At 35.9% G+C, this 71592-nt stretch overlaps 9 protein-coding genes, 1 long non-coding RNA gene and 1 pseudogene across 10 annotated transcripts; 5 read left to right on the top strand and 6 right to left on the bottom strand.

Annotated features, from left to right (window-relative positions):
• Nucleotides 1-3303: 3303 nt before the first annotated feature.
• Nucleotides 3304-3597, top strand: LOC104112137 (auxin-induced protein 15A-like; annotated as a pseudogene).
• Nucleotides 3598-5618: 2021 nt separating this feature from the next.
• LOC104112138 (auxin-responsive protein SAUR21-like) lies at nt 5619-6685 on the top strand. The gene has a single exon (XM_070185953.1). The coding sequence runs from the start codon at nt 6226-6228 to the stop codon at nt 6475-6477; it is 252 nt and encodes an 83-aa protein (XP_070042054.1). The 5' UTR covers nt 5619-6225; the 3' UTR covers nt 6478-6685.
• Nucleotides 6686-12399: 5714 nt separating this feature from the next.
• LOC104112140 (auxin-induced protein 15A-like) lies at nt 12400-13396 on the top strand. The gene is made up of 2 exons (XM_033660248.2): nt 12400-12459; nt 12553-13396. Exon 2 carries the CDS (start codon nt 12907-12909, stop codon nt 13165-13167), a length of 261 nt encoding a protein of 86 aa, XP_033516139.1. The 5' UTR covers nt 12400-12459; nt 12553-12906; the 3' UTR covers nt 13168-13396.
• A 3241-nt stretch (nt 13397-16637) lies between these two features.
• Nucleotides 16638-17244, top strand: LOC108946351 (auxin-induced protein 15A-like). Its single transcript, XM_018773194.3, has one exon. It carries the CDS (start codon nt 16746-16748, stop codon nt 17001-17003), a length of 258 nt encoding a protein of 85 aa, XP_018628710.1. The 5' UTR covers nt 16638-16745; the 3' UTR covers nt 17004-17244.
• Nucleotides 17245-18229: 985 nt separating this feature from the next.
• On the bottom strand, nt 18230-18662 carry LOC104118960 (protein SMALL AUXIN UP-REGULATED RNA 12-like). The gene has a single exon (XM_009630346.4). It carries the CDS (start codon nt 18632-18634, stop codon nt 18284-18286), a length of 351 nt encoding a protein of 116 aa, XP_009628641.1. The 5' UTR covers nt 18635-18662; the 3' UTR covers nt 18230-18283.
• A 3982-nt stretch (nt 18663-22644) lies between these two features.
• Nucleotides 22645-23326, bottom strand: LOC138899471 (uncharacterized). The gene is made up of 2 exons (XR_011411134.1): nt 23290-23326; nt 22645-23214 (listed from the first exon to the last, which is right to left on the bottom strand). It is a non-coding gene; the product is annotated as an uncharacterized lncRNA (long non-coding RNA).
• Nucleotides 23327-32408: 9082 nt separating this feature from the next.
• LOC104118961 (auxin-responsive protein SAUR50-like) lies at nt 32409-34068 on the bottom strand. The gene is made up of 2 exons (XM_070196833.1): nt 34018-34068; nt 32409-32979 (listed from the first exon to the last, which is right to left on the bottom strand). Exons 1-2 carry the CDS (start codon nt 34066-34068, stop codon nt 32638-32640), a joined length of 393 nt encoding a protein of 130 aa, XP_070052934.1. The 3' UTR covers nt 32409-32637.
• A 3904-nt stretch (nt 34069-37972) lies between these two features.
• Nucleotides 37973-38931, bottom strand: LOC104118962 (protein SMALL AUXIN UP-REGULATED RNA 12-like). The gene has a single exon (XM_009630348.4). It carries the CDS (start codon nt 38668-38670, stop codon nt 38350-38352), a length of 321 nt encoding a protein of 106 aa, XP_009628643.1. The 5' UTR covers nt 38671-38931; the 3' UTR covers nt 37973-38349.
• Nucleotides 38932-51804: 12873 nt separating this feature from the next.
• LOC138907000 (uncharacterized) lies at nt 51805-53689 on the bottom strand. The gene is made up of 2 exons (XM_070196823.1): nt 53167-53689; nt 51805-52139 (listed from the first exon to the last, which is right to left on the bottom strand). Exons 1-2 carry the CDS (start codon nt 53687-53689, stop codon nt 51805-51807), a joined length of 858 nt encoding a protein of 285 aa, XP_070052924.1.
• Nucleotides 53690-53707: 18 nt separating this feature from the next.
• Nucleotides 53708-55186, bottom strand: LOC138906999 (uncharacterized). Its single transcript, XM_070196821.1, has one exon. It carries the CDS (start codon nt 55184-55186, stop codon nt 53708-53710), a length of 1479 nt encoding a protein of 492 aa, XP_070052922.1.
• An 8414-nt stretch (nt 55187-63600) lies between these two features.
• LOC104116935 (auxin-responsive protein SAUR50-like) lies at nt 63601-64338 on the top strand. Its single transcript, XM_009627899.4, has one exon. The coding sequence runs from the start codon at nt 63709-63711 to the stop codon at nt 64024-64026; it is 318 nt and encodes a 105-aa protein (XP_009626194.1). The 5' UTR covers nt 63601-63708; the 3' UTR covers nt 64027-64338.
• Nucleotides 64339-71592: the final 7254 nt, after the last annotated feature.

Genomic DNA, 71592 nt, shown 5'->3' with positions numbered 1-71592 from the left:
CCTGTAAACCTTTTTTTTTTGGTACCCACATTACAAGACGAATCCCTTTTGTTCTTAATTAAATTTTGTTGAACCTTTACCTCCGAAAGCACTTAAGTCGCTAGAAGTGAAGGAAAAGAGATTGGGTAGTTTTTTTAGTGGAACCATAGAAAGGCCAAAAGGGGCATGTGTGAATAGAGAGAGTTACTAGCTGGAAATACCAATTTATGGAGGGTGTTGAAAAGATTTTGAAAAAAAAATCCCTCCAATTCACTTTGATATGTGCTAGTGCTTATGTAGATATGCTTAAAGTCAACGGGCTACGTTATTTACGGTGTCTTGGTGATATGTTGAGTGATCATGAAGAGGGTGTACTTAAAAGTTAAGTGTATTGTATTAAAAGTATTAGGAGGGTTAGTCGCTACTATCCATATCTATCATACCCGTCCCTTAGCCTACATTACAACCCATGAAGACCTAATTGATTCTAAACTTTGCGAGCTTAAATTAGTAGAGACTTACATTACAGACAAGCCTATGGTACGAGCTTTGGGGCACATGAGTTTCTTTATGAGAGTGACTGAATTCTTTCATTCTGTGAGTCCTTAAATTATACTTGAATTCATATTTGAGTGTGCGGACTGATTACACTCTTTTGTTTTGTTGGTGAGGGCACATGCTTTATATCGGATTGGTAAGGAACTCTTATCTTTAGTTTGCACAAGAAGCGAGTCACAAAGAGGAATGTAGTGGAATTAATTTTTGAGGCCAGAATGTTAGAAGAGTCACACAAAGTTGTTTTAAATAATCTTGGCATGAGTTTAAAACTTGAGAAAAAGTATGGAGAGTGCATATGTTGAGTTCTAAGTATTGATATGAACCACTGTTATTGGGGTGATGCTTAAGTATATTTTGAAAGGTATTTCTTGCCTATGCGCTTAATTTTAAGCTGCTCGAGGACGAGCAAAAGTCTAAGTGTGGGTGGTGATAAATGATGAAAAGTGCATATTTTTGTGTATATTTGCATATTAATTCTTGTATGAGTTGTGAGAGTTTATGTGGTTTATGAAGTGAAATATGTACATTATGTGTTTCTTATATGTAGGAGCGAGTTTGGATGATAAATGATGAAAATATGACAATTTGACATAAAAAGGAAGAGATGGAAAGAATTGGGAGCTCGTCCAATCTCGTGCGGGGCACGAAAATGGACGTGAAAAAGGAGAAAACTGAAGGCACAAAACAGAGAAGTGAAGCGAAGGCACGGATCGCTTCGTGAACTGGCAAAATTTCACAAGTTGAATCCTCGTCCATGGGCGCGCGACGCGCGAAGGCAGACACGCCCTCCAGTTCTCCTATCCGATTTTGGATTGCCTTGGACGACCCTCTACCCTATCTAGGTCATATAAATACATCCTAAAACGTCATTTTGTGGCCGGGGGGGGGCTATAATTTTGGAGTATGAGGCACTACTTTAGGGTTACACAATACCTTTGGATACAAGAATATACTAGGAACAAGGAGGAAGATTCAACCATGAGTTTTTCCTTTCTTCTTCCTGTTTTCTATTATTGGTTATGAATTTTAGTATTCTATTTTCACATACTACTATGGGTAGCTAATTTATTATTTAGGGTTTTGATGGAACCTTTTGGAGGATGAATTCTTGTTAAGTTTCAATATAATTTAGCCTTTGAATTTCTTTACTTGTTCGACTGCATGCTTATTTTTATTGATTGAATGGCCATCAATTGACTGTGCCTATTTATTATGTATTGCGTGGGAAAGGGTACATATTTAGGTAGTTATTGAACAACGTCACTCTTAACGCATATGAGGAATCAATACGACACGTTTAAAGGTGGATTTAGGAATAACAAAGCCTTGACGTGGTCAGAGTGAGCGGTAAGATTGTGCCAGCTAGCATAGTTCGGGAGATTATATCTAGTAAATTGTTGTAGTTGCTCGGGAGAGAATTACGACACCTGAAGTGCCATTATCAGTAGAGAATAATTAGGTAAAATTATAGGAGACGTAGCGGAAAGGATTCCGATAATTGGGGAATCAGCATGCTATGTTCCAACTCCAGACAAAAGGTAGGGCCTGATGTCTTGATCTAATATGGACTAAAGATATCAATATATACTTTGACAATTAGTTGGAAGACAAAACCATGTTACTTCAGATGTTATTATCTTCCAGGGGTGCCCACAGAATAACTCTTCACCTCTGATTAACAGAATTCTCTTAGACCTCATTTGTTTGCACTTAATGGAGGTATGAATCTTAATCAATCAGATCTTAGACATAAAGTGCGTTTGTATTTAAAGTCCGAATCTTAATTATTCAGATCTTAATCATTAAGTATATTTATTTATTTTTACTTCACAACCACTTAATGAGTCTGAATAGGTCTGTATGATTAAGATCCATAACAGAGACTTAATTTTATTAAGACGCTATCATCCATATTCATTATTAGTTGTCGCTACCGCCTATCATTATCAACTGCCACCATGCCGCCACCACCACCACCATCATCCTCAATCATAGTCGCCACTATAATCGACTATCACCACCCGCCATCCACACTACTCCCACCACCATCATTCTCAATCACAAACGCCCATCCACCTCAACTATCACAACTAACCACTCCATCACCATCAACAATCATAACCGACACTACCCATCATTATAAACTACCATCACCCACCGCCACCTTCCTCAATCACAACTACCATCACCACCCGTCATTATTAACTATCACCACTCACCACCACCATTCTCAATCATAATCACCACCACTACTAATTACCACTAGTTACTACCCTGAACTACCACCATCAACCAAACCTACCACCAACCACCGCCTCTAGTTGACATTCACAAGCACCACTGTTAGCCATCACTACCATCAACTACTATATTTTAAAAAAATTATATATTTTATTGATAAAATATTAGATTAATTAGTATTTCATTTGAATATTATGTTTATTAATTTTCAAATAAAGATAAATTTTATACATTCAGATATTAAAAATCAAACAGTCTTAATCATTTAGTATTCAGATCTTAATACACATCTTAATATTCAGATGTGTATTCAAATTTAGATGTCTTAATCTTAATACACATCTTGATATTCAGATGTGTATTCAGATTCACGCGTCTTGATCTTAAAAAAGCAAAAAACAAATGAGGCCTTAGTTACCATTGTCCTTTATAAACACTTTCAAGAAGGTGTTTACCACCACCACTCTTAGCAAAACTTCAAAGTATTCAAAGCTTTCTCTGCTTCTGAGGTCTTCAGTAATTTCTTCTTTCTTATCTCATCTGTACTTAACCGGAGATAATGGCTATTCGTCTGCCTCGTATAATCAAGAAGTCTTCTGCAGTTGGAGATGTTCCAAAGGGCCATTTTGCTGTTTATGTTGGGGAGGAGCAGAAGAAGAGATTTGTAATCCCTATATCATTCTTGAATCAACCTTTATTTCAAGACTTGCTCGGTCAAGCTGAGGAAGAATTTGGCAATTCGATCATCCAATGGGTGGCCTCACAATTCCCTGCAGAGAGGACATATTCATTGACCTTACTTCCCGATTAAGGAACTGAAAAAAGAAACTTTCACAATTTGTAGAGTAGTAAAGCAGGATATGTATTCTGTATAGAAAAAATAATTTTTTTATGTTAGAATGAGGTGGTAAATAGTTATCACTGTCAGATTAGGTAGATTAGTGAACTTTAGCTCCACAAAGACTGATTGTTAGTCCATGTCAAAGAATCATTTTCTACTTTAGGAGCTCCTGGCAAGGCAAGCTGCAACACAAGTTAACGGTGTCCACTTGCCAAGCTGTCAGCATTAATTTGTCTAGCATTTCTGAGACCTCCACTTTTAAATTTTATCCAAGAGTTAAGATTAGCCACACATATTTTGGATTAAGTTCAGGACCAAGTTTGGAAGCACCTGCAGGAACATCCCACTTCCCTTTGTTCTATTGGTATGTGGTGATGGAGAAATCCATATATATATTGAAAAATAAATGCTTACTAAAACACTAAGTTAAAGGTAGGGCCTATTGTCTTGAACCAATGTGACCTAGAGTCATCAATACTTTGGCAATGAATAGAAAAGCAAAACCACGTTACTTCAGGTGCTATTGTCTTCAGCTTGTACCCACAGAATAACTCCTCACCACTGATTAACAGGATAATAAGAGTTGCCATTGTCCTATATAAACACTTTCAGGAAGGTGTCTACAGCCACAACTCTCAGCAAAACTTAAAAGTATTCAAAGTTTTTCTCTGATTTTGAGGTCTTTAGTAGTCCATTCTTTCTTTCCTCGCCTATACTAAAGCTAAAAGAATCATGGCTATTCGTATGCCTCGTATAATCAAGAAGTCTTCCACATCTGCAGATGTTCCCAAGGGATATTTTGCTGTGTATGTAGGTGAGAAGCAAAAGAAGAGATTTGTTATCCCCATATCATTCTTGAGCCAACCTTTATTTCAAGACTTGCCTAGTCAAGCTGAGGAAGAATTTGGCTTCGAACATCCAATGGGCGGTCTCACAATTCCCTGCAGAGAGGACGTCTTTATCGACCTTACTTCTCGTTTGAGGAACTGAGCCAGAAACTTGTTTTCACAATTTTGTAGAGCAGTAAAGCAGGATTTGCACAGTTTGTATAGTTGAAGAGTAGTTAGAGAAGGCTGTAGTTAATGTTAGGATGAGAAATGTTAGTGAACTTAAGTCATGTCAAAGAGATGAATGACTCTTTACTTTTTTCTACTTCAAAGATATTGAAGTACTGAATTTTTTCCACTTGATGGTTCCATTCATTTAGCATTGGTATTTCTTGTGCTTGTGATTCCGTATACTCAAGTCCCGTGTTTGGAAAAAGATTTGCTTTCCTAAGATATTCCCAAACCACTAGTTAACAATGTGCTTGAATGCATTTCTGACTTTTAAGTCACAGGTGAATATATGTAGTTAATCCAATTTATAAAAGGATGAATCTCTTTATTCGTAATTCATCAGTTCCAAACAGACCTTCATATGATCGTATTTTCTCTAATAGTTTAAGCTTATAGATGAGATTGTCACATAATTCACCAGTTCCAAACATACCTTCACCAAGTAATATCTTCTAGCATCTATTTTTCTTCTTCTGATTAGATTCATACACTATTTACCATGCTAAAATTCAGATATGTATCTTTAGTCCAAGGAGATCAATGACTAAATCATTTGGTCTCAAATTATTAGTACAGCACAAGGACATATAAGGAAAAGTCATATGATCCTTCATATGCTACTGTCTTTCATAGGCATCAACCAAACCATCTATCACCACCTATTTTGGGATTTTTTGAGAACCATAATCAGAAGCTTCATGCTAGTTTTCCTATCAACAGTGTTTTTAAATTCTCAATTACTATCATTTTTATTGGGACATTCTCGCCAAAACTAGAGTCTAATTAAGTTTATCAGTATAATTTTGTTCTCTCTATGTCTCTATTACCTCTTCATTATAAGAATTGAGGCTTCAAATACAAGTAAAATGAACTGTTTTCAACCCTCTGGGGCTAATAATGATTACTGAAAAGAAATTGGAGAACCCCCCATACTTTGGATCAAGGTCTAGGCCTAAGCTAAGAAGCACTTGGAAGTTGGAAAGTAGGGTGATAGAAGATTATTTTATTTCCTCAAGGATAATACTTACAACAAAACCATGTTAACATCTACTAATTTTCGGGGATGCGTATCTAGACATAATTAATCACATGGTAGTACAATTCCTCTTTAGCAAGTTGATTTTGAAGGATACTCTTGTTCCAGGTTCAATGAAAAGGTAGGACCTGTTGTCCATGAATTAAGGCCTAATGTTAATTTGCACTAAGTTTGGACAAAGCTAGGAAGCACTTGGCCGAGTGGTACAGGCATGAATAGCTCAAGGCTTCATCTATGCTTTGAAGAAAAGGTAGGGCCTATTGTTCTTGAACTAATAGTGCAAAGTTATTAATAATTGGAAGACAAAAGCATGTGATACTTCAGTGACATTGTCTTCTGCTGGTGTCCACAAATTCCTATTCAACACATATCAGCTGTGTTCTATGAATTGCCATTGCCTATATAAACATATTCAAAGAGGTGTAGCTCTCACCAAACTTGAAAGTATTGAAAGTTTTCTCTGCTTTTGAGTTCTTTAGTAATTCTTTCTTTCTTACTAAAACTAAAAGACCATGGCAATTCTTCGTATGATCAAGAAGTCTTCGACAAGTGGAGATGTTCCCAAGGGCCACTTTGCTGTGTATGTTGGGGAGAAGCAAAAGAAGAGAGTTGTAATACCTATATCATTTTTGAGTCAACCGGCATTTCAAAACTTGCTTAGTCAAGCTGAGGAAGAATTTGGCTTTGATCATCCAATGGGTGGTCTCACAATTCCATGCAGTGAAGACTTTTTCGTTGATCTCACATCTCGCTTGAGGAAGTGACAAGGAAATTAGTCCCCTTTTTTTGCTTACACAATTTTGTAAAGCTATAAAGCAGGATCTCCACTGTGTACAGTTCAGGCGTTAGAAGAAATACTAGTTAGATTTAATGAGTTTAGCTACATAAAGAATGGATGTCATTCTTTTGTCTCTTGACTAAGGACACATTTTTCTACTTCAATAGAAATTGAAGAATGAACCTTTTTACTTCTATTGCTCCATTCTATTTCCATATATTGATGTAATCAATTCATAGCAGTAGAATTTTTTTTTCTCAACTCTCATGGTTTACTTATAATCAGAATGAACTAGAATCTAGTCTTCTAAAGTGGCATAACCCCTTCAGTTAATGACATTATGATCACTACCATGTTGATAAAATGATAACCCAATATGTACTAGAGCTGCAGCATTGTGGAAGTACTGAGTGCAACTGAATGCAACAGAAAATGAATGCAAAAATTTTCTCTTAATAAGAATAATATCTGTAATTTTCTTGAATATTTACTCAAATTTCTGGCATTAATAAGGTTATGACTCATAATTTAATGAATATCTGCATAACATAGACACAGACATGTTGATAGCCAGTAAAAAAAATTTGTTCTCTACGATTAGTGAAACATTTCACAAAATCTGCTGAAATAATTTAGGTAATTCTGATATGGAAAGTTGATCCTACATAATGACTTAGCATGAGGGACCAAACAAGTTGTTAGATATTGCAGTAAATTTATTTGTAATTGCAGACCAAGTGGTCCAGACCTGAATCATAACAAGACAATTACCTGTTATTATCAGTCTGATCTCGAAAGATCCTGTATTGACAATTACTCAATGTTATCAAGTTGATTTCTAAAGATCCTGTGTTCTCGATCTTTTCATGAAAAACAGTAGGGAAGCAATGGTATATGTATTTGACAATGAGTTGGAAAACAAAACCATGTGATACTTCATCTGCTATTGTCAATCAACAGTGCAACAAATGCCTCTCCACCAGTGAAATCGTACATATGATTGACTTGTTTGCTCTTAATATTCTTATATAAATGGACACATAGTTTCCATCTGGGGTATGTTTTGGTCCAATGAATCATCATATGGCACCACATCATATTTATGGATTTGATTCTAAGAAATCCTTTGTTCCATGTAGGAGAAAAATGTAGGACCTATTGTTCTTGAACTTATATGAGCTGAAGTAATAAATAATGTCAATTAGTTGGACGACAGGACCATGTGGTTATGGATATGTCATTGTCTTCCACTGATGCCCAACCCAAATGGCTCTTCACCACAAGTCATGAGATTTTACGACTTTCCATTTGCTTATATAAACATGTTTTGAGAAGTTCCACACCACCACAGCTATCCACAAAACTAGAGAACTACTCAAAATTTCTCTTCATCCTTTACTCATCTTAAATAAAAGATCATGGCTATCCGTATGCTTCGTATTATCAAGAAGTCTTCTACAACTGGAGATGTTCCCAAGGGATATTTTGCTGTTTATGTTGGAGAGAAGCAGAAGAAGAGATTTGTGATTCCCATATCATTCTTAAGTCAACCGACATTTCAAGATTTGCTTAGTCAAGCTGAGGAAGAATTTGGCTTCGATCATCCAATGGGTGGTGTCACAATTCCCTGCTCAGAGGACATCTTCATTGGCATCACTTCTCAGTTTAGGATATAAGAATATAATTGAGAATCATCTTTCCGTTTATAGGTCTCACAATTTTGTATACGAAAGCAGGAGATCTGTTTTGTACAGTTGATTAGTTATTAGAAGTTAAGTGATGAGGCTTAGCACCAAAAAAATTGGTGTTTTTTAACTCAAAAAGACTCTAATTCAAAGAGTAGAGACACAACATTAATTGTTTTCTCTTGCTACAAATTTATCCGAAAGAGATTTTTCTTAAATGGATGAACAATTTAGCTTATATACTTGGCCAAGATATAACTTTGAATTATTGACATGTGGGATACAAGTTGGATATTTTGCTCTTTGAATTTTTTGAGAGGTGCGAGTGGAGGAGGTTGTAAAAGAATTTAATTGTTTTTGAGAGTGTGAGTGATGGGTTTTACTAAAGATAGACTCTCATACTGAACTCGTACATTAATCCAAAATCTTTAAAGCAGGAGTAGCTCAAAATCTTTAGTGAGCAATTCCTAACAACAACCTTACGACGCTAATCAGCTTCTTCAAGATCCTTAGCCCAAAAAATCCCTTTACTTTTATAAACCATTTTTTTCCTCCATTTTTGCCAAAATAAGTTCCATGCTCTTGCTCTCCATCACTTCTCTTCCGTGCATTCAAATGGTGTTCGAAATGTCAACTTTGGGCTAAGTGATTCACGCCCTTTTACATGAATATTCTGGTTTGCTTTTAAGCGTGTATGTGTGCTCTGCTTTGGTTGATTTGTATGCCAAGTCATTGTTTACCTAGAGTGCCGCCATGTTGTTCGATGAAATTCCTGTGAAGAACACTGCTCTGAATTTCTTAACAATGCAAAACCATTTGTAAGGGTACAGTTTAATCAACTCCCCATCTAAAAAATTTGCTATTATCAGGACCAATAGATTATTAACTTTTCTGTTTTCTCCTTTGAACCAGCCTTCCTTTCCCGAGCTTATACAAAATGTAAAACAATACCAGGGGAAAAGACATCACCATTCATTTCCATGCTGATGTTCATTTATCAGCCAGACCATCTTGTGAGTTGCTCTTCTGATTTACAGCTATGCCTTCTAATACAGTATACTCCCCCGTCCACTTTTATGTGATAATGTTTGACTTAGCACGGAGTTTAAGAGAAAGAAAGAAATACTTTTGAAACTTGAGTTCTAAAACAAGCCATAGAGATTTGTGTGGTTATAAATCATATCTTTAAGGTTAAGACGAGAAGTTTAAAGTTGAATTGTTTCTAAATATAGAAAAATATCATTCTTTTTGGGATCGATTAAAAAAGAACGTGTGCCGCATAAAATGGGACAGAGGAAGTAATGAATAAACTACCCGATGCTAGGATCAAACAATTTAGAAGTTTTGATTACTTAAACACTAGACCAAGAATTGAAATAGTCATGTACTTGCCTAAATCAATATCTTAGCTTGCTACTTCTTGTTGGTTCTGCTCTTCACATAAACTGTAAAGAGTTGATGCTTTGGTGTAGTTGATTAACTTATCATTTGACACTATAGCTAGAGGAGGAATTAGGCTCTCCATGCACTAAGAAGCATGTTGTTCTCGAGTCACCTGATGAGCATTCAGAGGCTATTTCTCTCCTGTCCAGAACTCGTTTTAGTTTTACTGTACATTTTGAGGTCTTTGTACCTAGTACCATGCAGGCCTAGCTCTGGCTATGAAGTGCTGTTCAAAGTCAACTTGTTGTGGTTTATATAATCTGATCAAATATTGATTTTCTTGACAAATTTAAGCCAGCATGTTGTTTTTGTGGATTAGTACCAGTCTATATCATAATTGCTCTGGCTGTCCATAAGCTTCTGCATTCTTCTCTTTGCTTGTTTCCTACAAAATTACAGCTGAGGTCCACCCATGCTCAGCATTGGCTCAACAAAAGTAGTTGGTTTTGTTTTTCTTTGACCAGAAACATGGCATGACCTTCTTATTGATAAATGAAACTGGAGAAATATTCTAACCTTATCCAATTCTCTATTATTTCCATTACTAATCATCACAATTTGACCGTTTTTAAGTGATCTCGAAGCCTTTAACTGCAGCACCACTTGGTACCAAAAGAGTAAGACAGTAGTTTTTTGTCATAAGAACCAACTTGTGTCCTGTGCCACTGCTTTAGCAATATGGATGATCAGATTTTTGTCTAAAATTCTCAGGATATGCCCTTATAGATTCGCGTTTGATGATCAATCATTGGAATTCTGACTACAACTTATTGATTTAACTTCAAGAAATGGCTAGAGGTGGTCCCTAACTAAACCATTTTTCAAGAAGATGAGGTTTCCATATGTTCTTTGTTGTGAAGATCAGGGGGACCCTCTTCTTTTAGACTAGTCTTAATATATTTTATTGTATGACAATGATTTGGAAGGCAAAACCATGTCTTACTTGAGGTGCTATTGTTTTTAGCTGGTGCCCACAAAATACTATTCAATGCACATCATTAGGACTCTACAACTTGTCATTGGCCTATATACACATATACAAAGAAGGGTTTACCATAACAGCTCTCACCAAAACTTGAAACCATACAAAGCTTTTCTCTGCTTTCAGGGTCCTTTTTTGACAAGTACTTTCAGGGTCCTTACTAATTCTCCCCTTTCTTAATTTCTCATCTGTATTGAACTTAACGACCATGGCTATCTGTATGCCTCGTATAATGAAGAAGTCTTCTACAGCTGGAGATGTTCCAAAAGGACACTTTGCAGTGTATGTTGGAGAGAAGCAGAAGAAGAGATTTGTGATCCCTATATCATTCTTGAGCCAACCTTCATTTCAAGACTTGCTAAGTCAAGCAGAGGAAGAATTTGGCTTTGATCATCCAATGGGTGGTGTCACAATTCCTTGCTCAGAGGACATCTTCATTGGCATAACTTCCCAGTTTAGGATTTAAGTATATAGTTTAGATCATTTTTCCTTTTTAGATCTCACAATTTTGTATATCAAAGTAGGATATCCATCTTGTATAGTTGAAGTTGGTTAATTAGAAGCTATGTAAAGCTTAGCACCACAAAAATTGGCGCTTTTTGACTCACAAAGACACTAATTCAAAGAATACAGATACAACATTCTTTTCTCTCACTTAATGCATCCGAAAGAAATTTATCTTGCGGTGCTGAAAAATTCAGCTTATCCACTTCGCCAATATATAAGATAGAGTTTTCTGTGTTCTAACTGTGTATAAGATATTTATAGAAGTAGGTCACTTACAAGGTATACAAATAAATTTTTATGATTAGTATTTAGTAATTGGTAACCTAATAACCTATTATAATAAACCGTGCTATTAGTGCACAAAATGTTTATGCTATCCGCTGTATATTAGTTAAATCCCTTGAAATATTGCCTGATTTGTTCTTCTTGTCTTCAAAATATCAACTTTGGCATATCCAGAAATTGTTTACGAAGAATGCAGCTGTGTTGTTCGATGAAATTCCTGTAAAGAACACTTCCTTTCAGGCTGCCCTGAAGATAAGATGTGGGTGAGGGGCCTTGCATCGGCGAGGAAGATTTCATTTCCATGCTGATGTTCATTACCAGCCCGTGCATTTTGTGAGTTGCTCTTCTGTTTTAACAAATAAACCGCCCAATGCTAGGACCAAACCATTTAGAAGTTTAGATTACTTAAAACATTAAAATAATCCAAGAATTGAAATAATCATGTACTTGCCTAAATCAATTTCTTAGCTTGCACTGGTTAAAGTTGACGCGTTTGTGTAGTTGCTAAGATTATCATTTGAAATTATAGCTTGAGGATGAATTAGGCTTTCCGTTTGTCTCTGTCTCTTGTATCATACAGGTCATAGCTCTGGCTGTTCATAAATACTTAGAAGTTTGGTATAGGAATTTAGATGGCTAGTAAAGTGCTGTTCAAAGTCAACTTGTTATTAGATTTATATAATTTGATCATTTCAAGGTGCACTGTGTCAATTGATTTTCTTGACAAATTTAAGCCAGCATATCGTTCTTGTACCAGTCTATTATCTTAATTTTCTGACCAGATTAAAGATAAGCTTCTGCGTTTTTCTCTTGCTTGTTTCCTACAAAATTAGTGTTGAGGTTCCACCAATGATCATCATTGGCACAATACAAGTAAACACTGGTTGGTTTTGTGTAGCTTTGACCAGAAACATTGCATGGCCTATGACCTTATTATTGATAAATGAAACTGGAGAAATATTCTAACTTTATCCAATTCTCTATTTCCAGTAATAATCATCACAATTTGAAAATTTTATAAGTGTTCTCGAAGTCTTCAACTGCACCACCACTTGGAACCATAAGAGTAGGTAGATTATTTTCATAGGAACCAACTTGTATCCTGGGCCATTGCTTTAATTAACACTATAGATGGTCAAATTTCGTCCAAATTTCTCAGGACATGCCCTCATAGATTCGCATTTGATGATCAATCATTTGAATTCTGACTACAACTTGTTGATTTAACATCAGTGGGACCTTCTGCTTTTAGACTAGTCTCAATGTATAAATAGTATGACAATGAGTTGGAAGACAAAACCATGTGATACTTCAGGTGCTATTGTCTTTAGCTGGTGTCCACAGAATGCCTATGCACATAAGTAGGATTTTCTAACTTGTCATTGGCCTATATAAAGAAGCGTTACAATAACATCATTCAGCAAAACTTAAAATCGTACAAAGCTTTTCTCTCCTTTCAGGGTCCTTACTAATTTTGTTCCTTATTTGCTCATCTATATTGAACTTAACAACCATGGCTATCCGTATGCCTCGTATAATAAAAAAGTCTTCTAAAGCTGGAGATGTTCCGAAGGGTCATTTTGCTGTTTATGTTGGGGAGAAGCAGAAGAAGAGATTTGTAATCCCCATATCGTTCTTGAGTCAACCTTTATTTCAAGACTTGCTTAGTCAAGCTGAAGAAGAATTTGGCTTTGATCATCCAATGGGTGGTCTCACAATTCCTTGCGACGAGGATGTCTTCATTGATCTTATTTCTCACTTGAGTAGGATATGAGGTTTTTCCTTTCACAGTTTTGTAAAGAATAGGATTTCCAGTTTGTACAATAGATGAATTAGGAAAGACACATTGTTTTACCTTATTACTGGAAATTAGATAGAGGGGGCTACTGTCAGCTGCAATAGTAGATCCCAATTTTGAATGTAATTTTCAGTAGCTGATGTCAAAAAGACATACAGCACATTCATTAGCAAATGAAATCTGTTCATATTCACTCTTTAGCCAATTGGATTTTCAGTATTCTTGTTGGATAAATTTCTTTTCAAGACTCTTTCTCCATTATATGGGAATTGGAGCTTCTAATGTGCTAAAAGTCTTTTATAATTAATTCTAAAGGAGACGCTTTATCTGGCACTTATCCAGAACACTGAAAGTTTTTGGCAATGACAACAAAGAAAACTTAATATTTGTAGCAGAATTTTCAAACTATCAAAGAAGTGACATTAATAGACCACACTCCATTAGATATTTCTATTTTCTGCTCTTTTAAGAATAAATCTCTGGTTTGATTTATTAGAATTTCTACTGAACAGCTGAAAAACTTGGATTTTTCTGATCGTGAAGTTAATTAAATCATCAGATTAGAACAACTTATGATATGAGGATAAAAATTGTATCTTATTTTAGTCAGCTTATTTCTAAAAATATTTATTAGTACATCTGTACATATTTTCTGGTGGGTTACCAAATATAGCTATGTAAGTATTCTTATGTTGCTTGTTTTCAGGTTATTAAATCCAAATTCATAAGTTTTTGTGTTTTACATACTTCAAGTATAAAATCTATATACCTCAATTGCATGTTGCCCAGTAGAGTTCTTTATAATTGAAGAGTAACTAGACCAAGCAATTAGAAACGCCTTTTTTGTTCTCTTTTTCTTTATCTTTACTATTCAGGAGCTAAAGTTCACCTTTATCCTCTTTCATTTTTCTCAATTTTTTTTTCGATTTTGCAAAATAAGTTTGTTGCCCAAAGCCTAACACATAATTGAATTCCCAGAATTAGTCAAATTTGTATGTTAGAGATCAGGTGTTTTGTTTGTTATAATATTAGGAAAGAGTTCCTAAACCTCCATATACAAAATAATATATTATCCATATACAAAATTGTGACATTCTTAATAGATGAGGTAAGAGTAGCCAAATATTTTGGATTAAGTTCAGGACCAAGCTAGACAGCACCTGGAAGCTGGAACATCCCACTTTCCTTTGTTCTATTGGTTCTAGTGATGGATATTCCATTTTATTTGAATAAATTCTTACCAGAAAACCATGTTAATGACAAGAAATGTCTAGGTGTATATTTAGACATGAATAATCACTCTAGGATACATCTTTCTTTAGCAATTTGGTTGTGAGGCATATGCTATGTTCCAACTTCAGGGAAAAGGCAGGGCCTGATGTCTTGATCTTAAATAGACTAAATTGAAAATTAGTTGGAAGGCAAAACCATGTTACTTCAGATACTATTGTATTCCGTGGGTGCCCACGAAATAACTCTTTACCATCAATAGGATTCTCTGAGTTGCCATTTGGCCTATATAAACACATTCAAAGAGTGACTACTACCACAGCTCTCAGTTTAAAACATTCAAAGATTATTTTTCTGCTTTAGTAGTTCTTCTTTTACTTCTTTGCTCTTATACATTAAAACTAAAAGATCATGGCTATTCGTATAATCAAGAAGTCTTCCACAAGTGGAGATGTTCCAAAAGGCCATTTTGCTGTGTATGTTGGGGAGAAGCAAAAGAAGAGATTTCTAATCCCCGTATCGTTCTTGAGTCAACCTTTATTTCAAGACTTGCTTAGTCAAGATGAGGAAGAATTTGGCTTTGATCATCCTATGGGTGGTGTCACAATTCCTTGCAGTGAGGATGTGTTCGTTGATCTCACATCTCGCTTGAGGAAGTGAGAAGGAAATTAACCAGTCAACAGGTTTTGCTTACACAATTTGTAAAGCTGTAAAGTAGGATTTCCTGAGTGTACAGTTCAGGAGTTAGAAGAAACAGTAATTTGAAGTTAGAATGAGGAGTGTTACCACCCTCTGACTAGGTAGACTAATGAATTTAGCTCCATATTGAATGGATGTTATTCCTCTATTCTCATGACTAAGGACACATTTTTCTACTTCAATAGAAATTGAAGTAATGAACTTTTTTACTTCTATGGTTCGAATCAATTCCATATATTGATGGAATAATTTATTGCAATATAATAATTCTTGTTCAACTTTCTTGGTTTTGTAAGTGCACCTGAATGCAATAGAAAAAATATTTTGAAGATGTGATAAGAGCTACCATGTTTACCATTTGGCTTTCCAATTACCTGTGGCGCTTAGGAATGTGAAAACATCTTTTTCTTTCAAGCTAAGCTCCCTGCTTACTTGATAACACTCTCCGAATATGTGGTATTCATTTTTAGTTTACTGTTTGATTTCTGTTGTTAATCCTATTTATGGCAAGAACACAGAATGGATGAGTCTGTTTTCTTAAATGAAGCTATCCTACATTATCATTGGTTCAAGAGTTGTTATAATTTTAAGCTTTTCATGTTTCCCAATAATCTTACCCCTGATGCAGATCTGAGCTTGTTGATCGGTTTTGTTTGTTCGTATTTGATTCAACATCTTCAACATCTCCGCTGCTGATTGAAACAAATGTAACTTAATTAACTCTAAGATATAACATCTGTACTCACAATGGAAATTCGGAAACTATAGACATGGGGACAGGTTAATAGTGAGTAAACATTTCTGCCCTCTACTGTTTGGAAAATTTGCTGAAATAACTCCGGTAATCCTAATCAGGAAAGTTGATCCTATATAATGACCTTAGCATGAGGGACCAAACAAGTTGTCAGACATTGCAGTAAATTTATTTCTAATTGCAAAACAAGTGGTACGGACCTGAATAATTACAGGACAATCACCCGTTGTTATCAATTTGATTTCTAAAGATCCTGTGTTTTCTATCATGTCATAAAAATACTCGGGCCTACTGATCATCAGTCACAATGGCCTAAAATCATAAATACTTGACAATCAGTTGGACGGCAAAACCATGTGATACTTCATCTGCTATTGTCAATCAACAGTGCAACAAATGCCTCTTCACCACTGAAATTTGAGATATAATTCACTTGTTTTCTCTTATAGGAGTAGTTCTTACTTAAATTGACACAAAGTTTGTATATGGGGTATGTTTTTGTCCTAATGGATAGTGTTCCAGACACAAATCATCATAAGGGACCATACATTCGTATGCATTTGATTCTATAAGAAAAGGTGTAGGACCTATTGTTCTTGAAATTATATGAGCTAAAGTAATTAATCATGTCAATTAGTTGGAAGGCAGGACCATGTGGTTATTGGTATGTCATTGTCTTTCACTGATGCCCAATCCAAATGGCTCTACACCACAAAATCATGATCTTTTACGACTTTCCATTTGCTTATATAAACATGTTTTGAGAAGTTTTACACCACCACAGCTCTCCACAAAACTAGAAAACTACTCAAAGCTTTCAGAATATTAGTATTTCTTCTTTTCATCGTTTGCTCATCTTAAAGAAAAAATCATGGCTATCCGTGTTCCTCGTATAATCAAGAAGTCCTCAACATCCCTTGATGTTCCCAAGGGCTATTTTGCTGTTTATGTTGGGGAGAAGCAGAGGAAGAGATTTGTAATTCCCATAGCATATTTGAGCCAGCCTTTATTTCAAGATTTGCTTAGTCAAGCTGAGGAAGAATTTGGCTTCAATCATCCTATGGGTGGTGTCACAATTCCCTGCTCAGAGGACATCTTCATTGGAATCACTTCTCAGTTTAGGATTTAAGAATATAGTTGAGATCTTTTTTTTAGGTCTCACAATTTTGTTTATCATATTAGGAGATCGGCTCTTGTACAGTTGATTAGTTAGGATCTCAATGAGGCATAGCACCACAAACATTGGTTCTTTTGACTCGCAAAGACTAATTCAAAGAATACATATACCACATCCATTTTTCTCACTTAATGTGTCCAAACGAAATTTATCTTGAAATTCTGAATAATTCAGCTTCTACACGTTTCTAGGATGTAGTGTTGACACTACAAATAACTTTTACACTATGAGTGTATTTTAACTGGTTATATAGCAGATTATTTCGTTGATCTTGTATTTTCCAAGTTAGGATTACTATAGAAAGTCTCATGACTTTAACCTGATGGACAATGGTTTAAGTTTCTCTCTTTCTACTGCTTTATGTTCTTTCACTGGAATCTTTGCATTTGAATTAGGTTAACAGATTCATACATGTGTTATTCCAAAAGTTCATGACTCGGAAACTGATACTTATTTCTTTCTGCAAATTTGTTGTTTGAAATATATGACAATGTTGAACCGGTAAGTTAGCTACTTAAAAGGCAGTTTCTTGGCCTAAAAAATGAGAGCATATCAGGCTGAGAAAAAATGAATTTCATAACGCTGCAAAACCATTTGTAAAGGGTACAGATAAATCTACTCCATGCCTAAAAGAATAGCTATTATCAGGAATAGTAGATTATTAACTTTTCTATATTTTGTAAATCTAGAATCTTCAAAGAATTGAAATAGTCATGAACTTGCTTAAATCAATTACTTAGCTTAATATTTGTTGTTGGTTCCGTTTTATTCATGTAAACTGTTTAGATTTGATTTTTTTATTTTTTTTTGTCTAATAAGCCAGTTGTTCTTGAGTCATATGATGAAATTGCTTTCACGTAGCATTCAGAGGCCATTGCATATGGCTTAAATTAGGTCAACCATTGCATGAAAGAAAGGAAGATCTAACGATGAATGATTGAGAGACATTTATAATTCTCTCTGAGGGTGCAACAAAGCACCAGCGCTGCAAAGAAAAACTTCCATTTTTTTTTTCTTTTACAAATCTGATTCTGACCATAAAAAGAACTAAGGATATAATGTGTTTCCTAGGTTTTTATTTTTCTTTTTTAATTTTAAAAAAGGAAAAACGCCGTTGCCAGGGATCGCCGTTGGTGTTAAGATTGAATTACAAACTAGAAAGTACCACCCAAAAAAAATGGAATAAAGAAAGATGTTACAAAAAAGAGAAACGAAAAAACACAATTTGGTATTCACAATATTTTCTTCTTTTCAGGTACTTCACTATAACAAATAATGGAAGTTAGTGACCGGAAAACAACTTCTTCGCAGGGAATAGTGATGCCCATGTCGTGATCAAATCCAAATTCTTCTTCAGCGCATTGGAGGAGGCACTGAAACTCAAGGTGATTTAAGAAAGAAATTGGTACAATATATCGAGTTCGGTTCTCTCCCACGTAAACTGCAAAATGTCCTTTAGGTACGTCAATGGGAAGGTGAGCTTCATCATTATAGCATTGCTTCTTACCCAAACTCGAACACCTTTTCATAATTTGCTTCAAAACTGCGGCTTGTGGTAGCTTGTTTGATTTTCTAATGGCCATTTTTATATATTTTCTTGAAGAAATCTAAAGAAACTGGAGAGCTTTAGGAAGAAGAAGAAGAAATACTAATAGTACTTTTTTGTGTTTGAGGGAAAGAGAGGCTACTAAAGAAGTAGTGCTGTTTGGGGTAGAGGGATGTGGAGTGAAATTATAATTTATGGAGGAAAACCACATCTTTTTTAATCCGTTGTGTGATTTCTGTGTCCTGCCACAACAAGAAAATGGAGTAGTTTTCAAGGGATTAGAATCTGTGAAATCTTGTACTAACACAATAAATCACTAAGTTCTGGACTGCTGATGCTGTATCTCATTCTAGATTGTTTTTATCAAACACAACTATTTTGGGTTAAGAGTGGTCATAGGCAAATGGATAATTTCTAAGTGGAGTTGAAAGATTCAGTAAACATGTTCACTAATTACATAGTATTTCTCGATGAATTGAAGGAATTGTACGACTACAACTAGATAAGCACATTATTCCGTAGATTTCCTACTGTCCAATAATATTTCTTTGAGCATTCCATTTATGTTTTTGAAGAAACCAACGTATTTTTAAGCGAGAAAAACAATATTATATCTATACATAGGCATCACTCAAGAATTAGACAACCAACACATTGGTACTTGAATGATACTAATAATATTTTAACCAAAAACAGTTGTTCCAAAGATATGATGTTGTATACAAGAAATTACCAGTCAATTAGCATTATTTGACTTTTTTTTCACTCAATTAAAATTTATCATCGATATCAATGAACGAGTTTGTATTCACAAGGGTAGAGTACAAAAATAATATACTCCCTCCGTTCCCTTTCACTGGTATAATATTCTATAAATAAATTTTCACTTTTACTTGTCACTTTTAACATATCAAGAGAAGACAATTTCTTTTATCCTGTAATACCATCAATATTAATTACTCATTTCAAATCATTTTCTCAATTTACTAAAAATAAGTACTCCCTGAGTTCACTTTTACTTGTCCGATATTCTAAAAATAGATTTTCACTTTTACTTGTCACTTTTAGCATAACAAGAGAAGACAATTTCTTTTTTCCTGTTGTACTCATAATATAATATTAATTGCTCATTTCAAATTATTTTCTCAAATTCATTAAAAATATGCATCAACTAATATGGGTATCATGGTAAATTATGTACTTCATTTATTATTTCTTAAGGGGTGTGCAAAGTACATAGTGGACAAGTAAAAGTAAACGGAGGGAGTATCAATTAATATGGGTATCATGGTAAATTATGCACTTCATTTATTATTTTTTAAAAAGCTTGCAAAATCTATAATGAACAAGTGAAAGTGAACAGGGGGAGTATAAGGTTTGAAGGAAGCAAGGGAAAACGTAACTTTATACTTCTAACACGTAAACAAATATCTCAAAAATAAAAATTTCCTTATTCTAAAACCCAACTCCATTGACTCCTAGGAGGTTCCCTTGTTGAATATTTTTTGCATGGTCAGTTTTACGATATCTTCACCACAACAGAAAGATTCTTGGTCCTATCTCACAAAGAACAACATAGAATTGTCGGCAAAAGTAGAAAATATCATTAGCTCTTTATGATTCGGTATAAAGAATGGCAGCTTGATGATCCGATTTCTTTCGGCCCATTTCAACTTTTTGCAATCGTCTAACACCAAGACATGGAGCTCATCATTTACTAGTTGAGCGAATGAGAGTCGGCCCTTCCATTCCAAGAGATTAGTGTTGCTCAACTTTGAGAAGAAACCTCCACCTCTAGGGAAAGTAGTATGACCAATGTAGATCTCATTACCATATCCAAAACATCAACTTCAACGTCAAGATCATCATCCTCCGTTTCAACGTACCAAATGCAATAAGCAACCTCCTTTCTAAAGAAAACCTCAATTCTTTACCTTTTTCGGCCATCACTATTAGAAATTCGGTAAAAACGACCAAAAAAATCGACCAACGTTGGTCGATAATGGCCAATAACCGACCAAAATACGACCATTTACGTGTGGACGGTATTTTAGGGGTCGGAAAGTCATACTAACCAAAGTTGGTCAGAAATTACCGACCAACTTTGGTCGGTCAATTAAATTCAAAAAAAAATTGCAATAAAAACCGAACAACTTTGGTCGGTTTTTTCAAGACCAAAGTTGGTCGGTATTTTAATTATGTAATCAAAAGATTCAACATCTGGGAATCGAACTAGGGTCTGTACTGTGGCAGGATACTATTCTACCACTAGACAATTGGTGCATTTTATTTTAAGACTGTCTTTTATTTGATTTATACTCTTTAATTGTATTTTCGCACGAAAATAGCCGACCAAAGTTGGTCGGTTTTATTAAAAAGTAAAATTACCGACCAAAGTTGGTCATTTTTTTAAATGACTGGCCGAATTAACCGCCTTTGGTCGGTTTTTTAATATTAATTTTTATTTATTTTAATTGAAAAACCGACCAAAGTTGATCGGTTTCTTGAAAAATAATTTCGCGGGACTCAAAAATAGTTTCCCGCATTTTTGCGCCAAAGAAAACCGACCAAAGTTGGTCGGTTTCGTAAAATAAAATTAAAAAATAAAATATTTTTAAAAACCGACCAAAGACCAAAGTTAGTCGGTCGACCTTGGTCGGTTTTTGCCGAATTTCTAGTATTGCATCTCGTTCACTGTTCAATAAATTAGGTGGTGGTACTTCAATGGCTCGCCAAAAAAAGTAGTTTGATCGCTCCCAATCCCAAGAGTAAGCACTACTAAAAATTCGCTATTTTTCGACTACTAAAATAGTCGGAAAGTAGTCGAAAAAGTACTTATATTGACTACTTTCCGACTGATTTAGAGTAGTCGGAAAAAGGTAGGTCGGAAAAGTTTTTTCTCCAAAAATTAGAAAAGGGAGCTATTTTCCTACTGAAGTAGTCAAAAAATAAAAAAAATTATTATTTATTTTAAAAAATATTTCTGACTACTGTAGTCGGAATATTATATAAATAATAATTATTTATTAGTTATTTTATTTTATTTTTCGACTACAGTAGTCGAAAAATGCATTATTTTGAGCTCATTTGCCAACTACTGTAGTCGAAAAATCATTATGCTGGGCACATTTTTTGACTACAGTAGTCAGAAAACTAGGTTGATTTTTTGGCAGAATACTGCCATTTTATTAGCACACCACATGTCAAATGACCAATACTATAAACAACCAATTCAACAACCTAATTCCAACCAGTGTTTTAAAAGGCGTGGGTGTAAGGCGAGGCGTTTTACATATGCCTCAGCGGGGCGTAAGCCCCATAGGTATTCAATTTTTAATATTTTATTAAATAATATAATGACAGTAAATATTTATAAACAGGTAAAATTGCATAAAAATTGAAGATATATATGTGTGGGGGGTGCTCCATCCCCACAAAAAACTAATCAAAACAATCTATTATACGCTACTTACAAGCACAAGTAATTTGAGTCTAAAAGAATAAAAAAAATTTATATGGAGAAACAAAAAGGATGATTAACCCCCAATTTGAACTTTGAATTTGCTGCTATGAAGGAGAATGTAGTTCTCTTTGTATTTGCAAAAAAAATTAAATATTCGTTGCTTTTGGGAAATATTAACAGACTAGCGGACAAGATAAAAATTGGGAAAGACCATGAATTAGGGCTTAAATAAATAAAAAAGGTTTTGACTTTTAAATTTAATACTTTTGAGTAATTACCAAATTGACTTTTGAGAATTTAGGTATTATATGAAGGACTTATTCGATAAATTTTATTTTAATTTGAAAAAGTCTCTGAGGCTTACTCCTCACTAAAAAAACGTGCCTCGAACGCCCGGGCATACGCCCCGAACGCCCGGGCGTACGCCTCTTGAGACTTTCGCCCTACACCATTGCCCCGGGGCTCGTCCCGAAAACGCCTTTTAAAACAGTGATTCCAACTAAACAATCAACTCAACCAACCAATTTCAACTACACAACCAATTCCAACTAAACAACCTAATAATCAAACCAACCAATTCCAACTTCAACAAACAAACATTCAAATCCCATAATATCAAACCAAAACATTAGTTAAATTCTAAATATTCAATATCAAGTCTAAGTAGCTAATACACATCGACACTAATATAATAAAGTCTAAATATATATATACCACATCATCCAAATCTACCATAAAGGCTAAATATAAAATATAAACTTCCAAGAATAGTAATCAACCATAAATCACTACTACGCATCAGATTCAGTCTCTTCATCATCATAAGAGTGGAGCATGTATTTTTTCATGTATTTATCCATTCTAGCAATGTGAGCTTCGGCTGTTTCATATCGTTTCGACAGCAACTCAATCTGTTTTTGCATTGCTTCCATTTCTTCCTGATTTTGCACAGTAGGAGCATCCGAAACTAATGGCGATGGACGAAAAGAGGAATGTCGTTGTACTCCAAGCCCGTAAACTCTTCCTTTGAATACACCGCCTGCTACATTTGTCCATATTGAAGTCATATCATTGGGTGACGGTTGGATTGGGGTACCATCATCAGAAGTAGGTTGCGTCTCACACCATTCATCCAAGCTTCTATGATATCCATCCTGAAATAAAAGTAATAAGGATTATATAAATAAATTAATATCAAAGTGAAAATAGTCTTAAAGTTATGATCTTACATATTGTTCCGATGCACGTGTCTCAACCCATCCTTCTATGAGCTAGATAGAGAAACCAAAATCTAAGATGTGAAATTTCAAGAACTTTAAACTGAACTATCAATGATTGATGAATCAACTCTAAGATACTACCAACTTTAATGATGTTCAAAAGAAAATTGATGATATTCTGTGCTTTAAATGGTTTAACTGTGAACTAGTTATTGAACAACAGTGAACAAAGTTCAATTGTTAGAAGCAAAGATTCTACAAGGAATAAAAATAGTCAAAGAACTTTTTATTTTATAAAAAAAAAAAAGTTATATCAAAGCTAGGAATATTTTTGTGTATGTAAAGTTATATAATAATGTACGTGAATATTCAGAATGTAACAAAGAAGTAATATTTTTGTTATATGTTTAGTAATACAAAATATAAAGTGATTATGAGTGAATAACGAATATTTATCCTCTGTTAAAAAAACGGGGGAAATAAAAACATAACAAAGCGTCAACTACAAGAATATGAGTTGAATCTTTTAGAAGCAGCAACTCCATCAATATTATCACTACTCGTCACACACTTCAACATGGTAGTAGAGACGACAATCGAGGATTCGATAATATTTATGCACAAGTTCAATAAGGCTTCCTTAGTTCACAATATGAAATCATGTGCAAATTATCTTATGTAAGCAGATGTATTGTTCTTCTAGTTTTTTCACAATTAAAAGATTTAAGGTCTCAAGTCAACAAGAAAAAAGAGAGGCCATTCTTTTCAACAACACTTGAATAGAGGTGCTTTCTTTGTCTAAGGGATCAATATAAAAAGACAACTCTCATTTTCTCAACAAGCATCTTTGTGCCAAAACGTTGATGACTTTCTATAATTCACTGCTTTTAAGGAACTATCTGACGAAAGCATATGTAATGCTACTAAACACAAAAGAGGATCCATCTATCCCCTGTTTCCTCCATAATTTCTAGTAATGCAACCAACTTGATAGTGGAATTCTTGGAAAGACTAAAGAGACGAATCTAAGATAGCCTTCTACAATTCTAGGGAGGACAATAAATTTTCTTTCCCTTCCAATTCAACATCACCATTTATCAAGCTCAAAAATAATGCTACAAATATTTTTGCATTGCCACAGTCAAACAAGATTAATCCTCTTTCCCCTTTATGCATTGTCGCTTAAGAATCGTAAAATTTCATAATTTAGCGAAGCCCTATGTTAATGCCAGTGCAATTACACCATTTTCTACTACATCAGTGTTAAGATTTTTGCCCTGCACCAACAATAAAATACATACAGAGAGATAGATAGATAGATAGATAGATAGATAGATAGATAGATAGATAGATAGATAGATATATATATATATAGAGAGAGAGAGAGAAAAACTGGCGGAGAGAGATTTGTCACCTGAGTAGTCGTCGCCGGTCACAACCGCTGAAGCCGCCGGTTGAAGAGATGAGAGACATTGTTAGCGTGAGAGAGAAGAGAGAATGTGGGAAAGGAAAATAGAATTAGAAAAATAAAACCCTAAATAACTTACGTTATCCGACTACCTAAATAATATCTGACTAAGTCTGACTACTGTAATCGGAAGTAGTCGGCAAAATTCTAAAAAAAAAAAATATAAATATAAATATATATTTTCCGACTATTGTAGTCGGAAATTTACGACTGACATTTTGTAGTCGGAAATGGTAGTCGAAAAAAAAGATTTTTTCTAGTAGTGAAGAATTTCATAACCGAGCAAATATGGATTGTGATCATCTTCATGAACCGAAACCAACTTTACAGCTTGGTTAGATGGAACAAACTCAAAAGCAATGCACAAATTAGGATTTTGTGGATTCGGGATAGCAAGGTTTTGGCGCAATATAGGGCATCGTATGCCAGAGGCGGATCCACATGGAGGGGCATGGGGAACGTAAACCCATGCTCCCCTCCCTAGACTGTGTATCACAGTGGTATTTTTCAGATAAACTACTTAATTTTTCATGTGAAAACCCATGGTCAAGAGAATATTTGGTGTAGTGGTAGATTTGTGCACCATTGACCATAGGTCTAGTGTTCGAATCCAGTTCCTTCAAATCTCATGCCCTATTTTTCTTTTCTATTTCTTTTTTTTTCTATGCATTCTTCTGTTTTTGGGTTCACCCTTTGATATATCCTTAAATTAAAATTTCATTTTTATTGGATTCTTTTCTTCATTCTCTATTTTGGTTCAATCATTGAGGTTCAAAAACTCTAAAAATGAAATTTAAATTAATTTGAATCTTTTCAATTTCAATTTCCCTCTTTTTTTCATTTACTACTCTCTTTTTGATTAGTTATTTAATTTTAATATATTGAGCTTAGTATTTGTAACTATAAATAACGATGTTATCATTGATAGTTCTCCAAGGTAAGAAAATTATTTATTGATATTTGTCTATGGAATGATAAGTTTTTGTAATAACAATATTGATTGTTCTTTACTTGTCAAGTTGTTGTTAGTTCCTGGTAAAATTTTAGAGGACCAAATCAAATGGTGGTCGGGTAGTGGTGTACACATCCTCCTAAAATTTTGGATCCACCTCTGTCGTATGCGATATCTCAATGGATGAGGAGCAGAAGAATCAGAACCAGAGTTAGAATCAGAATCAGAACTAAAATCCGAATTAAAATCTGAATCAGTATCATAACCAGAATCAGACATAGCTTGCTCCAGAAGTAAGCCTTGACTACTCTTAGCAATCATGATAAAGTATTCTCCTTTCCTGTCTTGAAATGTCATCTTCTTCAAAGAGCCTACATTCCCCAAAGCCAAACCACTCTAGAAGGAATTTTTGAAGAAAAAAAAAGGAGAGAGAAATGAGGGTGCATAAATAGGGTATTCCAAAGTTTGCAAACACTTTTGCATTTGAACAAAGACGAAAGAGGAAAGTAGCTCAATATGAGAAAAATTATTTCATCTGGAAGCCTACTTGCTGACTTATTATTATTCTCCTAGTACTCCATGACTTTAACATGGTTGATTTTTTCTTTTCTTTTCTTTTTTGTTTTGTTTTGCTTATAATGTTGGGAATAAATTCCCCTACAAAAATAATATTCACGGTAATAAAAGTAGAATAATAACGTAGCACCGAGATATGGTAATCAAGAAGAATAAAAAGAACAACAAGAACACAAAGATTTTTACGTGAAAAACCCTTTTGAATAAGGAGAAAAACCACGGTCCTGAGAGGAGCAACTAATATTACTATAGCAAGGAATTTTACCCTGTCTGTGAGACCTTACTCTTTCTTTCTAACTCTCAGATATATTTTCCTCTGAGATTGGTGTATAAAATGAGAGATGAAGCTCTCCTTTTATAGAGGGGATGGCTGCCCAAATTAACCAATCGGAAGATTGGATCTCACTTTACAACTTGCACTATGCAATTTGCAGTGCAAATTGGTTGCCAACTCTAATACTTGCTCGTGCCATCATTAGATTCCCTTTCTTTTCTTTTTTCTATACATGGGTTTGGGCCCCATCAATCTCCCCCTCCAGACCCATTCACCTGAAGGAGGTAACACCAGACTTCTAGCTTGAGTTCATGCCAACAAATTCTTTACACAATTCGAACTTGTCTCTTGGTACCACCTTGGTCAGCATATCTGCGGGATTCTCACTTGTAGAAATCTTCAAGACTTTTAGAGATTCATTCTCTACTATTTCTCAAATCCAGTGATATCTCACGTCGATGTGTTTGGTTCTTGTATAGTACATGGAGTTCTTGCTAAGTTCTATTGCACTCTAACTGTCACAATAGACGACATACTCCTTTTAATGCAATCCAAGCTCTTGAAGGAACCGTTTAAACCATATCATCTCCTTGCCAGCTTCAGTAGCGGTAATAAACTCCGCTTCAGCTGTAGAGAGTGCGACACACTTATGCAACCTTGACTGCCATGATATAGCTTCCCCTGAAAATGTAAACTAATATCCAGTAGTGGATTTTCTGTTATCAATGTCACCTGCAATATCAGCATCTGTATAGCCCTTCAAGATTGGATCAGATCCTCCAAGGCACAAACAATCTCCCGTGATACCTCTCAGGTACCTGAGTATCCACTTGACTGCTTCCCAATGTTCCTTTCAAAGATTTTCAAGGAATCTGCTAACAACACCAACTGCATGAGCAATATCAGGTCTGGTGCATACCATTGCATATATCAAGCTTCCGACTGCTGAAGAATAAGGAATTTTGGTCATGCTTTCCTTTTTCTTCATTATTGTAGGACACATCTTCTTGCTTAACTTCATATGACTAGCAAGAGATATGATGATTGGCTTAGCATTCTTCATGTTGAAGCGTTCCAGTACATGTTCAATGTACTTCTCCTGAGACAGCCACAACTTTCTACTTGTTCTCTCTCGAACTATCTTCATACCCAGAATTTGTTGTGTTGGGCCCAAGTCCTTCTTATCAAATGATTTGGACAAATCTCCCTTCAACTTTGCGATCAGCCCCTTGTTTTTTCCTACGATTAACATGCCATCCACATACAACAAAAAAATAATAAAGTTGTTGTCAGAAAAATGTCTTTGTGTAAGTTTGACTTTTCATGAATGAGTCAAACTTTTTGTACCACTGCTTTGGTGCCTGCTTCAACCCATAAAGACTCTTATTTAGTTTGCACACCATGTGTTTCCTTTCAACTACTTCAAATCCATCTGGTTGCTCCATATAGATCTCTTATTCCAAATCTCCGTGAAAAAATGCAGTTTTCACGTCCAACTACTCCACTTTAAGATTTAGGCTACCTACGAAGCTCAAGATTGTTCGAATAAAAGTCATTTTGAAAACAGGTGAGAAAAATTTGTCAAAATCAATACCTTTATTCTGCTCGAAGCCTTTTACGACTAATCGAGATTTGTATCTAACCAGCTTGCCATTTCCATCTTTCTTGAGTTTAAAGACCCATTTGTATTTGAGTGGTCTTTTACCCTTTGGAAGTTCAACCAGCTTGTACGTGCTATTTTTCTGTAGAGATTCCATCTCTTCTTGCATGGATTTCATCCACTGGTTCTTTTCTGGATGGGACAATACCTCTTTAAGACTTTTTGGCTCCCTTTCATCACTGATGAGGACATACTCTATGGAAGGGTACTTGCATGACTCTACCCTTGGCCTCTCTGATCTCCTCAGAGGTTGAGGTCGTTCTTCTTCCTGAGTGAGGTGCTCCACTTGCTCGATACCATCATCAAGTTGCTCCCCCAGCTCAATAACCTCACCAGGTTGCTCCCTCTGCTCGGCAACCTCGTTGGTCGTACTTTCTGCACTTATGGGATAGTCAGAAGAAGAAGGAATGGTAACAAGGTTAGGGATTACACCATTCTTTGTCTTCTTTGATTGATCATCTACAGCTCCAACTTCACTTTCTCGGAAGATTACATCACCGCTTCTAATGACCTTCTTCTTTATAGGATCCCACAATCTGAACCCGAACTTTTCATCTCCATATCCGATGAATATGCACAAAACAGATTTATCATCCAGCTTTGTTCTATACTCTTTTGGTACATGTACAAAAGCTCTGCAACCGAACACCTTCAGATGCGAGTAGGACACCTCCTTGTTGGTCCAAACTCTCTTTGGGATGTCAAATGCCAACGGAACTGATAGACTCCTATTGATCAGGTAACGGGTTGTCTGAACTGCTTCACCCTAGAATGACTTAGGTAGTTTAGCCATTCTGAGCATGTTTCTCACCTTCTTTACAATGGTGCGGTTCATCCTTTCGGCTACGCCATTGTGTTGTGAGGTTCCATGAACTGTCTTTTCATGTCTTATCCCATGGCTCGAACAGTACTCTTCAAATTCCCTTGAAGTATACTCACCTTCATTGTCACTTCGAAGACGCTTTACCTTTTGGCTTGTCTCCCTTTCCACCAAAGCATGAAACTTCTGGAAAACTTGAAACACCTGATCTTTGGTTTTCAAAATATAAACCCATAATTTTCGGGAAGCATCATCAATAAAAATAACAAAATATTTATTATTACCCATCGATTTATTTTCCATTGGACCACAAACATCAGAATATACCAAATCAAGTATATTCAATTTTCTTTCAGACGATGTCTGAAATGAGAATCTATGTTGCTTACCAAATAAACAGTAGTCACAATGTTTTACTGTTGTACCTTTGACATAAGAAAGGAGCGATTTTCTGGCAAGAATCTGCAATCCCTTCTCGCTCATATGACCCATTCTTTTGTGCCATAAATCTGCAGAAATCTCATCTTGTGCCGCGTTCAATTCATCTTGGCATATTTCTGCATTTGTCCTGTACAACGTGACACGAGCAACTCCCTTTGCAATCACCAATGATCCCTTGGTGAGTCTCTATTTTTTATTTGCAAAATAATTCTCATATCCATCTCGATTTAAAGCAATTCCCGAGATCAAGTTCATCCGCAAATCAGGTACATGTCGCACGTCTTTTAAAACCAATGTGCATCCGATATTTGTCTTGATACAAATGTCACCGATCCCCACAATCTTTGAGTAACTCGTGTTATCCATTCTCACAGTTCCAAAATCACCTGCTACATATCTGCAAAAAATAATTCTCTTACTGATGTGGCATAGTAAGATGCTGCTGTATCAACCAATTCCGACTCTGGACCTGACAAGTGCATCCATTCATCTTCCTCATTTATAAAGAGGACAACATTATCATTATTTTGCACCATGGCGGTTGTGTTGTCGTCATTCTTCTGGCTACTGCCTTCACCTTTGCCCTTCCTTGGATTTGGGCAATCTTTTTTGAAGTGACCTAGTTGATCACAATTGTAGCAATTTCTGGCTTTTGATTTAGATAGGTTCTTAGACTTCCCACGAGCTCCGGATCTACTATAGTTGCTCGAACTCCTTGATAACTCCTGCCTCTACCTTATGTGATGAGAGCATGTCCTTGATTTTAAGGCTTCTTTCTCATCTTCTCATTGAGTAGACGAGCCGATGTGACGTCTTTCAACTCAATGGTAGTCTTACCGTGCAGGATGGTTGTTGCCAAATTATCATACGAAGATGGCAACGAGTTCAATAGCAAGATGTCTTTATCTTCTTCCTCGATTTTCACTCCGAGGTTGGCGAGCTATGTGATTAGTCCGTTAAACTCATTCAAATATGACAAAAAATTCGTACCTTCACCCATATGTAGGGCGTAGAGCTGCTTCTTCAGGTAAAATTTATTTGTCGATATTTTGGATATGTATAGGCTTTCCAACCTTGTCCAAATGCCACATGCGGTGTCTTCATAAATGATGTTATTTACCACATCATCTGATAAGTGCAACCTGATTGCACTAGCAGCCCTTTCATCCAAGTCAGCCCAATTCTCAGCTTTCATGATATCAGGCTTTTTGGCATCAACATCTAGTACCTTGTGTAATCCTTATTGGATGAGCAGATCCCTTATCCTTCTTTTCCATATTGAGAAACTGCTATCTCCGTTAAATTTTGCTATCTCGTACTTTACTCCGGATATTTTATTTTCACCAAGTATAGTACTACCGACAGTGAATAGTATTTCTGTGAACGAGCAGAACCTGTGATCTGATACCAGTTGTTGGGAATAAATCCCCCTACAGAAATAATATTCACAGTAATAAAAATGAAATAATAACGTAGCACCGAGATACGGTAATCAACAAGAATAAAAAGAACAACAAGAACACAAAGATTTTTACGTGAAAATCCTTTTGAATAAGGGATAAAACCACGGCCCCGAGAGGAGCAACTGATATCACTATAGCAAGAAATTTTACACTTTGTAGGTTCGAGTAAAATACTCCAAAGACCACTACAACACACAAAAGAAATAACCCTCTTTTGATATTCTCACCTCACTACAATATCGCTCACTCTCTATTTTTCTCACAGACTATTTTCTTATGCCCTGTCTGTGAAACCTCACATATATTTTCCTCTGAAATTGATGTATAAAAAGTTGAAGCTCTCCTTTTATAGATGGCTTTCCCAATTAACCAATGAAGATTGAATCTTACTTCACAACTTGCACTATATGCAATTTGCGGTGGAAATTGATTGCAACTCTAAGACTGCTCTTGTCATCTTTAGATTCCTTTCTTTTCTTTTTTTCTACACATGGGTTTGGACACCATCATATAAGAGGTCAGTTTGAGAGAAACCGAGTAGGGACAGATGAAAGCATAGGTAGATACCAGATATAATTTAAAGCAAGGGCATATACCTTACTAATTATAATAGCGTTTACTATCCCCCAATCCAAAACCAACAGGGTTTACATAATCCAAACACCTGTTTGGACTTGCACAAAAACCATAATTTGGGCTCTATTTCGCATTAAAATATGAGGGTCATTCACGAAGAAAGTATCCCTAGTGTTTTCGCTCGGAATAATAAAGGAGAGATTAAGCTGTACGGACTACGAAGTTTATGTTAATTAGTAATAACTGCATGTTTCTTGTTTTGATTTTAAAAAAAAATGTTAGCGTGAGAACAAAAATATCTATGTTAAAGAATTTGAGACGTCTTCTCTTGTAAATTCCTCAAATGGAATTTTTTTATTTTGCACTATTGAATGGTGCATTATGCACAATTCATTAGTAACTCTATATTTGTCTGGTTTGGATTATAAAATCGGCTCTGATTACTTCTTCAGTACCATTGTAGTTTCTTATTGAAAAAGAAGTTGACAATGGAGTTTTTGTTATAATACCCTAATTTGTCCTTCTTTGTGGATTGCAAAATAAACTTTTGTTTCTAACTTTACTTTTTTCTATTTTTTCTTATTGTTATAGTTAATTGGAGCTTGCAACAATATTAAAAAAATGTTGAATTTTGTGACCAATTCGACTACAAGCTAATAGCGTCCCATCACGGTCTTAGATTGTTTTACCATGAGCTAATTAGCAAATCGAATGTTTTCGATAGAGCTTGAATTTAATTTGAAACTAGAACCTATTCTTGCTTTGGTAGCACATTGTGTTGAATTACACAACCAACATATAGAATCGGCAGCCATTTAACTATAAAAGACAAGTCATTATTAATAGGAACTAGAACTGTTTTATATTATTACTCAACATAGCGAATTATTGTGAATAATGTATACGAATAGAATTATAGTAAACTGTCATCATATTTAACTCAAAAACATTACACGTAATATTTACTTTTTTTCTTCCTTTCAAATACTTCACTTTCGGAGCATGGAAATAATGGTAATTCTCATGTTATGATCAAATCCGAATTATAATGAACTATCATATGTTTAACTCCAAAAAAAAAGTACACTTAATTAATATTTACTCTTTTCTTCATTCCAAACACTTCACTACCGAAGCATGAAAATTAGTGATCGGAAAATCATTTCTTCGCAAGGAATAGTAATGCCCATGTCATGATCAAAGCCAAATTCTTCCTCCGCGCAACGAAGGCGGCATCGAAACTCGGGATAAGTCAAAAAAGAAATTGGTACGACGTATCTAGTTCGATTTTCTCCAACGTAAACTGCAAAATGTCCTTTTGGTACGTCAATAGGAAGGCAGTAGTCTTCGTTGTCATGGCTGTGTTTCTTACCTAAACTCGAACACTGTTTTAGAATTTGCTTCAATACTGCAGCTTGTTCGATTTCTGATGGCCATTTTTGCGTACTATATATATTTTTGAGAAAGTACTAAAGAAAGTTGAGAACTTTAGAAAGAAGAAGAAAGACCAATACTTCTTTAGCTTTGAAAGAGAGATATATTAGCTTTTGCGATAGAAAGAAGTAGTGGAGCTATTTATGGAGAAAGATTTCATTGTTTATGAAGAAACCAACGTAATTGTAAATGAAACAAAACAAGATTAATTACATGGGATTAATTTGCTCACCAACAACTTGATTCTTGGATGATACTAAAACTATTTTAATAACCGACGGGTTGTTCTAAGTTCTAACAGAATAGAAAGTAGAGAGGAATTTTTACCAAGTGACAAAAATGCAATCTATATATAAGTTGGCAGAAAAGTTAAATGAACTACTACCATATTCAAATACCAATCCATTCCTCGAAAGAATATGATGCCACGTACGCATAAGAAATTACCAGTCGATTAGCATTTTTTGAATTTATATGTGTTTTTAAATTTACAAACGACGGTAATCCTCGGAGAACGTACCACTACTTGTTTGAACTTGGAATAAGGAGAATTCAGCCGTACGGCCGTATCGATATTAAACCAGTAATGATTCTCGGTCGCAAATTCAAATTAGTCGATCTAGCGGATATCAGGTGAAAAATCAAGGAAAAAATTAAATTAATAGTAATTGCAGTGACATAGAATACACCTATGACAAATTTTACTTAGACACTTCAATTGAGACTTGTTCCTATTGAACACCTAAATTTTATACAAAATATTTTTATTAAACACAATTTGCTAATATGTAATAATACATGTTTGTCACGTTTTACAGGCGCGTGAAAAGCTAGTCTTGCATATTGTTCACCGGAAAATGCATAGTTTTTGGCCGAAAAGTAATCTACAAAAATTACCTTTTCTCTAAACAATTTTCAAACTATTTTGTTCTTCTCTAGCCATCTCCACCACTTACTTTCTTTTTTTAGATCTTGCCAGCGACCACCATAATCACCGACTCCTCTTGCTCCTTTAAATTCGGCCACTGCCACCATCACCATCACCTCTTTCTCCTTCAAATCCAACCACCAACATCACCACTATCTCCTCCCCGATCTTTTCCAGTTCCGCCGTCGGCCACCATATCTACCGCTATCTTTTTCTTCTTCGGATTCAGTGATGCTACCACATCATCACCACAACCACCTCCTCCTTCAAGTCCGATCACTACCACCACTGCCTTCTTCTTTATCAAATCTAAGGGTGGCAAGTGCGCCGGTCCCGGGCCTAAGTGGGCTAAGTGGGCCGGTCCCAATTTAAACGGGCTTTACGGTCCCGGTCTTGGTGGTCCTTTTGTAGGAACCGGCCCGGGACCGGACCCACGAACTAATGGTCTCGGGCTAAGTAGGGGTCCCAAGCCTAAGTGGGCCCAACAGATATTTTTTAAATTTTTTTTTATAGAAGCTAGAGAAAAAAAGATGGTAATAAAAATATCTAAGGCAATTCCGTGTAAATTATATTATAGAATTGTGAGCTAAATTTTTTAATTCAAATTTAAAAACAAAAATATTATAAAGAGATATTCAAAGCAATGCGTTATAATTTTATTATAACATTAAAAAAATATGACAATATCTTTCTTAGTCTTCCTCCCCCCTATGGAATGAGCATAACAAGGTGCTAATACCACCATTGAGAAGAAAAAGAAACTAATAAATATGTGCCAAAATACAAGTTACATAATACATACTAATTTTTGTCATATAAGTTACATGGTATCTCTTACAAATTTCATAAATCTATTAAGGTACGGAGGAATTTTTGTTGGTGGTGGCGGAAAAGAAGTTTGGTCATCACCGCTTCCGGGCGAAGCAGAATCCTCCGCAAGTTCAGCTAGCATTTCTTCGTAAGTTTCGTCTACCTCTTGTTGTGATTCAGCAAGTCCAAAATTTCTTCTTTCCGAACAGATCCAATCTCTGAAAAGTACTGAGTTTTCCAAGCTCTCCCTCATAGACGCTCTATAATCACCAAGTTGAAGTCTTGCTTGACTGAAAGCGCTCTCCGATGACACTGTTGAAGCTTGAATAGTTAAAATGTCTCGGGCCATCCTTGAAAGAATCGGAAAGTATTTTTCTTTGTCCTTCCACCATTCCAAAATATTAAAGGAGCCGTCGGGATTCACTTCCTCAATTCCCTGTGACAAATAAATTTCAAGCTCATTTAGTTGTGAAAAATTACTAGTAGTAGAACCGGTAACAGTATTAATTTTCGGTTGAAATTAGTTTGACCCAGTACTATGGTCATCCTAACTAGGAGTAAGTACACTTATCCCCTCGGCCAAAGCTTTGGCACGAAGATATTTGACTTTATCTGGAGGGTGTATCAATATGTGTCTAGCCAAAGTTCCCGTATGCTCCCCCCCCCCCCCCCCAAATATTTAAAATCTAACTCCTTGTCACAAGTTTTATACTTAGTCTTATTTTGTGAAATTAGTTGAGTAAAAAAGGGCCAAACAATATATGTTTTTGTCCGTTGGTACGTTATCTAGAAAAAGTAGGGGTAGTAACAGGAGGGTCAGACAGGGCATCATTTGGATTATCATTAGTTGGGTTAAAACTTCAGGAGCAGGACTAGTGGGTGTATTGTCATTTGCGTTTCATCAAAATCTATTTCCTCATCATCATTTTCATCAATAGTTGGATTAGAATAAAAAGCATTCATTAATTCATGGTCTAATTGTTCACCAGCTCCAACATTATGGCAAAATTAACTCTCAGTAAATTATAATAAACTATTATCACTATCAAGAATAGCAGGTGTAGGACGGACATGGGGTTTGGGTCGGGGAGCCGGGAGAAATGGAGGAGGAATAGATTGGCCACTAGATTCATCACTATTGGATTTTCCCTTATTTTTACCAAATTATTTTTTTTAAGGAAGTCATCTTAATCAATCAAATAATAGAAAATAAATAAAACAAACAAAACTATAATATTAAAAATTAAGAGTTGGAACGAGTTTAGCGAATTGACGAACAACTTGTTGAAAATTGATTATCGTTGAAGACTTGAAGACTTCAATTCACCAACTTCACAATTTTTTCACAAATTGTAACAATAAAGTAAGCAATAGTAACAATTATAGAAGAAAATTAGAGAGAGATTGATGATTTTGTGAGAAAAATAAAAGAATGAGGGGGTATTTATAATTGAAAATAGGGAAAAGGTATAATTATAAAAAGTTTGGAGTTAAAACAAAGTTTGGGGGGTTAAATGGCTATTTTGCAAATAGCCAACGGCTATTTTGGCAGACCAAACGGCTAGTTTTTAAATGGCCAAGCGGGCAAAAAACATTTTTAAAAATCTGATCGTTGGGATCGTTTGGGACCGTTTAGGCCCGCCAAGGAGCGGTCCGGTCACGATCTCAAATGATCCCGATCTCAAATGATCCCGGTCTTGCGGTCTTTCACAAAAAAGACCGGCCCACCTCCACGGTCTCGGTTCTAACCGGTTAAGGACCGTATAGGCCCAGAAGCCCACATGATCCGCGGTCCCGGGCCTAGACCGGCCCACATACCACCCTTTATCAAATCTGATCATTATCACTGTTATTTCCATCCCTTTATCAGATCTGGGCGCCCACCATCACAATCGCATTTTAATCTAGGTAAATTTATTTTTTTTTGGAAGAAGAATCGAAGCAAATGAAGGATTAACAAACAAGCTAATGACCGCCTGCTATGGGATGTCATTCATCAAGACTTGAATACAAAAAAAGCTTTCATTTTAGATTTGTGTTGTAGCTAAAGTTGGTTGATAGCAGATTCTGCCGGTGACGACGACGTTATTCCCGGCCATCAACTCTGTTTTTCTCTTTCTTTTTTGGGTCAGATTATTTTTAATATTGCCTATTTTATTTTTGCTGACATGTAATTTTTTTATTGGTTTGGTCTTCCATTTTAAAAGAGAGTGAGATTCACGTATTAGTATTGGTTTGGAATTATCAAATTTGTGTTTAATAGGTATATTTTATATGAAGTTCAAGTGGTCAATAGGAACAAGCGTTGGTTGAGATGTCTAAGTAGAATTTGATGTCAAGTTTAAGGGGTTGTGTATGTATTTCGCCATCTTTCTTTGTTTATGATAAAAAAAGGTGTAAAGTGTTAGCGAGTGTGAGAACAAGAAATCTATGTGAACGAATTTGAGATGTCTTGTCCAATGAATTCTTCAAATGGGAATTTGCGTTTTGCACTACTGAATGATGCAAATACACACAATTTATTAGTAATTCTTATTGATCTGTTTGGTTTGGACTATAAAAATGATTTTGCAGATTACTCATATTCCCATTATAGCTTCTCATACAAAAAGATGATAACGGCCTACATTTTATAAAATAAACTTTTGTTTTACGATACACTACATTTTTTCTTGTTTCTGGAATGCAAAATAAACGTTCGTTCTTTAAGTTTACATTGTTTTCTCTTGTGATAGTCCGTTGGAGAGCTTAGAAAAAATATGTAAACGTTAAATTATTTGATCGACTTGCCTAAAAGTTAAAAGCTTTCCCCTCTTTTATAGGCCAAGCACGTAAATTTTTATTTTAATAACGGCGACTCTGAGACTTAAACAAGAACCTTTGTTGCTTTGATCAGGAAATGTTAAATTATGTACATGGAGCATATAAAGTTTAAAAAGGATTAATGTAGCCTAAATGGAACTATTTTAAAAAATACGATATAATTGGGAATTCTTCTTACAGATTGTTGCATATCTACATTTTCATAGATCAACGTTTCAATTTTTTGTATGATATAGCACCAAACTTATTAAAAACAGGTAGATGCATTACTCTTGTGTGATGTGTCTGCACTCTACAAAGTATATATCCCCTTTAACATGGCACCCTACTAAATTATTTATATAATTCGCTTAATGGCTTTGCCATTCACTGCGACAAGGAGAACATATTATAGACAGTGTAGTTGCTAGTAGATCACAAATCAGACAAACTCCAGTTTGCTCAAATTGGACTTTCCCAAACGAAGATACAGTAAATATGCAAATATATTGAGAGACATTTGAATCGAAAATGGTACATAGATTGAGATATATTCTCCTCTCAGAAGATGCAAAAAACAAAACACCACTGCAAGGAAAAATTTCCTAAGTTCTTATATAAATCTGATTCTGACCCATAAAAACACTACTAATAGTCTAAACCATGTGGTTCCTAGACCAGGGTCGTCAGAGGAAATTTACAAACAAAAATACCAACAAAAAAAATAGAGTGAAGAAAAATGTTAGGCAAAAAAAAAATATCAAACTGCTTTATCCCGAGCTAGCCCATCTTTTTTCACTACAAATTACAAAACCTTACACCTAATATTCACTCTTTTAATTTCATCTTTTCAAATACTTATGTACTACTGGATCATAGAAGTTAACGATCGAAAAACGACTTCTTCGCACGGAATGGTGATGCCCATGTCGTGATCGAAGCCAAATTCTTCTTCGGCACGATGAAGGAGACACTGAAATTCAGGATGAGTTAAGAGGGAAATTGGTACGACGTATCGAGTTCGATTCTCTCCCACATAAACTGCAAAATGTCCTTTAGGTACGTCAATGGGAAGGTAGTAATCTTGGTCGTAAAAGTCGTGCTTCTTTCCCAAACTCGAACACCTTATTAGAATTTGCTTCAACACTGCAGCTTGTGATAGCTTGTTTGATTTTCTGATGGCCATTTTTGTAATGTTTTCTTGATGATATCGCGACAAAGTTGAGAACTTTGGAAACCAGAAGAAGAAAGACCAAATACTTCTTTGCTTTGAAAGAAATTAAGAGATGCTATTAAAGAAGTACTGGTGGTGTTTGGGATAGAGGGGTGTTAAGCTATTTATGGACAAAGCCCCCAACTTTATTAATCCCAATTGTGTGATTATTTTATCCTACCTCATTAAGAAATTGATGGAGTTTTCAAGGAAATAGAATCTTTGAGATCTTTCTCTAACACAAATAGTTTGTTTTTATCAAACAAGTCGAAACACAACCATTTTGGGTTAATAGTGGTCCTAGGCAATCATAGGAGAGTTGGGTAATTTCTAGGCGGAGTTGAAAGATTCTCTATCGACTGAGCAAAATTCAAAGAACAATATGTTTGATTGATGTTGACCTAATTATGCAACTACAATTAAATTAGCACATTTATTTTAATAAGATCAACGTACTGTCCAAAAGAATACTTTGGTACGTAACTTCTATTTCAACTACAAGCTGATCTTAAATTTGCAAAATTTGATATGGGTCCAATAGAGTAGTTTCCTCGAAACTTCGTACTTTAACAATCCTGTTTCTGGGCTCTCCTTCTCTGTCTCACATGCAAACACTCCATGTTGGATCTTTTACTATAACATTTTCTTTGGAATCACTACTGCCCAGCCAATTCACGTGGACAGAGGCAACGAACCAGTAGATCATCTTTACCTGGAACGAATTAAAGGAAGCAGGAGAAAAGGAAGATTATTACCCTAAAAAAGAGTTGAATATATAATTAAGGAAGTTCACACACCCTGAAAAAATCCTTCCTCGGTCCCCAACTTCTCTTAACCAGTGCTTTTGATCACCGTGCGGAAATCTTTTGAAAATACAATTTCAGTATTTTCCCTCGAATTAGTATATCAGACAGGATTCCTTTGTCCGGCACAAGGTATAGGTCTATTAACTTTAAATCTTCGCATCAAATATGTAAAGAAGAACTACCTATACCTAAAGCATTTGCAGTAATTCTTGGATTCTTGAAAATTATTTAATACTCCTGTCACACCTCCTTTTTTCGGGGAATGGTGCCAAAGTAAAGAAAGAGAGTTTTTCCAATTAAAGTGATATTAATCGAAATGGGATTATTTATTCAATTTTCAGAGTCGCCACTTGGGATAATTATATGGTGTCCCAAGTCACCGGTTTACATTAAATACCAAATCGAGGAAATTTGATTCTGTTTTAAAGTCCGCGAAAACCAGAAGACCTTGTAAAGAATTCTGTTAACCAGGGAGAAGGTGTTAGGCATTCCCTGGTTCCGTAGTTTTAGCACGGTCGCTTTTAATCATACATGGCTTAGTTTGTTTATTTAATTACGTACTTTTAGAACCTACGTGCATTTTACCTCTTACCGCTTTTAATTACTTGATTATTTATAATTATTGAATTATCTTGAAACGAATCACGTGTACGTGTATTCGTTTTGTTTGGTGTGTCATGAATCATGTCACGCGTACGTGTACACAATTAATAACACTTTATTATTTTTAAGATTATTTTGTCAAAGTTGCGAGAACGCTTACTTTGCCTTTAATTTGGAAAATCGTAACTATTTCACGCGAACGTGTACATAATTACCATAATTGATTGGTTAACACGCGCCTAAAGCATACTAGCGTATTCAGAGTATTCCATTTATTTTTTATATTTTATTACTATTATTATTTCTTTTACCTATTGGAACGAGTCTTGAATTAGTTCATCGCTCATCTCGTTCCTTATAATTTATTTTTATCTAGTTACACAAATGCACCCTTAACTTTCTACTTATGGGTTATAACTATGTCAAATAAACATATTGATGGTCGAAATAATATTTTAATCACATCTAAAGTTGTCTACTATTTGTAGGATTAATTTGAAACAATTATGTATGAAGATAATGAGCCATTGTATAACCTAGTAATTTAATATATACAAACGAGCATAGAAATAATATACATATGATATATAACATGGAAAAAAAAATCTTGTATGAAGGGCATTTAAAAAAATTAATCTAAAACTGCAAATCCAACACATCGATTTTTGAGAACCAACCAAACAATAATAAATTTATAAACTGACTTTCAAGCATCATGGGACAAATTTAAAACTTAACCGGAAGAAGTACATATCCTTAAAAAAATTATTTAACACTCTGGACACCAACTATTAGAATAGAAGGGACTAACTATTTTCAAGACAAAAACTAAACTTTGAATTCTTAACCAAACACTTCATATGCTTTAAACCTAATGTAAACACAAATCGACGTGATACCAACTATTGTTATCTCATTTGAAAGACTAAAGAATCAATTTGTTGCAACTTGAAATTTCAATATATCCATTCAACTATAATGAAATTGAAGCCCAGTAGCGATGAAAAGGATTTCTTCCGTTAAAGACTCAGACTAACAAAATATTTTTAAAGCTTTAACTTTGAGGAAACTGAAATACTATTCTTGTTCGCTTTTCTAATCGATGATATCTCTTAAAATTACGATTTTTATGTGATATATAATATAACTATTATTTACACCTAAAACAACTTAAACAAAAATACCTTCTGATTATTTTGTCAAATAGTCATTAAAATTATGCGATGACTAGCGACGACACATTAATTTTCGAATAGAAATTAACTCAATACAAATTTTTCCTTAACTTAGATGATCACATGCTTCATATCAACAATGAATCTAAGTACAATTATAACTTAAACATGAAATCAAATAAATAAGTAATGAAGCATTCAATTGCTAAAACTTTTTAAATTACACTAAGAAAACATGGATCTCATGTTATTAAATGGCTTTACTAAGAAGATTCGAGTATTACCTTTTTGTGAAAAATTCAGTCAGTAATCGACTTAATCTACTAATTATAAAACTTCTAGAACCCACGAACTCGAAACCACGAACGAAATCCCAAACTCCATCTTCAGATTCAATAACTTAGCCAAACTTTTTCTTTTTATTCTTCGAAGAACAGTTTTTTTTTTTATGTTGCCGGATTTGTTTTTCTCCAGATTTCTTTCCTCACCTCTCTTTCTTTCTTACTTGCACAATTCTTTCTGTTTTCGTTTTTTTTTCTTTTTCTTTTTTTTCCCTAATGATAAAAGCCCATCTATTATATATTGTCTTGTGTCAATTCAAACGAGACCTATAGATAGAGGGAATCATGGAGTGTGTACCGAGTGAACGTGAGGGGTTGAGGGTGAAAGACGTGAGTGTGTGGGAAGTGTAAGGAAGTTAGTTAGATCAGATAGGAAGAAATATCCCTCTCTCTTTTTTGTGAAATGAAGAAAAAGAGAAATTAAAAATAAATAGCTAAAAATATTAGGCAACTAATTTTAGACTTATATATTATAGATATAAGAAAATTAAATATTTACACTATAGTTTATATTTCAGATGTGTGTGAATTTTGATTTCTGTTAATTAGAATTTTAATAAGTAAACTATATATATATTTATATTGTTTATTTATTGTTTATTAGAAATATAATTTATACTCTAAGACTGTGACTACTTTTGTAGTTTTTTTTTTTTTTTTAATAAAACCTATTAAGTGTTTGATAAAGATTTAAAATATTAAAATTAGACCTAAAAGAAATATCTACACTAAAGTAGTATAGAATTTGGGGTGTGGTCAAAAATTAAGTATTTATAGCATGCCCCTCTTTGCTTGGAAACATGAAGAGTTTTCAGGCAAAGAAAATGAACAAGGTGACTAATTTTTGACCTCGCTATTATTTAAAAGGACAAGAAGATAAAAGAAAAAGGTGCGACCGAGCCTTGGTTTTAGGCAGCCTACATATCCCGGGTTGTAAGGGAATCAGGTCACATGTAGTTCAAGTGGAAGAAGAGCGATGGAGTATGCTTAGATGGAAAGTCAATTGAGGTTCCGTCGAGGTTCCGATTCGCGGTTCCTACTATTACATCAAAATGAAAAGAAAATTACATACGCTTGAAATCTAAGAGTTACAAAATTCCTATCTAAATGTCATCTGGAGCCTGTCTTGATTCTTGACTTGCTTCTCCCATTGATTTTAGACTGAAGTTTGATGCTCTCGATGCAACAGACTATGAAATATCCTCGCAAGCTTGTTTCTTGATCAGATGATGAGAAAATGGATCTTGAGACACTATGTCTTTGCATGCATTATGTCGAAGTTGGTTGCGGCTGGTGTTGGGATCAAAGGTTCCACTTTCTTTTGGCAAGAGCTGGAATCTTATTTTTGCACATCCAATCCGTGCTTTGCAGAAAAACCTACAAGCCATCACAAACAAACAAAAGAGACAAAAGTTTTCTGCTCCAGTTTGCACAAAGAAATTTTTGTGAGTTATTGAAAATACATTAAACTATCTTTGCTATTGCAAAATAAAGAATTGTAAAAGACTTTTTTTGTTTTGTTCTTTTGATAATAGGGGATGTCGTACCCTATGTTAATAAGATGGATGGCAACCAAGGGATGTAGTATGCTGGCAATAAGATGAGGCTCGCGGCACTTTCAGATGCTACTAGGGAATGTCGTACCCTATGTTGGCACTAAAATGTAACCAGGGGATGTAGTACCTGTGTTTGGAAATAAGATGAAGTTCATGTCTCTCTGAGATGCTACTAGGGAATGTCGTACCCTATGTCGGCACTAAAATGCAACCAGGAGATGTAGTACCCTGTGTTTGGCAGTGAGATGAGGCTCGTGGCTCTCTGAAATGCTACTAGGGAATGTCGTACCCTATGTTGGTACTAAATTCAACCAGAGGATGTAGTACCATGTGTTTGGCAGTAAGATGAGGCTCGTGGCTCTCTGAGATGCTACTAGGGGATGTCGTACCCTATGTTGGCAATAAGATGAGGCTCGCGGCTCTCTCAGATGCTACTAGGGAATATCGTACCCTATGTTGGCACTAAAATACAACCAGGGGATATAGTACCCTATGTTTGGCAGTAAGATGAGGCTCGTGGCTCTCTAAGATGCTACTAGGGAATGTCATACCCTATGTTAGCAATGAAAAATGTAACCAGGGGATGTAGTACCCTGTGTTTGGCAATAAGATGAGGCTCGTGGCTCTCTGAGATGCTACTAGGGAATGTCGTACCCTATGTTAGCAAAAAGTAATGCAACCAGGGGATGTAGTACCCTGTGTTGAAGATAGGGTATTGGTTCCTTAAAATTAAACTAAAAATAACATGATTATATGTATATTGAAAGAAAAACAAGGATTTTGAGAACTTTACTTGGTGGGGTTCGTCCCTTCACGAATTGTTTCCTAAAACTGTTCAGTTCCTGTTTTGAACAAAGAAAGATTCGTTAGTTTTAAAATGGTGGTCAGTTTGTGGCCTTGATTTCTTGGGTGACTTGACTTTGTGTCCATTACACTTGTTAGAAAAACTAACTCCGTCGATGGTCGTACAAATTGCCGGGAGATTCTATCCTTACTTTCTGGAGATCTTGTTTCTCAACATAGAAACCTGACTATTTGGCGTCTATCACCATTTTTGTTTGTGGTGCAAACAACCTTGCTCCCAAAAAACTTTTAACTGAGTAACTTTTGTTGACCCTTGGAACATTGTTCAGTCCTTCCAGCCTTTTGCTCGTCAAGGAAAATCACAGATGGCTTTATGCCTATGCCCATACGGTTTATGCCCAGCAATCTTTGCTTTATATAACGGGGAAACTGTACCTAATTTTGTGGCCTTTTCTTTGCTTTGCTTTGACAAAATTAGACTGAAAGGGACCCAAGAAAGTAATGCGAAAGAAAACAAGAAAGTGAACTAACAGGTATTACAACTTAATCAAGAAGTGTCCCTTTCAGGGGAAAAATAAAAAATAAGAAAGGACTTATCTGGAGGAATATGCTCACTTCAATGAACATGACATGCACTTTGGACTGGATGCCCGATCCATTTGAACCGTCTAATTCTCAAAATCTGTTGTAAACTTCACTTTGAAACTGAGTTCTTTGCCTTAACCATACTTGTGCCAAGATATATGAAGACCTAAATCGATCAATGATGCCCTTTTGTGAGTTTTCACCAATTGACCTCTCTCATTTGTCTTTCTCTCAACTCACAATTGCCTTATAATGCCCGTGAGGGTTTTCACCAATAATACTCTCTCATTTATTTTTCTCTCTTTACAATGAGTGAGGCATCACCCGTAGTCTACTGACTTAGCATTCTCGAAAGTTGATCAGAAGGTCTTAGCCGGGAAAGGTAAAAAGAACTATTCAACTGAATTACAACTTTTGGAACCATTTTGATGGAACAACCATCGAAAATAAAATAAAACTATGCCCCAGTTTATTTGAATACTGGGGACATGTTAATTTTTATTTTGGTGTGACCGAACCCCAGAGTGAGGCTGCCTACGTATCCTTTCGGAATCAGGTCAGACGTAGTTCAATTAACATGAACTTGTTTTGATGATTTTTTTTATTTTTTTTTATTGAGTTTTCTTTTCTTTTTTCCCCTTTTTTTTAAGTACATTGGTTCCAAAAGAGGGGAAAACAAAGAAATATAAACAAGGCTTCAAAGGGATAACTAGGATTGACCAGTGTTTGGGTAGCGAGAATGATAGCCTTTCGTCATCCCAACCTGAAAATGTTAAATATAAGAATGCCCCAACAGAGCCATGTCATACATAGTATCTCTTGACCGCATCTGCGTTGACGGATATATCAGTCACCTTTCCTTATATCTGCCAAGTGTAGAGCTCCTTTTGACAATACTTTCTTGACGAGGTAAGGACCTTGCCAATTTGGGGCGAACTTTCCTTTTTCTTCTTCTTGGTGCGGAAAGATACGTTTCAAAACAAGTTTTCCTACCTCGAATTGTCTTGGGCGCACTTTCTTATTATAAGCGCGTGCCATTCTTTGTTGGTATAACTGACCAAAACAAACTGCCGCCAAACGCTTTTCATCAATCAAATTCAACTGTTCCAATCGGGACTTCACCCATTCAGTGTCCTCAATCCCTGCTTCAACAATGATTCGGAGAGAGGGAATCTCAATTTCAGCAGGTATGACCGCTTCAGTTCCATAAACCAATAAGTAGGGCGTTGTGCCAACTGATGTACGGACATTTGTCCGGTATCCCAAAAGAGCAAAAGGCAGTTTCTCGTGCCATTGTCTAGACCCTTGGATCATCTTCCTAAGAATCTTCTTGATGTTCTTATTCGCAGCTTCAACAGCTCCATTAGCTTTGGGACGGTAAGGAGTAGAATTGCGATGCTCAATTTTAAATTATTCACATACCTCCTTCATCAGATGACTATTCAAATTAGCAGCATTATCTGTAATAATGGTTTTTGGAATATCGAAACGACAGATGATGTTGGAGTGAACAAAGTCTACTACTGCTTTCTTGGTAACTGCTTTCAATGTAATAGCTTCCACCCATTTGGTGAAGTAATCAATTGCAACCAAGATGAATCTGTGCCCATTTGAAGCTTTTGGCTCGATTGGGCCAATGACGTCCATTCCCCAAGCAACAAAAGGCCATGGAGCCGATATAGGATACAACTCTGAAGGTGGCGAGTGAATCAAATCACTGTGAATCTGACACTGGTAGAACTTACGAACAAAACGAAAGCAATCTCGTTCCATAGTAAGCAAATAATATCATGCCCGAAGGATTTTCTTTGCTAGAATATATTCATTCATGTGCGGACCACAAACTCCCGAATGCACCTCATTCATAATCAGTTCAGCTTCTTTGGCATCCACACATCTCAACAAACTCAAATCCAGAGTTCTTTTGTATAGGATTTCCCCACTCAAAAAGAAACCATTAGAGAGTCGCCTAATAGTTCTCTTTTGATCCCTATTAGCATGTTCCGGATATTCTCTTGTTTTCAAAAACTGTTTAATATCACGATACCATGGTTCACCATCTGGTTCTGCTTCAATTGTATTACAATAACCATGTTGATACCGAATTTGAATTTCTAATGGGTCAATGTGAGTATTACCCGGATATGGAAGTATTGAGGCTAGGGTGGCCAAGGCATCAGCTAATTCATTGTGAAACCTGGGAATGTACCTGAATTCGATGGACTTGAATCTTTTGCTAAGATCCTCCACACATTGTCTATATGGAATGAGCTTGATGTCTCGAGTCTCCCAATCACCTTGAGCCTGCCGAATAAGCAAATCTGAATATCCCATCACCAACAGTTCATGCACAATTAGATTTATTGCCATGTTCAGACCCATGATACAAGCTTCATATTCTGCTATGATGTTTGTACAGAAAAAATGAAGTCGCGCCGTAGTAGGGTAATGTAGCCCAGTAGATGATACCAGAATTGTCCCAATCCCTACGCCTTTGATGTTGACAGCCCTATCAAAGTATAGTTTCCAAATTTGACTGTCATCTTGGACTACTTCTTCAACTAAATTAACCTCTTCATCTAGGAAATATGTGTTCAAAGATTCATACTCATCATCAACTGGGTTTTCTACCAGATGATCAGCCAAAGCTTGTGCCTTCATGGCAGTGCGAGTGACATAAACAATATCAAACTCTGTGAGCAAGATTTGCCACTTTGCCAATTTGCCTGTTGGCATCAGCTTCTGAAAGATGTACTTCAGGGGATCCATTCAGGATATAAGGTAAGTTGTATAGGCCAAAAGATAATACCTAAGCTTCTGGGTGACCCAGGTTAAGGCGCAACATGTCCTTTCCAAAAGAGTGTATTTGGCCTCATAAGTGGTGAACTTTTTGCTCAAATAATATATTGCTTGTTCCCTTTTGCCTGTGGCATCATGTTGACCCAGAACACAACCAAAGGAACTATCCATTACTGACAGATATAAAAACAGAGGCCTATCAGGTTCCGGCGGGACCAAAACAGGGGGATTTGACAAATATTCCTTGATCTTATCAAAAGCTTCTTGGCACTCATCTGTCTACTTGATAGCGGCGTTCTTTTTCAACAACTTAAAAATAGGCTCACATGTGGTTGTAAGCTGCGAGATGAACTTGCTAATTTAATTCAACCTCCCGAGTAAACTCATGACTTCTGTTTTGTTCTTCGGGGGAGGTAACTCTCGAATGGTCTTTATCTTGGAGGGATCTAACTCAATGCCTCTTCGACTAACAATAAAACCTAAAAGCTTCCCAGAAGGAACTCGAAATGCACATTTGGCTGGATTGAGTTTGAGATTGTACCTTCGTAGCCTTTCAAAGAACTTTTTCAAGTCTTGCACATGGTAAGTTTGTGTTCTCGACTTAATGATCACATCATCAACGTACATTTCAATCTCTTTATGCATCATGTCATGGAATATGGTAGTAATGGCTCTCATGTAAGTTGCCCCTGCATTCTTCAAACCGAATGGCATGACCCTATAACAATAAATTCCCCATGGAGTTGTGAAGGCGGTCTTTTCTGCATCTTCTTTATCCATCAGAATTTGGTGATATCCGGCATAACAATCCACAAAAGATTGGAATTCATGTTTAGCACAATTATCAACAAGGATATGAATGTTGGGTAAGGAAAAGTTGTCCTTTGGACTTGCTTTGTTTAAATCCCTATAGTCAACACAAACTCTGATTTTCCCATCCTTCTTTGGCACTGGCATAACATTTGCTAACCATGTAGTGTATCGGACGACCCTGATCACATTTGTACTTAGTTGCTTCATGATTTCTTCTTTAATCTTATCACTCATGTCTGTCTTAAACTTCCTTTGTTTTAGCTGGATTGGTGGGAAATTAGGATGTGTGGGAAGCTTATGGACCACTAGATCGGCACTCAAACCCGGCATGTCATCATACGACCAAGAAAATACATCTCTGTACTCGAACAAAACTTGAATTATGGAATCTCTCGTCTTTTGTTCAGTATGAATGCTTATTTTTGTTTCTCTGGTTTCTTCAGGACTTCCCAGGTTAATTGCCTCAGTTTCATTTAAGTTAGGCTTAGGTTTATTCTCAAATTGATCCAATTCTCTTTTTATTTCTCTAAAAGCCTCATCTTCGCCATACTCAACTTCTTGATTCATTATTTCGAGATTAGACAGCTTTTTAAGATCTGGGCATGAATTCCATGTGTATATCATGTTTTTAAAGCCAGCATTATCGAAACTAAAAATGATAAGAAATTAACAAAAATTAGGGAAATAAAAAGATAGAATTTTACTACGAAAATGGAACTTCATTTCATTGAATTTGAAAGGATAGAAGGGTTAACATCACAGCAAAGCAATTAAACTAAAATATCTGGACTACAACCCTTAAAATAATCCAAATACAGAAAAATAACAAAACAGGCTACCAAGACTCCTTCCTGATGGGAAGAGGAGTTGCTTCCCAGTTGCTGAGCAAGGTATCTGGACCAATCAGTTGAACACTTGTACGGCTAGGGCCCTCCCCAACTTGAACCATATTGATCTCATAGAACATCTCCTTGAGACCCTGGCAAACTCCTTCAATGTCATCCTGAGTAGAAGGATTTTGGACTTCTTCAAATTGTGGCTTGACAAAAGATTAGGCAATGTGAGGGATTGGTTTGGACAGATTCCAACCATTGTTTTTGCGGGCCTTGGCTCTGTCTATGTCAGCTGATGTTGGTTTAAATCCCAAGCCAAAGGTATTTTTCTTTGAAAATGGAGCAATGGGGTTCATAATTCCTTGCAGAGAGGATCCCAATCCTTTTCCTGGTTCATAGCCGTTCCTCAACATCAGCGAAGCTACCATCATAGATGTGGCTGAAAGACGGGGATGCAGAATTGGTTTTCCTTCTTCCACTTGGTCCACCTCTATCACCTCAAATGCTTGATATATGATGGATTCACATCCTTCCTTGGCCTCGATATATGGAATGGACGGGTCTTTATAGACGGATGAGTCGTCCTCCCTATGAACAATAATTTCTTGCCCGTCACACTCGAATTTGACCATTTGATGTAGGGTGGATGGTACAGCTCTGGCCATATGGATCCACGGCCCTCCCAAAAGAAAATTATAGGAAGTTTCCATATCTAACACTTGAAAGACAATGTTAAAATCAACCGGGCCGATTGTCATGGTGAGTTCGATTTCCCCAATAGTGTCTCTTTTTGAACCATCAAAAGCTCTGATGCTGACATTACTGGTTCGAATTCTGTTAGTGTCGATGTTCAGCTGTTGTAGAGTAGAAAGAGGACACACATCTACACTTGAGCCTCCGTCAATCATGACTCCTTTTACGTAGTGCCCTTCACACTTGACCATAAGATGCAAAGCTCTATTGTGGCCAGCCCCTTCCTCAGGCAAATCATCATCGCTGAAAGTAATTCTATTTACTTCAAAGAATCTTTCAGCCATTTTTTCTAGCTGATTCACCGTTGTCTTTTCTGAGACATATGCCTCATTCAGAGTTTTGATCAACATATGATGATGCTCTTCTGAATGCAAAAGCAGAGATAACAAAGATATCTGAGCAGGAGTTTTCCTTAGTTGGTCAATGATTGAGTAGTCTTGCATTTTCATCTTCTTCAGGAATTCCTCCGCTTCATTTTTTGCAACGGGTTCTTTCACTGGCAAGTGACTTTCCCTGGCTTGCTTAGCTTTTCTCAATTCCTCTAGTGAATAACACCTTCCAGAGCGGGTCAAGCCCCTCATTTCACTTGTTTCTTCAACTATCTCTTTTCCTTTGTATGTCATGACAGTCTTGTTACAATTCCAGGGAATAGCTTTTGTGTTTGTCACTAGGAGTTGGGCAACAGGTCGGATCATGACTGGCTCTGTTATATTCCTCAAACCATTATTCGGAATGATCTTTTGAATGCCCCCGGGGTTGTAAAGTTTTGTCCCACCCAATTGAACCTCAACCTTTTTTGTGCTTCCTGGAACATAGAGAATCGTTTTTTCAGAACCTGCCAAGTTCAAACTAGAACTCGCACCTTTCACAATCAACAGTGCCAATTGCGGCGGGCTCACTATCACTTTTGGTTCTGGCCCTATGGTTCTTACAACCATCTCTGTCTTGCCAGACTTCTTATAATCCTGATCATCACAAATCATCCCAATAAAATGTGTATTATCATGAGTTGGGAGCGGATTGTTTGTGATATTAGGAGTATCGTCATTGTTTGTTACCACAATTGCCTTTGCTTCAATCAAATTTTCAATGGCTTTCTTTAATGTCCAACAATTTTCGGTAATATGCCCTTGGGTGTTAGAGTGATACTCACATCTTGCATTTGAGTCAAAACCTTTTGAATTTGGATTCACATAAAGTGACATAATAGGTTCAATCAACTTCAGCTGCATCAACTTTCGAAATAGGCTTGTATACGATTCTCCAATTGGGGTGAACTCTTTCTTTGGCTCCTGTTCTCACACATATTCTTGTCGAGGACGAGGATTATATGGTGCCTGAAAATTCGGCCGGAGTTGACGGGAGCCTTGTGGAATCGGTGCCCACCATTGTTGGTGATTGGGAGGCATAGCGTAAGCCTGAGCATTAAACACTGTGTATTGTTGCAGGGGAACTGAGTATCGGGGACCTTGAGGCGGATAATAATGTTGAGGAGAATTGGATTGTCCTTGTTGGAATTGCACGTAAGAAGGAACTATTCCTCTTTGAACTCCCCCGAACCCAGATGCCATCATGGATCTTTCCTCCTTCTTTTTTCGATTTTCGAAACTGCCTGACCCACTATGAATTGCTTGTGTGGTCGCCTTAAGGGTTGCCTGACTTACAAATTTGCCTGACTTCATGCCATTCTCAACTATTTCACCAATCTTAATTGCCTAAGCGAAAGGTTTACCAATGGCGGCCAATATGTAATGGAGGTAATCAGGATCCTGAGCTTGGAGAAAATAGTCAATCATTTCTGCCTCTTTCATTGGTGGTTTGACCCTAGCAGCCTGCTCTCTCCACTTGATTGCATATTCTCTGAAGCTTTCTGTTGGTTTCTTCTTTATGTTGACGAGAGAGGAGCGGTCTAGCACTATATCAATATTATACTGAAACTGTTGGACAAAATCTTGAGCCATGTCATTCAGAATGTGCCAGTGAGAGATGTCTTGATCTATGAACCACTCTGAAGCAATTCCTGTCAAACTTTCCCCAAACTAAGCCATGAGCAACTCTTCTTTGCCTCCCGCTCCCCTTAATTGGTTACAATACCTCTTCAAATGGGCAACGGGATCACCATTCCTATCATACTTGTTAAACTTGGGGGTCTTGAAGCCGGGTGGCAAATGAACATGGGGAAACATGCATAGATCGTTAAACGAAACACTCTTGTGGCCCCCCAAACCCTGTATGTTTCTCACGGTTTGTTCCAAGCTCTTCATTTTTCTGGTCATTTCCTCTTGTTCCATATTCTTTTCGGGCTTTTCGATCTCAATTGGGAACACGTTATGAGGAGTATGCTTGTATGAATCTGGAACCTTGAAAGTTAGTTCTGGATAGTAATGTTGGGCATCATGAGCATCCAGTTGTGGATCATTATTGGACTTTTGAGCAAGAGCCGGTTGAGGGACAGTGAAAGTATGGACAATGGGTATAGTAGGTAGGTCATTTCTGAGGGGTGCGATTGGAGGACGTGGAATGGAGGTACTAGGGATAGTGGGAAGGTTAATGCTCGGACTGAATCCAGGTTGGTACAATGGGTTACTTGTTATGGAGATAGGCACTTGAGTGGCAACTGACACATTATGAAGATTATCCGAAGGCCCTATGCGTAGTGAGGGCGGTGCTTGTCCATTCACCCAGGCTTGGTACATCTCTGCCAATTGTTGCTTCAACATTCTTACTTCTTCAACCAGTCCTGACTCATTCTCACTGTTGTTTGCCATTCTTCTTTTTCCTTTTGATCTCGTGTTGTAAGGGTGAGTCGCCAGTTTAAACCACAAACCAACCACCTCTGCTTTACTTTATCTTTTAAAATGACAAATAACAAACGTGTTAGAGTTAGGCATTTTGCAGATATTAATCACACATTATATGTCATGCACCTAATGCCATTTTCATTTCTAAAATAATCTTGGAAGGCTTTATGCTTCATCCCGGCTTATTAATTTATTGGTTTATTTTCATCTTGAATTTAACGCTTTTTTTTTCATTTTTTTTTAGATTAATTATGGTTATGATCGCATCCGATGAGGATTACCTACGTATCATGACGCCGCATGAATCAGACCATTACGTAGTTCAGGGGAAAACAATAATAGTTTTTTTTTTTAACAAAACGAAATAATACAATAACAGAAAGGACATTACATTGAAAATGACTTACTAGACTCTGACAAGACTAAAAGACAGCGATTTTAAAGATTCAACAATGACTCAAACTAAAACATAACTACTACATGAAAAGTTCTAACAACTACGACTATATTTCAACTCCACAATCTTCTTGCTTTCAAACACTGAAACATCTGCTCATGGTGGGGCTTGCCCTGGTTGACCCTCTAATGTACGGTATATACTTTCTAACTCTGCTGCAAGATGACGGGCAAAAGTAGGTGCATGCTCCAAAAACTTCTCATAATCCATCCCTTGGCAGTTCACATAACTTTGAGCGGTATAAACAGCCAAATTATGGACTTGCTCTTTGAAGTACTGGAAATTCTGATCTCGATCTTGTAACTGCTGCTGGCGAGCGATGGCTATCTCCCTTATGTGGCCCTCACGATCTAAGGCTGATTCCAACTGAGCCCGAAGTCTAGCCTGCTCGAGTCTCGCCTGAGCCATCTCCCTATCAAAATCTGCATGCTGGTATTCTCTATTGTACCTTCTCATTTCTTCCAACTGTGCATGGAGCTGAGCTTCTGAACGTACCCAATGGGCCTTCTCTTTCTCGAATTGAGCCCTCTCTTCTTCAAATTTTGTTACTTGGCAATCCTTACTTGATTCGGCCTTCTCATTTAGCTGTACGATCTTTTCCTTGGCTTTGTCCAACGCCTTTTCAGTCTTTGCCAAGAGGGAATCATAATCGTGCACCTTTTCCATCAGATTGGCAATGGTTTTCTAGTCTTTCCAACTTCTCACTGGCACTTCAGAGGCTTTCTTCATCTGTTGAAGTTGAGCATGAAGGGCTTCATTTTTGCGGATCAGACTCTTCTTTTCCCCTTCGGCTTCTTGTTCTTGCAAGTCTTTCTCAAAATTGAGGTTTCTTAGCCTTTCTTCTAAGGCATGAATAGTTGTTTTGTATCCCTTTTCCCGTTCACCCCAGGCCAACCGTTCTTGGATTTTATCATCAAAGGCTTGAACATGTGGCCTTTTTGTGGGACTTTTGGGCTCTGGCACATCATCCACGCGAGACCTCTTCCCAAACCATATAGCATAACCCGGATCTACCTCACCTCTCGCAGGATCTGGCACCTGAGTATCATCTTTCAAGTAGCGACAACCATTCCAAATTTGCTGGATTAAAGCTTCGGGGAGTGGGGCTTCGGGGTGTAGCTCAATCACTTGCACACTCAAATCTTCATCCTTAGGTACTACTTGGTACCTTCCTAGCTGTCTTAGAACTCTGTGTGGCGCATACGGCTGGACACTTCTCAAACCCAACAACAGTAAATAACTTTTTAGGGCCGACATGTGTATCACCTCTCTTACCGGGAGCCATCCCAAAGTCCACTCAATTTGACTTGCATTTAAATATCTTATGTGGGATATCCAGGCTTCCACCCCTTTTGGAGAGTTGTAATCTTTTACTCTTTCTTCGTAACTCTCAATGAAATTGTCCTTGCTCGGACCATAGCTCATGAACTTGGGGTGATGTCGGAGATGTTCAATCAACCACATTTGTAACAAAATATTGCACCCTTCGAAGAATTTTGCCCCGGACTTGCACAAAGTCAACGCCCAATAAATGTCTGATAGAATGATCGGGGCAAGAGTGTGATGTTCTTTGGTAGTGAGGACATGTACAACCCTGGCTATGCAGGTATCAATTGCCCGCTCCTCGTTTGGGAAAACCATAATTCCCAGAAACGCCACTATGAAGGCGAAGCGACGATGAATCTGCCATGTGTCTTTGTTCTGCTTGTTGTTAAGGCCATTTTCATGCATTTCAAACCCATTTGGCTGCCCGAACCTAGAGTACAAGAAGTAGAAAGAACAACACCCTTCAACTTCGTTGGTCTTTCTAATTTGCTTACTGATGTTCAGAAGATCGAAGAATCGGTGCATAGAAAGAGCCCTTGGGAATATGAGCTCCTGGTTTCTCAAATCCCTGCCAAACCCGGAATATCGAGCTATCTCTTCTAAAGTGGGAGTTAGCTCAAAATCGGAGAAGCGAAAGACATTGTGAACGGGGTCCCAAAAAGTCACTAGTGCCTCAATCAAATCGTCCCGTGGTTTAATTTTCATAATATCTATAAGGGCTCTCAGGTGCTTGGTGACCCATTTCTGACCATCTTCTCCTAAATCATACCACCACATCTGAAGCTGAAGTGGAGCCTCGTCTACAACTTTGAATTGTGTGTTCTGGACGGTGCTCATTTTGTACCTGTGGGTGGTTAAGGTTAGGGTTGACACTAGTCTCAAGAGACATAACCAATGCACTCCTTTTGCAAAACAATCTTTTGTAAATAACTTAATTTTAAGAAAAATCAACGAGAAGGGGGGCTATTTTTGCAATTGTGACCGAAGAAAGGGTGGTTATTTTTGCAACTATGGCCCCTTCTTACTTTCAAGGATAGCTTTAGGGCCGGGGGAAGGGCATTATGGTAAAAGTGATTCTCAATTGACAGACACGTCCGTTCTTGCGAGAACAGCCCTTCAACAATTTTGAAGATGTTCTAAGGCTATTCCGACATGAACGATTTGGGATTAACCGAAGTTGGGTCTGCTTATTTATTTTTTGATTTAAAAAACACTAGACACATTTCTTTCTTTTTTTTAGTTATTTTATAAAAATGGGGCCGAACCCTATGAAGGTTGCCTACGTATCTCACATCTGGTGAGAATCAGACCCGCATAGTTCGTAAATATTTCAGGAATAGGATGACACTTTTTTTGAAAAATTCAGGCTTATATTTTTTGGGGTAAATATTAAGATTTTCGAAAACCGGGTAAATTTTCTCCCTCATATTTTCTTCTTTCTGGTTTTCCCTCAATATTTTTATATTTTTATTTTTATTTTAGAAACCGGTCAATATGCACAAACCAAATCAAATATAATGCACAAGTAGCAAATAAGATGCATCAGTATGGTCATGTAATTCTCAGGTACACCTATCCTAGATGGACCCAACCTCTGTGTTGAGTCTCCAAAGTCAAATGCACGTGATGCAAACAAACGTACCTACTAGGGATCCGGCATGAGGCTATGTTATTCTAGATTTAAATCATGGGGAGTGATTTAGACTTAGCTTACCCAAGCGGACAGCACGAGCCGAGGTGGGGGCAACGTATCGGGAGCACGAAAGACTACCCGGCCTAGTTACTGACCCAGCCTCGTTCTAATTGGTATGACTTCTAACAGAAAAGTGGGTCACGCGCACGTGTGCAACATAAATTCAGAAGACTCAGAAGGGAGGCGTAAGAAGACAATTTAATACAGTTCAAATAATATCAAAGCGGTAAATAAGTGGTAATTAGCACATTAGGCCCAAAAATACAGTAATAACATCAAATCAATAAAGCCAAGTATAGATCACATTACAAGCTCGAATTCTGAACCTTGAAAAAAAAGTTCTGGGTTCTTATCCCCAGCAGAGTAGCCAGAGCTGTCACACCTCCTTTTTCCCGAGAAATAGGGGAATGGTGCCAAAGGAAAGAAAGGGAGTTTTTCCAATTAAAGTGACATTAATCGAAATGGGATTATTTATTCAATTTTCAGAGTCGCCACTTGGGATAATTATATGGTGTCCCAAGTCACCGGTTTATATTAAATCCCAAATAGAGGAAATTTGATTCTGTTTTAAAGTCCGTAAAAACCAGAAGACCGAGTAAGGAATTCTGTTAACCAGGGAGAAGGTGTTAGGCATTCCCTAGTTCCGTGGTTTTAGCACGGTCGCTTTTAATCATACATGGCTTAGTTTGTTTGTTTAATTACGTACTTTTAGAACCTACGTGCATTTTACCTCTTACCGCTTTTAATTACTTGATTATTTATAATTATTGAATTATCTTGAAACGAATCACGCGTATGTGTATTTATTTTGTTTGGTGTGTCATGAATCATGTCACGCGTACGTGTACACAATTAATAACACTTTATTATTTTTAAGATTGTTTTGTCAAAGTTGTGCGAACGCTTACTTTGCCTTTAATTTGGAAAATCGTAACTATGTCATGCGAACGTGTACATAATTACCATAATTGATTGGTTAACACGCGCCTAAAGCATACTAGCATATTCAGAGTATTCCACTTATTTTTTATATTTTATTACTATTATTATTTCTTTTACCTATTGGAACGAGTCTTGAATTAGTTCATCGCTCATCTCGTTCCTTATAATTTATTTTTATCTAGTTACACAAATGCACCCTTAACTTTATACTTATGGGTTATAACCATGTCAAATAAATATATTGATGGTCGAAATAATATTTTTAATCACATCTAAAGTTGTCTACTATTTGTAGGATTAATTTGAAATAATTATGTATGAAGATAATGAGCCATTGTATAACCTAGTAATTTAATATATACAAACGAGCATAGAAATAATATACATATGATATATAACACGGAAAAAAAAAAGCTTGTATGAAGGGCATTTAAAAAAATTAATCTAAAACTACAAATCCAACACATCGATTTTTGAGAACCAACCAAACAATAATGAATTTATAAATTGACTTTCAAGCATCATGGGAAAAATTTAAAACTTAACCGGAAGAAGTACATATCCTTAAAAAATTTGTTTAACACTCTGGACATCAACTATTAGAATAGAAGGGACTAACTATTTTCAAGACAAAAACTAAACTTTGAATTCTTAACCAAACACTTCATATGCTTTAAAGCTAATGTAAACACAAATCGACGTGATACCAACTATTGTTATCTCATTTGAAAGACTAAAGAATCAATTTGTTGCAACTTGAAATTTCAATATACCCATTCAACTATAATGAAATTGAAGCCCAGTAGCGATGAAAAGGATTTCTTCTGTTAAAGACTCAGATTAACAAAATATTTTTAAAGCTTTAACTTTGAGAAAACTGAAATACTATTCTTGTTCGCTTTTCTAATCGATGATATCTCTTAAAATTAAGATTTCTATGTGATATATAATATAACTATTATTTACACCTAAAACAACTTAAACAAAAAATACCTTCTGATTATTTTGTCTAATAGTCATTAAAATTATGCGATGGCTAGCGACGACACAATAATTTCCGAATAGAAATTAACTCAATACAAGTTTTTCCTTAACTTAGATGATCACATGCTTCATATCAACAATGAATCTAAGTACAATTATAACTTAAACATAAAATCAAATGAATAAGTAATGAAGCATTCAATTGCTAAAACTTTTCAAATTACACTAAGAAAACATGGATCTCCTGTTATTATATGGCTTTACTAAGAAGATTCGAGTGTTACCTTTTTGCGAAAAATCCAGTCAGTAATCGACTTAATCTACTAATTATAAAACTTCTAGAACCCACGAACTCGAAACCACGAACGAAATCCCGAACTCTATCTTCAGATTCAATAACTTAGCCAAACTTTTTCTTTTTATTCTTCGAAGAACAGTTTTTTTTTTTTTATGTTGCCGGATTTTTTTTTCTCCAGATTGCTTTCGTCACCTCTCTTTCTTTCTTACTTGCACAATTCTTTCTGTTTTCTTTTTCTTTTTTTTCCCTAATGATAAAAGCCCATCTATTATATATTGTCTTGTGTCAATTCAAACGAGACCTATAGATAGAGGGAATCATGGAGTGTGTGCCGAGTGAACGTGAGGGGTTGAGGGTGAGAGACGTGAGTGTGTGGGAAGTGTAAGGAAGTTAGTTAGATCAGATAGGAAGAAATCTCCTCCTTTTTTTTTATGTGTGAAATGAAGAAAAAGAGAAATTAAAAATAAATAGCTAAAAATATTAGCCAACTAATTTTAGACTTATATATTATAGATATAAGAAAATTAAATATTTACACTATAGTTTATATTTCAGATGTGTGTGAATTTTGATTTCTGTTAATTAAAATTTTAATAAGTAAACTATATATATATTTATATTGTTTATTTATTATTTATTAGAAATATAATTTATACTCTAAGACTGTGACTACTTTTGTAGTTTTTTTTTTTTTTCAATAAAACCTATTAAGAGTATGATAAAGTTTTAAAATATTAAGATTAGACCTAAAAGAAATATTTACACTAAAGTAAAATAGAATTTGGGGTGTGGTCAAAAATTAAGTGTTCACAACTCCTACATAAAAGAGAGCTAAATTCGAAATGGTACATTTGGCTATCCAGTTACAGCCATTTTGAGATTTGAGTTCAACAACCCTCAATTATTCCTTGGCCTCTTGTTTTATTATTTAACTACAAAGATGAAAATATCAAGAAGCATATGGTCCTGGAGGTGGGGTATTGTGTTTTTAGCAATTAAAGGAACCATCTAATATTTGTGACAATTAGAGCATATGAATTAATGAAGGAGTGAAGTTAAGATGGCAGTTTCAAGTAGTTGGCCTTATAGGATTGTCTTTAGTTGTACAAAAGTGTGAGTAAGACATATTTGGAATGCAAGAGTAACATGGCCTCCATGTGCTATATGATTTCTTTACGTTTAACCAAAAAATTTATTTGGGATCAGACTTTTTAGGAATGGAGAAACTCCTTGTAGGACTCTGCGTCATACAATTGGGGCTACTTATTTTTCTATATTCATCCTTAGTCTTAAGAACATGGCCCTTGATATAAAGTTGTGGAGAAAAAATATTAGGGTGGAAGGTTGACAAAGAGTCGTGAGTCTCTCCTGGGCTTGCCTGTATTACTAGTTTGATTGTTGTATTTTCTTATTCCTGTTTCGTGTTCGTACATGCAGGGGTGGATTTATAGGCAAAATATAGGGCACGTGAACCCATGGTCTATTCGCAAAATTAGATATTTTATGTACATATGTTCTAAAATTAGTATAATATTAACTGTTGATACCCATACTCCAAAAATGTTGAAGGTGCACTTGGTTGAAGATTGAGTTATTTATCAAGAGTAACAAGGATCAATTCCTACGCAATATATTTTTCCTCTTTTTTTAGTAGTGCACCCATATATTAGAAATCCTAGATCCGCCTCCCAATACATATTATATTATTTGCTTTCAATACCATGCTATCTTGTTGTTGTAATTTTTTGTTGCTTTAGTAGTTTAGTTTCACGGTTCCTTTCCTTATGTCTAGTATTTAGACAAATAGAAAATCTTCAATCATTTGACAAGGACAAGCTTTTTCACGAAGAAAGCTTTGCGCCCAACTGCAAATGCTATCAGTGGTTCTTCAAGGTAGGCTCGTGCCCGGGTTCACTCGTGAAAGGAAGGTTCTAGCAGTAAAGTAAAGAAAATCCTCCCTTCTTGCTTCCTTAGGGTACGCCCCTATCGCCTTTTATTCAGAAAATGAATTATCTGCACTGGCTTCAGTTAGTCGTGAAGTACGCTGATACCCCGATTATCTATAAATCGTCACAATAAAGTGTGGACACTAACGAATGAATCAATCCAAAGAAAGGCACACTTTTTTGGATTCTTATGTTTAATCGAAGAGCATACAATTGCCAACTGTAAACAATCCCGATTGACCTGACCAGCTTGAAACTTGATTTGATTATCTAAGGAAGCTTTTTATGAGATTTATGGACACTATCTAATAGTAAGAAGTCTAAAAAAATAAATCCTTTTTATATACATTCGAACCACTGTTGGTCCTCTGGCGTAGAGGGAATTGCACGTATAGAGATTCAAAAAAATAATCGATCTGATCCAGATCATAATCTTTATGGGATTCCCAAAATTATTAATAGAAAGTCGACCGCGCGGAATTAGAATGACCACTTGATCAAATCTGGAGAGAAGTGGGGTAAATGGTCGATACTACTGGAAAGCTGAGAGTCTACCGGAAACAGCCCATTTACCTTTGTAAGGTAGGGATAAGATTTGCTTACACACTATCCTCCCCAAATCTTGTGTGATTGCAGTGAGTTTGTTGTTGTTGTACACCATTTATTAGTACTCATGTATCACTCTTGATCAGTCTCGTTTTCAGTACAACGCATTTTCAGAATTTCAGCTACCCCTATATATATACGATCCTATTTTTCTTGCATGTGCATTCCTCTCTTTTTGCTCCGAAATTGCACGTACATTCAGTATAAGAGAAAATAAGCAAAAAGTAAAATGAAAACAGAAAAAGTTATTCTTCAATTGCCTTATTTGATAATAAAGTTACTCTTTCTACTTGGTGAAGATTAATCATTTGCAAGTCCCACTTTAGGATTCAAACATTAGATTATTGGGAATCCTACAAGATCGATCAATTTTTTCTTTTTTAATTAATAGATAGTCAGAATTTCATCTGAGTCTGGATCCTACCGTTAAAGGTCCACTAGAGATCATAAACTGTTAAAGAAACAATAAGTTCCTTTTTTGTCCCTTACAATAGATTGGAATATAAATTAAAGTACTCCTACTTAGTAATGTCTTCAAGATATTTACATAGTTTTTTATAAAAATAATGTTCACCAATCGTTTAAAATCCCAAATTATCTTCTCTATTCTTGACTCTGTCGTACTTTTGTAAGGAAAAGAACTCCAAAAGGGTATCTGAGTAAAGCAAAAGAAGACATAAATGTTGGACGAAGCTGTAACAAATCATTTAAGGATTGATAGCTATGTGGATAACTTTCTGAGCCTCAGAACATGCTAAGAGATACTACTCTCTTTAGCCTTCTTTTTTTCTTTTCTTGCCATAATGGAGCCAAGGCTTTTGTTTGGGAGATTTAAATCTGTGGTGCTCATTTTGGAGTTTGGATGTGGCTCATTTTCTGATTACTACTTTTCTGCATATAAAGGACCACTTTGAAGAAGGAATTCCCAATCTAAAATTTGTTCTAATTAATAGTAACTATATCCTTATACATAATGGTGTAGCCACATAGAATGAAGAGTGCCCAGTTGAACACCCTTCATCAAAAAAAATATACTGTGTATATAACAAATTGTACCATATACGTAAATCAAAAATTACTTTTTATGTATGTATATTAAATCTTAAATACCTTTAGCGAAATTTCTGGTTTCCCCAACAGCGTATATAGGCTGTATTCAAACTCGTGACATTACAACAACGTAGAATTGTAACCTTTTAGTTGCCGGGTTGTCTCTTGGAAGTTGGAACAAGAGCATTATATGTTTAAGATAATTCCCCTAATTAAGAGACCATGGGGCTACTGAAAGACTAATTGAGTCGGACTAGTCACACAACAATGCAGTATAATTAAATTTCGAACAATAGATTAATTTCAAGAAATCATAATTTTGTTGTCAAAAACCTGAAAAGTCACTATCTAAATTGTATAGCAATATCATATTTTGAATCTTTTGTACTCCTCTATTAAATAACCATGTAAAGAAAGGAAAAATGAGTTAGAGAAAGTGAAACAAATATAAAAGTTCACATGATTCCAAGCTAACCATGGTTTTACACATAAATCCATAAGATCAATCAGTTAACTTGGTAGTTGGTAGTTGGTTAAAATTTATAGGTTTACACGAAAAATCTTGGCTAACTAAGGACAGAAAGATTCTTGAGAAATTAAAAAGGACACTATAGGACGGAAATCTCAAAAGAGTATCTCTTGGGAAATGTAAAACTGTAAATAACAATGAAGCAGTGGAATTAGTATATCAGCATGGTCGAATCAAGTAGCTTTTATTTATTTTTATATTTATATTTAAAAAGTTATTAAATTTAATTATATATTCAATTACTAAGAGGAGAGTTGGATATAAGTAAGTTTTAAACCGTAAACTTTATATTCTAAATCCACGTTCCACATGTATAACTAACGGCTATGGTAACTTACGGGTCAAATCTGCAATAATAGTCTTTAATTTGTAGTTTTGTACTTTCCAAGAGAAGTGCACATGCCGTTTTGTTTAATATCTTATTGAATCAGTTAACTTTTCTTCTATCTGAATAGAATCAAACAAAACCAGAAAACAAACATTCACAAAAAAACAAACATTTTCTAAAAAGAAAGGTTCGTATTTCGTACTTCTCAGTACACTTACTGTTCGTCCGTGATTTCTCTGCAGTACTACCCTTTTAGTCTTTTTTAAAGATACCATAAACTGTGTGCGTATATTCAAATGTAACCTTCCGCGAACATTGAAAGCCATGATTCTAGCCTCCATATAAATTGTTAATCTAATGAATCCTAAACACAACAAAAATCAAATAAAATTTTCAAATACCTAGATAAAATAAGTAGAAATGAAAGTAGCATTAAATCTACTACTACCTTTTAGGGAAAAACTTCAGAATTATACATAAAAGAAATTTAAAATAATTTAAAATTACTCGAACTTAGTGTTTATACCAATATACTAATAGTTATATGGCATCTTCACATATACTCTCAAATCATAATTAAGTAGTATAAATTCTTATCATATTTTTAATCAGATATAATTTGGTATAAATATTGAATGTGAAAAAATTTTATCCATAGACAAGGGTCCTCTTTGCCATTTGGAGAAGCAACATAGAACCGTAAAACCCTATGGGCTGCGGCCCCCACCTTGTCCTTTTTCCTCACACCCAACATGACACTCCCCGCCCCCGCCCCAAAACACTCCCCCCCCCCCCCCCCCCCACAAACTAACCCCTTACCCCAAAAGAAAAAAAATAGTTGGGTCTTCCTCCATAAATAGCTTTACATTCCTCCATTCCAAGGCACCACCTTCTCTCAAAGCAAAAAGAAATATCGATCTTTCTTATTCTTCCTAAAGCTCTCAATTTTCTTTAGATATATAATCAATAAAACACTACAAAAAATGGCCATCAGAAAATCAAACAAGCTATCACAAGCTGTACTTTTGAAGCAAATTTTGAAAAGGTGTTCGAGTTTGGGCAAGAAGCACGGCTATAACGACGAAGACTGCCTTCCCATTGACGTACCCAAAGGACATTTTGCAGTTTACGTAGGAGAAAATCGAACTCGATACATCGTACCAATTTCTTTCTTGTCTCACCCTGAATTTCAGTGCCTCCTCCGTTTCGCCGAGGAAGAATTTGGCTTCGATCACGACATGGGCATCACTATTCCCTGCGAAGAATTGGTTTTCCAGTCACTGACTAATATGCTGAGATAGTAAATAAAGTATTTGAAAAGAAGAAAAAAGAGTGAATAGTAGGTGTAAGGTTTTGTAGTGAAGAAGGATGGGCTCAAGATGAAGCAATTTTTAGTATTTTTGCTTCTCTTTTTTTCTAACATCTTTCTTCACTTTTTTCTTGTCTTGTGACCTTCCTCTAACGTACCCTGACCTAGGAACCACATGATATTTGTAGTGTTTTTTACGGGTCAGAATCAAATTTGTATAATGTTTCCTTGCAGTGGTGTTTTTAAGCACCCTGTGAGAGAAGTGAATGTCAGCTCTCAATCTATACATATGCCATTTTCGATACTTTAAGTGTCTCTCAACATATTTGCCATTTTTACTGCATCTTCATTTGTTTAGGAAAAATCCAATTGAGCATATTGAAATTGGTAATATTCCGTTAGAATTGCAATAATATGATATAATTTCGCAGTAGATCGATGCAGAGCTTACTCCATTATTTTGTGGACTATAGCATGATTAACACGTAAGTTTGATTTTTGTTGACCAAGAAATGTATTATTATGCCAATATAAAATGAAGAGAAATTTCTAGCATGGTTTCACAAAACAGCTAACAACCGCCGCTATGTGCTATAGAAGGATAACGAGCTGGGGTTCTTCCAAGTCGAACAAATTAAACCAGCAGAAATGATACTGAGTAGTCACTCTAAAGGACTATTATGTAAGAATTAGTAGATGCGTTCTAAATTTTAATTTTAAAGTTTAAATTTTTAGGATAAAAATATACTGAATTGTCCTTAATTTAAGATTTTTGATTTAAAATTACAGGACAAAATAAATACTGACTAAATAACATCCATGAGAATAGTTATTTGTGTACTTGCCCCATTAAACTACCACTTCATAAAGAAAAGTATAAAAAACAATTTCTATAAGCCACCTTTGATACTTCATTTTTAATCATTTAATGGTGAAACAAGTCTCTCTTTTTCTTTATTACCAATAAAAAGTCCCTTTATTTGTTAGTTAAGGTATGGATGGGGTAAGGTGAAGTTTACTTTGAATTTGTATGAATGTGCATGCGCTGTCTGGGGTCTTTTTAAACCTATTAAGTTGCTAACTTGTACTTTTATTGCTGATTACAACACTTGATATATCCTTATACTTAAATTTGCAAAATTTGATCGATGTGGGTCCAATAGAGTATTTTCCTCGAAACTTCCCATTTTAGCATTCCTGTTTCTTGGCTCACTTTATCCCTCGTTCTTATCTCTATGTCTAATAATATGGAGTACTATTATAAAATAAAGACTGTAAAGTAAAGATAAGTATAGAGAGAAACTGATATATTATTCAAACTTCTGTACATAATGAACTAAATTCTCTTCTATTTATAGAAGAAAGGAAGCTGCTGTGTAAGCTGCTACTGCAAGCTGCTGTGTAAGCTGCTACTGCAAGCTACTGTGTAAGCTACTTGTAAGCTGCTGTGTAAGCTGCTTGTAAGCTGCTGCTCTAAACTGTTGTGCCAGATATAGATAATCTTCTATCATGGGTAATATTTATCCATAGCGGAGTACCGAAAGGATAAGCTTCTTCAGGAGGCTTATTTCCAATAGAGTACTAAATAGATAAACATATTTATGGCGGAGTCTCATATGGATAAACTTTTTCAGGAAGCTTATTTACAACGGAGTACTAAATGAACATCCATAATATAATATATTCATAACACTCCCCCTTGGATGTTCATTAAAAGATAATGTGCCTCGTTAAAACCTTACTAGGAAAAATCCCGTGGGAAAAAATCCTAGTGAAGAAAAAAGAGTACACATATTTAGTAATACGCATTGCTAACTGCCTCATTAAAAACCTTATAAGGAAAACCCTGTGGGAAAAAAACCTTAATAAGAAAAAAAGAGTACATCGCGTATTTTACTCCCCCTTGATGAAAACCTTATTTCAAATATTTAAGTCTTCGCATTCCAATCTTGTATACCATCTTCTCAAAAGTTGAAGTTGGTAAAGATTTGGTGAATAAATCTGTCGGATTGTCACTTGAACGGATTTGTTGCACATCAATGTCACCATTTTTCTGAAGATCGTGTGTGTAGAATAATTTTGGTGAAATGTGCTTCGTTCTATCTCCTTTTATAAATCCTCCCTTCAATTGGGTTATGCATGCAGCATTGTCTTCGTATAAAATTGTGGGTCTTTTCTCACATTCCAAACCATATTTTTCTCGAATAAAATGAATTATTGATCTCAACCATACGCATTCCCTACTTGCTTCATGAATAGCTATTGTTTTACCATGATTTGAAGAAGTAGCAACAATAGATTATTTTGTGGAGCGCCATGATATGATAGTACCTCCACATGTAAACACGTACCCGGTTTGAGATCTAGCTTTATGGGGATCAGATAAATAACCTGCATCTGTATAACCAACAAGATCTGCACTATCTTTGTTAGCATAAAACAAACCCATATCAAGAGTTCCCTTTAAATATCGCAATATATGCTTAATCCCGTTCCAATGTCTCCGTGTAGGAGAAGAGCTATATCTTACTATTAAATTAACAGAAAATGCTATGTCAGGCCTTCTAGCATTAGCAAGATACATAAGTGCACCAATTGCACTGAGATAGGGTGTTTCAGGACCCTGGAGTTCCTCATCTTCTTCTGGAGGTCGGAACGGGTCCTTATTCACTTCAAGTGATCGAACAACCATTGGTGTACTCAATGGGTGTGCTTTGTCCATGTAAAAGCGTTTTAAGACCCTTTCTGTATAGGCAAATTGATGGATAAAGATCTCGTCTGCTAAATGTTCAATTTGCAGACCAAGACAAAGTTTTGTCTTCCCAAGATCTTTCATCTCAAATTCTTTCTTAAGATATTCAATTGCCTTTTGGAGCTCTTCTGAAGTTCCAACAAGATTTATGTCATCAACATAAATAACAAGTATAATAAATTATGAAGCCATTTTCTTTGTAAAAATACATGGACAAATAACATCATTTATGTAACCCTCTTTTAGCAAATATTCACTGAGGCGATTATACCACATGCGCCCAGATTGCTTTAAACCGTACAAAGATCTTTGTAATCTGATTGAGTACATTTCCCGAGATTTTGAATATGCTTCAGGCATTTTAAATCCTTCGGGGATTTTCATGTAAATTTTATTATCAAGTGACCCGTACAGATAAGCTGTAACCACATCCATTAGATTTATTTCAAGTCTTTCACGTAACGCTAAACTGATGAGATATCGAAATGTTATGGCATCCATAACGGGTGAATATGTTTCTTCATAATCGACTCCAGGTCGTTGTGAGAATCCTTGTGCGACAAGGCGAGCCTTGTATCTTTCAACTTCATTTTGCTCATTCCTTTTTCGCACAAAAAATCATTTATGACCAACTGGTTTTATACCAGCAGGTGTTTGGACTACTGGTCCAAAGACCTCTCTTTTAGCAAGTGCGTTCAATTCTGATTGAATTTCCCCTTGCCATTTTGGCCAATCAGATCTTTGTTGACATTCTTCGACAGATCGGGGTTGAAAATCCTCACTATCTTGCATAATGTTAAGTGCAACATTATATGCAAAAATATTATCCACCACTATTTCAGATCCATTTAAATTAATCCCATCACCAGTAGAACTTATTAAAAGTTCCTCGCTCACTTAAGTCTCGGGTTTATTGATTTCTTCAGGAATCTCATAACTAATCAGATCTTGGGTCTCTTCAGGAGATCCCTTCATAATATCATTTTGATCATTAGTCGATTTTCTTTTTCTAGGATTTCGATCCTTAGAACCCATAGGCCTACCACGCTTCAGGCGTGCTTTAGGTTCACTAGCTCTCATTCTAATAGATGGTCCTGCTGGGACATCAATTCGGATAGGCACATTCTCTGCAGGGATATGTGACTTAGTTATCCTTTTCAAATCAGTAAATGCGTCTGGCATTTGATTTGCTATATTCTATAAATGGATGATCTTCTGGACCTCCTGATTACATATAGGGGTACGTGGATCAAAGTGAGATAATGATGAAACTTTTCACACAATTTCTCTTTTGATTTCCTTTTTCTCTCCCCCTAATTGTGGGAAATTTGTTTCATCAAATCGACAATCTGAAAATCGGGCAGTAAATAAATCTCCCGTCAATGGTTCAAGATAGCGAATAATAGAGGGTGATTCAAACCCAATATATATTCCTAACCTTCTTTGGGGGCCCATCTTACTGCGCTGTGATGGTACTACTGGCACATATACAGCACATCCAAAAATTTGTAGATGGGCAATATTTGGTTCATGACCAAAAACTAATTATGACGGGGAATATTTATTATAATGCGTTGGTCTGAGACGGATAAGTGATGCTGCGTGCAAGATAGCATGGCCCCAAACAGTAGTGGGCAATTTTGTTTTCATAAGTAGTGGTCTTGCTATCAATTGCAGTCGTTTAATGAATGACTCTGCAAGGCCATTTTGAGTATGAACATAAGCTACAGGATGTTCAACTTTTATCCCAACTGATAGACAGTAATCATCAAAAGTTTGAGATGAGAATTCTCCAGTATTATCAAGGCGAATAGCCTTTATAGGATAATCTGGGAATTGTGCCCTTAATCGAATTATTTGGGCTAATAACTTTACAAACGCTAGGTTGCGAGATGATAATAGGCACACATGAGACCATCTTGAAGATGCATCTATTAGGACCATAAAATATCTAAACAACCCACTTGGTGGGTGAATAGGTCCACATATATCCCCATGTATACGTTCTAAAAAGGTAGGGGACTCAATGCCAACCTTCATTGGTGATGGTCTAGGGATCATTTTGCCTTGATAACAAGCATCACAAGGAAATTCATTATTTGTAAGAATCTTCAGGTTCTTTAATGGATGCCCACTCGAATTTTCAGTAATTCGTCTCATCATTATTGATCCAGGATGGCCCAAACGGCCATGCCAAAGCACAAAATATTTGAATCAGAAAACTTCTGATTTACGATAGAGTGTGCTTCAACTGTACTAATCTTTGAATAGTATAAGCCAGAAGATAAAGTTGGTAACTTTTCTACAATATATTTCTGGCCAGAAATATTCTTTGTAATACAAAGATATTCCACATTCATTTTATCTATTGTCTCAACATGATACCCATTTCGGCGGATATCTATAAAACTCAACAAGTTTCTTCGAAACTTGGAGGAGTACAATGCATTGTCGATAATAAGTTTTATTCCCTTAGACAGAAATACAATAGCTCTTCCGGAGCCTTCAATCAAACTTATATTACCAGAAATTGTAGAAATATTTGCTTTTTCCTTATGCAAATAAGAAAAGTATTTATGATCTTTGAATATGGCATGAGTTGTTCCACTATCAACTACACAAATATCTTCATGATTGGTCTTTGATCCAAACATAATTTGAGGATTATCCATATTCTTCAAAATGACATAAACAAAATAAATATAATAGTAAATATTATTATCAAAGCATAACTTTTATTTATGTACAACAATTACATAACCATACTATCTACTACAAATAACAAAAATTAAAATATTTACATCTCTACAGATTCACTACCGATCACATGACTTGTTTCTCCTTCTAGGAGTGTAAAGTAATCAGCTACATCCAAATGCATGAAGTCTAAATTATCTTCAGAAATAAAATTTGCTTCAGCATTTTTCTCTGTCTTCTTCAGGGAAGCTTGATATAGCTCAACCAGGTGCTTTGGCGTACGGCATGTACGTGACCAGTGCCCTTTTCCTCCACATCTATAGCATGCATTTTCTGGCTTTGCTGCTTGCACCGCTTCATGCTTTTGTTCCTTCCTTTTCCACTGCTGGTGGTGAGGAGGGTTCTTTGGTACATTATTATTACCACGATTAGAGTTTCCTCCCCGACCACGGCCATGACCACGACTGGGGCCACGTCCTCTTCCACGCTTAGTTTGGTGGAAGTTCATCTCATTCACTTCAGGGAATGGACAAGAACGAGTAGGTCGGCTTTCATGGTTTTTCATTAATAGCCCATTATGTTGCTCGGCTACAAGAAGATGTGAGATAAGTTCAGAATACTTTTTAAATCCCATCTCTCGATATTGCTACTACAGGAGCATATTCGAGGCATAAAAAGTAGTGAAAATTTTCTCCAACATGTCATGATCAGTAATATTATCACCACATAGTTTCAATTGGGAAATAATTCTGAACATAGCAGAATTATACTCACTGATAGATTTAAAATCTTGTAACCTTAGATGAGTCCAATCATAACGTGTCTGTGGAAGAACGACCATCTTCAGGTGGTCATATCTATCTTTCAAATTACTCCACAGTATGACTGGATCTTTAACAGTAAGATATTCTTTTTTCAGGCCCTCATCAATGTGATGGCGTAGGAATATCATTGCTTTGGCACGTTCTTGGTTTGATGCCTGATTTTTATCTTTGATGGTGTCTGCCAGACCCATCGCATCAAGATGAATTTCGGCATCAAGCACCCAAGACATGTAGCTTTTGCCCGATATATCCAGGGCTATAAACTCAAGTTTAGAAAGATTTGACATTATTTAGAAAAAGAAAGTTCGTACCTCTTATACTTTCAAAGTATTTGCTCGAGATGGCAGAGTCTCGTGCTGATAACGTGTTATAAAATAAAGACTGTAAAGTAAAGACAAGTATAGAGAGAAACTGATATATTATTCAAACTTCAAACTTCTGTACATAATGAACTGAATTCTCCTCTATTTATAGAAGAAAGGAAGCTGCTGTGTAAGCTGCTACTGCAAGCTGCTGTGTAAGCTGCTTGTAAGCTGCTGTGTAAGCTGCTTGTAAGCTGTTGCTCTAAACTCTTGTGCCAGATATAGATAATCTTCTATCATGGGTAATATTTATCCATAGCGGAGTACCGAAAGGATAAGCTTCTTCAGGAGGCTTATTTCCAATAGAATACTAAATAGATAAACATATTTATGGCGGAGTCTCATATGGATAAACTTCTTCAGGAAGCTTATTTACAACAGAGTACTAAATAAACATCCATAATATAATATATTCATAACAAGTACAATATTATAAACCGACCAAGTAATATGGTACATCTTCGAAAACGCCCCATGTTGGATTGTTTATCACATCATAAAACTCGAGCTTGGGGATTGATTTTAGTGCTAAGTTATACATTTAATCGATCGTTTAAAAATAATTACATTTGCTAGTCAAATATATATATAACATACATATATGTATCAGTAAATAGCTACCAATACCTACCGTGTTTGCGGTAATTCTTGAATTCTTGAAATTTTGTATTGTAGTACTACATAAAAGAAAGTTAAATCGAATGGTCCAATTGGATATCCGACTACACCTATTTTGAGATTTGATTTCGACTTCCCCCCATTCCTTAGCCTCAGTTTTACAATCATTTATTATTTATAGAAACACTACTAAAATGAAAATATCAAGAAGCATATGGTCCTGGAAGTGGGGCAGTGTGTTTTTATTATCAATTATAGGACTATCTAATATTTGTGGCAATTAGAGCATATGAATGGGGTGAAGT

This window comes from Nicotiana tomentosiformis, chromosome 1 (genome assembly GCF_000390325.3).
Source record: "Nicotiana tomentosiformis chromosome 1, ASM39032v3, whole genome shotgun sequence".
In the NCBI taxonomy this organism is placed as follows: domain Eukaryota; kingdom Viridiplantae; phylum Streptophyta; class Magnoliopsida; order Solanales; family Solanaceae; genus Nicotiana; species Nicotiana tomentosiformis.
The sequence above is the reverse complement of the archived record's forward strand: the minus strand, read 5'-3'. Positions and strand labels throughout refer to the sequence as shown.

What these genes read in the sequence shown, in the direction of transcription:
- LOC104118962 (XM_009630348.4), bottom strand. Translation starts at nt 38,670, where the DNA reads ATGGCCATCAGAAAATCAAACAAGCTATCACAAGCTGCAGTGTTGAAG.
- LOC138906999 (XM_070196821.1), bottom strand. Translation starts at nt 55,186, where the DNA reads ATGAGCACCGTCCAGAACACACAATTCAAAGTTGTAGACGAGGCTCCA.
- LOC104118961 (XM_070196833.1), bottom strand. Translation starts at nt 34,068, where the DNA reads ATGGTGGCCGACGGCGGAACTGGAAAAGATCGGGGAGGAGATAGTGGT. An exon ending in GGGGAGGAGATAGTGGTGAT is followed by an intron (nt 32,980 to 34,017) that starts GTTGGTGGTTGG and finishes AACTTTCTTTAG; the next exon opens with TACTTTCTCAAAAATATATA.
- LOC104116935 (XM_009627899.4), top strand. Translation starts at nt 63,709, where the DNA reads ATGGCCATCAGAAAATCAAACAAGCTATCACAAGCTGTACTTTTGAAG.
- LOC104112138 (XM_070185953.1), top strand. Translation starts at nt 6,226, where the DNA reads ATGGCAATTCTTCGTATGATCAAGAAGTCTTCGACAAGTGGAGATGTT.
- LOC104118960 (XM_009630346.4), bottom strand. Translation starts at nt 18,634, where the DNA reads ATGGCCATTAGAAAATCAAACAAGCTACCACAAGCCGCAGTTTTGAAG.
- LOC104112140 (XM_033660248.2), top strand. Translation starts at nt 12,907, where the DNA reads ATGGCTATCCGTATGCCTCGTATAATAAAAAAGTCTTCTAAAGCTGGA.
- LOC138907000 (XM_070196823.1), bottom strand. Translation starts at nt 53,689, where the DNA reads ATGGAAAAGGTGCACGATTATGATTCCCTCTTGGCAAAGACTGAAAAG. An exon ending in TCTTGCAGCAGAGTTAGAAA is followed by an intron (nt 52,140 to 53,166) that starts GTATATACCGTA and finishes ATTACTATCCAG; the next exon opens with AACTAACTTTCAAGGTTCCA.
- LOC108946351 (XM_018773194.3), top strand. Translation starts at nt 16,746, where the DNA reads ATGGCTATCCGTGTTCCTCGTATAATCAAGAAGTCCTCAACATCCCTT.